Here is a 71,429-nt window from a genome sequence, read left to right as displayed (position 1 = left end):
CATGCTACGATCTATGCTCTCTTCTTACACCTTTAACATCCTGACGGACGGGGAAAAAACGTCAACACATGTTATCCTCGAGGGAGGAAATTATTTGTATCATATGAGGATAAACTGCAACCTACCTGGACTGTGATGATAATGCTGTACAGCCTACAGTGTATATTAAGTCTAAATCCTTTTGTCATGAATTGATTTGCATCTTATTTATCATCGGTCTAGACAAGTCAGTTATGTGTGTAGCATTTTGATGTCACAAATTGATATTTATGAATATCTCCATATTTTGTAAGCTAACTAAATTTGAATGATAGCTGTGGCTTCCATATTATTTATCACAGTAATTATATTTGCACCATTACAGTATTACAGTGTTTCATCATCATAATTGCTTTTTTTGTTGCGGTTTTCTTTCCCTGTGACAAACAACTTCACCATAGGCCTGAAATATGCTAGAGTGAGAACTAAACTTCAAGGCTAATTAAACGTCAGTAGTGGTCATGATTATATGATTGCAGAGGTTATGGTGAATTGTCAAAAAAGCTTTGAGTTGACTGAGCATCTGTGAAATGCTTACTTTGAATAGTATGCACTCAAAAAGCTGCATTACATGAATGTCTATCGGTATTGACGACAAACTGTATGTGTTACATTTGTTTCCACTAAACTACTAAGGCAATATGTCCCGTCTGCAGTGTGTCAAGACTTCCCTGTATATGGACTTTTTGGTTAAAACAGCAACAGTGGAAAATAAGTGATTTCCCTGAAGAAACTCAACTGTGTTCCCTGTTTGTGAATCTAAATATTTGGTCCTGTGTGTGCAACACTTGTTTTGAGCACGCTAAGAAACTCCTCTTATTCAAAATATAATGAAGGTGCATGATAGTTATACTGCCATGTTTACAGCAACAGCATAAATACAGCCCACTCATCTCAGCTGACATCCTGTCTTAAATTCCACACATAGGCAGCAGTCAGATAAGATAAAGAGAAGAGTGTGTCTCCTCCCTCTTATATAAGCCAGGCTTTGTGTGTAATAGGCAGAGACAGGATAACTGATGCCAGTCAGACAGAGATCAACAGCGCTGCTGGCATATAGCCACCCATCATTATCATCATCATCATCATCATCAGCAGCAGCAGCAGCAGCAGCAGCAGCAGTTGATTTTCAAGCAATTCATCTGAGGTCTCTTCATCCAGGCTCCACCACAGTTCTGTTATTTTCGATATGAATGAGTTTGATATTTGTGAAATCCAGTGAGACTGGAAATGTACTGCTGTATTTGTGAAGCAATCTTCACACATGATTGCCTAGAAATTGCCTGTAGTGTGATAAATTAAGAAGAAGCATAGTGAAATCTCTTACTTTTTTATTTTTATTAAATAGATTACATATTCAACATGCACTGTGCAATGCCAGTAATATCCTGTTGCAAGTCGGAGGAGAATGTTACGCAGGATTGTCCTGCAGAACTGTGCCTTTACTAGCAGGAACAAAAAGTACAATAGTAGTATATAGTTCATGTACTTTACACTGTGCATCTGTTGCCACACAGAGCGTATAAGAAGTGCAATAGAAAATACATGATTTATTCAAAGTTATGCAGGGATGTAAGTCTTTAAGTTCCAATTGATACATTAATAAAACTGAGAATTTCCTAAACTTAGACTAACATGATGACATGCAGCTGTCTTGTTGGCCTATACTTTGATATTTTCATTTGATTTACAATCTCTTCGTGTATTGTGTCATCAATCGCCAACAGGTGGCGCTCTCATCACTTCAAGTTGCTGGGCTTATATCTACGTATATGCGAGTAAAGCCTATTCTGGAAAGGTCAAGCTCAGTCTGTTTGTTTGTTTGTTTGTTTGTTTGTGTGTGTGTGTGCGCGTGTGATAGCACGAGTGGGTGGCTGAGGTCGAGTGTGCGTAATAGGTCGCTCGTTTGTGTTAAAGGAAAAACAAAGAAAGTGAAGGAGGGAGTTTAGGTCCATACAACTTTGATCCATACAACTGGATAAAAATGTAAATAAAAACCTCAAATGTGTCATGTAAGTATAGATTATTTTTCACTTTCATAGACAATATGAGATTCAACGTTGAACGCAATGTTTCATCAAGCTCTCTCTCGCTCTCCAGGGAGTACAGTATGATGCTATCTTTACTTTGGCCAATTCAATATTGAATTAAGGTTAGTATAAACACGACTGTGGAGACAGCGGATGGGGAACTATCACCAACAATCCTTCTTCACAAAGAGATAATAATGAGACACCCGTCCCACGTATGCTCTTCAGAGACCCGCTCGGCTGGGGAGCAATACAAATGCACAGGGGCATCTCCGCGTAATGGGGCATTTTCACCTCCCCCGTGGAGCTGCCAGATCATCAAAGTTTCTCAGGCAGTCCATTGCTCTCACCCGAAGCTCTGGCTGAAGGAGAGAAATCACTGCCCCCAGAGCCAGGAACACACCGGGGAGAGGCTGGATTTAAAACCCGCCCTCTGGAGGGATCTCGTTTCCCCCAAAAACCTCCCATTTTCGCTCTCTCTCTCTCTCTTTCTCTCACTCACTCTTCTGTCTCTCTCTCTTTCTCGCTCCCTCTGTCCCCCTATCCTGCCTTCACCTTTATCCCTTGCCTTTCGCCGTCTCCCCCACCACAATAATGGATCTCACGGCGAGATGTTTGTGTGTTCTCTCCTGTCTCGGCGTGGTATTGGCGATCGATTTGGAGGCGATTGATCCAGGCTACTATGTGGAGTCCGGTGCCCCATCAGAGCCGATCGACTATAAGGATCCCTGTAAAGCTGGTGAGATTTTTTTCCCCCTTTTTTGTAGAAGCTACGATGTGATTCACCTTTGATGTGGAAGTAGAAACATGCCACGAATCTGTTTTGCGGAGCTTGCAGGGATCGACTAGAAAAACGCTTTCGGAGAGATGACAGTAGTGGATGTAGTTTTTAAAAGGCTCGAGAGAACATTGTGTGCATTTGTTTTGTACAGAGTGACATAGTTTCTGCAGTTTGAAACATTTGAAGCACACACTGCTGAGTCGCCTTGGATAACCCGGCGGCAGAGGTTGAACAAATGAAAATGAAAACGATGAGTGAATACATTTCTTGAGGCTTGAAAAGTTTTGGTTTACTTGCTTGTTGAAAAGTTTACAGCCTGCTGTTTGCCGCAAATGCACTTTTACAAATGTTTCTTTTCTGTGATAATGTCGCTCCTGCAGGCGGTGTGCTGCTAGATTGTTGAGCAAACGAAGGATTTCACCACTTTGATTTTTAGACTTCTTCTGCTCCCTTTCTGTTTGGGTTTTGTCACTGCACAAACAGTGTTTTTCTTCCAGCGGCTGTTCACACGAGCACTAAACACAAAGTGGAGGAGGGGAGAAAGGAAAGTACAGTGGAGCTTAGAAAGGATGCACACATAATTATGTTGTCTGCTGTCTTATGGCTCAATGTATAAATATGTCTGCATCTTTCGTGCTGTGGTGAGACCTGCATTTGTTTTAAACAATTCTCTGGCAAACGCATATTGTGTGTGTGTGTGTGTGTGTGTGTGTGTGTGTGTGTGTGTGTGTGTGTGTGTGTGTGTGTGTGTGTGTGTGTGTGCTGTGAACTCACTGTCTTGCCAAATCCCTTTGGGGGAGTTTGAACAGATTGTGTTTTCCATCTGGTGAAAGTATTCAAGTTACAAATACAGAGTTGGCTTCACTCAAAATGACCTCTAAAGTCCTGGAAGTGCTTACCGATTTGGCAATTGACGATTTCTGACGTGGCTGTCAATTGTTAATTCAAACATAATTCAATCCCCCAACTCCCAGCGACCTACCTATCTATCTGTTTTCTTCATCTTTCCCCTGAGGAGAAGAAGAAGAGTAAGTGGCTTGGGAGATTGTGCTTCAGGAGTTATGTGGCTTTACATAAAAATGACAAAGGTCAGGCTGCAGATGAACCATGTCCCATGTTCATGTCAGTGAATATGTTGCTTCCTTTTGCCTTACTGGTTAATTTGAATCATTCAAGTGGTCATACCAGATTTTCTTTTGAATCTGGATAAAAGGACATTGACGTGGCGTTCCGATGACTTCTTCAGACTGAAGGGTAAACTAACCGAGGGTCAATGATGCTGTGTTTGTAATTCAAGTGATTGCCTTATCTGTGTTTGTGCCCCAACAGGGACATTTCCACTTCAGGATTGATGTGCGTCTTCTTTATGAGGATGTTGTCATTATTAGTAACCAGTTTTAAGAGTCATTGGGATGGAGTGCAGTTTTGTTTATGGTTCACTCTGGACACGTCTGCAGACGGGTGGTTTGGAGACGGTCTTGAGTACAAACTCCCACTCTTTAAACCGTCCCAGTCTCCAGCTCTTCAAACACCCACCTGCTTTTCTCCTTCCTACAAAGCGGCACAATGTCCAAGATGTCTCAGCTCTCCCTTTTACTCCTCTCTCAGTTGATACCAGAGACAACATTTTTCACCTCACGTCAACTCGATACTAGTAGATCATAATTCTTGGATTATTGATTTACTCTCTTTTCCCCCTGTTTTTCAAGCACATCCCTGCACTGAGTCCATTTGATCGCTCGCTGTGGCCTCAGGGTCAGCATTTTTATGTCATGTGGCTGCTTCCGCCACAGGAAAATGCTTACAACGTCTAATGCAGCAATGTTCTGTGAGGAGTGCATTTTCCTCTTGCCCTCTATATGGCTGTCCTTGGTTACCACTCTTCTTGGAGGTCAGGATTTTTACTAAATTGTTTTCCTGTTGTCCTCTTGAAAGTGAATGCAGTCAGGACATATACCATGACACATTGTTGTGACACTCAGTGAATTTGTGATGTCTGTTCAGTTGGATAATTTACCAAGTGGAGACCATATCATTCCATTTATTTATTCATCCAGATTATATGAAATGTATTGGGTAAATTCTTAATTTCTTGTCACAACATGTGTGTGCCACTCCTCCCAACCCACGCTAAAATAATCCCTAAAATGTTTTCACATTTATAAAGTATTAAATAACTCGTCACTATACCAGACATAATATAAATGTGCATAGATGGAAGCGAGCAGTGCAATAACAATGAAGTAATACCATCTATTTAGGAAGTTAACCAGTGGAAAATTCCTTAGTTTGCAGAACTCCAAACTTGGCAGCATCCCAGGAAGTCATTTAAGACTCTAACAAGCCCCTGAGATTAGATCCACTCATTTTCAAAATGAAAAATAGATGAGAAGCAGTCACGCTCATTGTCTGCTCTGCTGAAATGATAATCCTGAAAACAGTGACTGGTTTGATGTGTACATATGCATTAAATTATGAAGCAAACATCTTAATCTATAAGGCTCCTGTGCTTGTGTTGTGGGTCTGTCCCATCCTATGTTGAAGCTTTGAAGACATGTGCTGCTGCAGACGGGGCAACCTGAACGCTCCCTTCTTCTCTTGTCCTTTCTTATCCGGTGGTTTCCTGGTCTATCTGGGCACCAGCGCTCTCATGTGACCGGCTCAAACACTTAACACAGACTGTAGGTCATTTAGCTCGTGCCAAAGAGAAAGCACGGCTGGAGGGTGGATGGCAGGACAGCCGCATGCTGCCAGCTCAGGTGAGGTGAGTGCAGGCCATTCACAAGCTCGGGGGCTTTCTGCCTCTGAATCTTTAGTGACCTGTGTTGTTCCTCTCTCCACTTGATATGTGATTTTGCCATTTAAAAAAACCCGCCTCTTTGATCACTACATTATAAGGACTCATAAGATTACAATTGTGTAGCATGATGTATTTATGATATGATGGTAAGATGTAAAAACAAATTCTGCTAAAAAAAAAACATCAACATGACCCAGACCAGTCGGTTGTTTTTATTTATTTGTTGGTGGATTTCCTCCTTTCACAAAATTGTAAAGTATTTTTTATTTGGTTTTATTCATGGCAGTCTCTGAAAATGGCAGCTGCTCAAAACAAATGACCCTCATTACACAGCTCCCTCCCTTAAACCTGCTCTCGCAATGAGTTAGTGCTGTCTGTTGAACTTCATGATTGGGCCTTTAAGCAACACTTAAGCAGATGCTTTTCTTTTATCATGTAATGCAGGCTGCATAGACGAGCTCACACTGGGTGTGTTTTTTTACATTACAGGACCCCTGCCACTTTTCTCTCTGCAGGGTTCAGGTGATTAGGGAGCCGATCTATTGGCACGATCTCTGTGCATTAATTGGAACAATATGTTTGTCGTCAGAGCTAAGTAATAACTAATCTTGCATTACATTAATACCAAGTCTGGGTCCGGAGCCTAAGTAACAGCAAATGCTTGGGAGAGCTCATTTAAATGGCTGGAATGATGCCCAATTAGCCTACTATAATGAGCAGCTTAACAGTCACTTCTTCATTATTCACAGTTTGTTTTTTTTCTAAATAATTCAGCAGCGCCACATTGCTGTTCATCTGGAAGAATTGTTTTTATGTTCCCTTCACCTGTAGTGATTCTAGTTGAAGACTCTTCCAGATTTAGTTCATCTAAAGACCTGTTTAACCTTTGCTTTGTACATCTGTTCTGAAAAAACCTGCTCTTTCCTCACAACAGACTGCATGAGGATGTGTTAGTCTGCTGCCTAAACCACAAGTATGAAGTCTGGATGGTCGAAATTAGTTTTTTTGTATGTCAAAAGTGAAAATCCCTGCAGTGTGGCAATGAATTATTCATCAAAGTTTAAATGCTGTGTATCGTTGACATTAAAAAAAGACCAATAGCTGGTGAGCTGATGAGTAATTTGAGGGGGTTCGATTGACAGTAGGGTATATCGGTAATCAGTGGCTGGTTGCGCTGGGGAATCCAATCTGCTAATGGGCTTGATGGAGTGTGAAATGTAAAGGGGAGGTAGTATCTTGCTGTGTGCCCTTTGCAGCTGAAGCCACTCTCATTTTACTGATGAGATTGAAGCTGCAGTGTGGTGACAGTAACTCGGTCTTGATCTCAGTTGTGGCTTTGATGAAGCTTCAGACTTTTAACGGAAAATAATTACTCAATCTCTCCTCTAAACCGACGTAAACCTGAAAAGTGATACTCACTGCCATCCGATAGGAATCGCCTTACACCATTGGCCTCTATTTGAATTCAAATACAGCGTTTGTTACCAAACACAGGCTGTGAAAGGCGGTGCCAGGGCATTGTGATGCATACCAGGCTTACATATTGGCATGGCTTTCTCATCCCTCATCAGTAGGTCTTGTATCGGGGAAGACTGTCTAAACATCTCTATAAGCACAGCAAGGAGTAAAACGAGTTGGCCTTCTAAATATAGGCTGGTGTTAGTGTCTCTGTCGGCTTAGTATTGATGTTTGTGCAGGTTTCAGTGGCAGATGTCGTGGCCTGGTGTTCACGGAATGAGATTCATGGGAATAGTCCTGGAGTATTCAACACCGCAGACATCTATGGGAGGGCATTACACAAATCAATGGGATTAATTTGATTGAGATCTACTGTATAATCTGACTGGATGCACTGATTGATGGGGGGGCAGCAGACACAATGAGAAGGATTTTGATGGTTAAGATTAACAAGAAAAAATGCAATGGGGTTGGTCTTTATCACACACCAATGTATGTTCAATTAACATTTCATCAAAGGTCTCTGTCTTTAGTCTCTGTAGTTTGAGACATATATACGGTATTTGCATTTAAATTTAAATGCCTACTTTTCTGTCTGACTAAAAGGAAAATCTAATCTAGAACAGCAGCTAAAAAAAATGTACAACTATTACCTAACTATTCTGCATAGATGTTAGTATTACAGCTGCAGCTGTTGTGATTTAGGTAATGGATAATGTTTGGAAAGAGATGCAGCACTGTACTCTACAGTGATCCATTGCCATCTGCCACATTCTGTGGGTTTTAATCTACAGTACACCACTCGAGTGTACCTCATACCATTACTATGCTCTGTATCTAGATGAGTTTATCACCTTTCTCCATAGCCTGTCCTCAATCCTAGCCTAGAGTTGTGACAAAAGATTCCCTAAAACCGTGCCTCTGTGGATAATTAAAGCCAGGAGACAAGGGGATTAATTCACAATCCCTGAGAGTCTTTCCATAAACCTGCAACAGCGTCTCCAGGACGACTGCTGTGCCCGGGGGAAATGAGTCCTAATGCCGCCGGCCCGTGCATTTGCTCACTTCAATCTCCACTGTTGTCTGAGAACAATGACACTGCGGATTAACCGGCCTGTCTCCGGCACGGAGGTGGATGATTGGGCAGAGAGCGCAGCCCTCTGTGAACCTCATGGGGGTGGGAGAAAGCCTGCTCCTCGTTATTTGGCCACAGCCTGCACATAACACTGCTAATATGGTGCCAGTTGACACTGTATGTGAAAGGAAACAACCTCAAATGGTTGTTTTTAATTTTCCTCAGTGAAACTATAGGTGACAAAGAGTTTCATATAATTATTTTTGGATACTTTTTCTCAGTGCGTAAGGCCTTAAACAACAGCAACTAAATTAAATATGGTTTGTTGTTTTCAGCGCTCAGTCAGTTCTGGGAATCAAATAAAAATGTCAAGATAAAAGATAAAAATGTCCCTTTTGTAGTCAGCCTATCCATCCCACACTGCGCAACTATACTTGTCATAACGTACTCTCTTTGTTTGATTTCATATTTTCTATTTTTGAATTACCTCTTTTGCTACTGCGCTATGATTATTGTTGAGCAACAATCATCAAGACAAATTCCTTGTAATGTACTTGTCAATAAGCTGTTTCTGATTCTGATCTGGTAGCTTCTTCCCATCAGTGGTGTTTTTTGGAATGGATGTCAGTATGAGTGCTGATTGTGAGTAGTGTTTATGTCTCAGGGATTTGGTGTTAGTGACTTGCAAGCACAAATTAGAGGATCCCTTTGACCTCTGGAATTTAGACCTGTCCTCTGTATGTGCCCTGTCTTGCCGGCTGTGATCTGCACCTTTTTCTTATTGCTGTCATTAGCCTCTAATCCCAAATCTATCTATTCTGCTGTGCATCCTTTACAGCCTGAAGGGTGGAAGACTGGCCGGTATCCACCAAAGCCAGCTCCACATTGTTTCAATAATACTCTACTCGTAAATAGGGATGCGAGCCAAGTTTTTTTTCTTTTCTTTTTTCTTTTCATCCCTTTCTCTCTTGTCTCATACCTCTGTCAAACTTTTATAGGAGTGCAAGAGAAACACAATCTTTCCTGTAGATGTTTTTGTTGCAGTCTATATGGGAAAAAAAGAAGCTGCATTGAATCTATACAAAAAAGTGTATCTACACATGATGGATTTTGTTTAACAAAATCCATCATGGTGCTTTTATCAGGGGGACACATTGAAGATTCAAACTTTTGACAAACAACTGCTGTTAATCATTCCCACAGTGGCTCTTCCAGCTTCTTGGCCCTCTGGGTTGGTCTCCCCTCCACCGCACTAACCTCCAAGCACACATGCAGAGGGCTGTCATTTTCTTTCTGCTCCACATCTGCCCTCCCTATTCAGAGCTGCGGTGTAGGCAGAGAGGATATGCCTTCTCCCTCTCTTCCCTTCCTTTTCCCTGTTGTTGTCATCTCCTGTTCAGATTGGGATTACAGTGACACCCCTTTGCCCTTCTCTCCCCCCTCGGCTTCTCCCTCCGCCCGCATTGCCTCCCTCCACCCCCACCCCCCAAAACTCCTGCATACAAGCCGGGTCATGAATTCTAGAGGCGTGCTGGTGTTAAAAGCCTGTAAAACTGAGCGCCCTGTCTCTGTGGAGAGGGCTCCTATCTTATCCTCCAAATAAATGAGGCATTTAGTAGGAATCCCAGAAAGCACATTCCTCATGAAGTGGGACTGTTTGCTTTTTCTCTCTCTCCTTGGCCTCATTAAACAGCTACTACTTGTTCAAGGTGCCCCATATTACTCCATTAGGTAGTGTCAGTGTCTCACTGTACCATATCTGCTAGTTCTCATCAACTATCCACAGACGCTAAAGCACGCGGTGTGTATTGTGTCGTTTGGCTCAATTAAGAATGTCAATGGTCAGCTTTCTGAGTTCATACTCTCTCGTTATTACATGAGTCTTCACCAGCCATCTGCAATATGCTGCTTACATTTCTATCCTATAATTTAGAGTCCAGACAAGACGGCCTATTTCACTGCAAGGAAAGGGTAAACAGATTAGGGACAAGGAGAAAGGAATGATGTTTTTGTGTTTGTGTTACTCCCTAGGTCTTCCACGAGTGCTTTGTCTGGGCCTCCATGCAGCCTACTCTGTCTGAGCAGCAGGAAAAGCTCGAGGCAACTTGGCGGCTCAGACTTCAGATCCATATTGTGCAGTTGCCTGACATGTGCCATCTCTGTCTGTTTCAGTTGCCTTTCTGGGAGACATTGCTCTTGACGAGGAGGACATGCAAATGTTTAAAGTGGACCGAATCATCAATTTGGCACAGAGAACCGTCCAGATTGTTAATAATACAAACGCAGGTAACGATGACAAAAAAACACTTTCAAAAATGACAATTTGAGGTGAAAGTCCCTTTTGTTAGAGTGTTTAAAGTGTTTTAGCACTTTAGATCAAATAAAATTGCAACAAAACACCTGAAATGAACATGATTCACTTCAGAGTCCGCAGCAGCACCTGTCAGATAGCAGTTTTGTGTTTTTCATGAGCTGTCTTTAAATGTTCATGCCTACAATTTTCCTGTTATCACTACACATTGCTCTACTTGTATAACCATGTTTGGGAGTAATTGAAAGACTTTGTCAGCTTAAATGTTGCTCATTAAATAAAAAGCAGTATTTAAGCAACAGTCGTGAGTCAGCAGGGACCAACAAGCTTCACAATCCTATAAGCTACAGTTGAGCATGAACCAACAGGTATGTGCATGTTGCTGTTTGCGCTTGAATAGAGATAGTTTGCTGTTTCTCACTAAAATAATGAGCATGCTGAGGAAAGGAAACATATTGCAGGATTACAAATACATTTCAACTGCTGTGAAAATATCCAATGGGCAATATTGATTTATAGACTAAGTGGTGACTCCTGAGGCAAAGAGTTAAGTAGAGACTCATGCCTTTGGACTGCAACAGAGACAGACCGTGTCTACACTTGTCTCAAAATATCAATGTGTCCACTCGAGCAGGTTAGTCACTGCACATCTAATAGTTGTGTAGTGGAACGGATGCTCTCGTGTTAAAAATGAATAGCACTATCAGTGCAGTCGCATAAGACTCTTCTTACCATCCTCAGGCTGCACAGACATTTTGTCACTTTAGTATACCAGATCATTTTACAGATGTGTCCTAATTGGTAGTCAAGGCCACCTTCATACATTGTTGTATCTACCACATCAGGCTGCCACAGAGGTCCTCCTAAATCACACAAGTCAATAATATCTCCAAAAGTAGAACGTTTCAATCATTATATAATTAGGAATGAACAACTTAAGTATCTTTAAGAGTAGTCAACTTTTTTTTTTTACAAATTGGTTCAAAAGTTTGCAATAAAATTATATGTTTTTAACATTCTACTTTCATTCTTTCATGATTTAATTGTTAGTATATGCACACAATTTGAATTGTTGATTATTAAACAAACTTCAGGAAACATGACAAATCATTATTTTATTTAGTTTTTTCCATACAGTGTCAATGAATTAAATTGTTGGGTTCAAAACCTTCCTCAATGCTGCTCAGTCTGTCACTTCACCTCACGAGACAATGAACGTATCATAAACCTGAACCCAGCAGCTGCATGCTTAACTTCTTCTTTTCTACAGGTGTCGGTGTATCTCTTTGCAGGATCCCAACTCTAATCCTTATTTTTCAGCCCTTGTTGTCTTGTCTTTATAATCAAAGAGCATAAATAATATTATCAGAATAACAACCAATACAGCCTTTGACCTAAAGTCCCCCACTGCTTAACTATAAATGAAGGTGGTAGATCCAATCATATTATTGTAATCAACACATCTTCCTCAAGTTTTTTCTCCGCAGCACTCTTTCTTATCAGTTAACCGAGCCCATTTGGCTGCTATCAGACTTTTCCTCAACACATGCACAAATGTTCGTGCTAATTGATCTCAGCAGGCTGCTAAGATTTACTCTTGCAGACTGAAATTCGACAGAACACATTGTTCTAGCAAAAAGCTGTGCAAACTGTGGCTCGCATGTTAATCAAATTTACTTTATGAGGGCGCATAGTTGTACAGCTTAAAGTATTGTTATGGAATACCAGTCCATTGGCAGGATGTACTTGAACCAGCTGTATATGTACTTGTCTTTGTTTCTACAGTGATGCTTATTGTACGAAGAACAACTTTATTGTGAGATCGAATCCTTCGGTCGGTGGCCTTCATTAGGGTTATCTAGATTAAGTCTCACAATAAACTGGTTCTTTGCATTTTTATATGTTGCTGAAGTTTTGTCTTCTGCAGACTTGTTCCCTTATATGCCATTCAAGCAGGGGATGTTGTGCAAGACATAACTGTTTCTGCTGCAATCACATACAATGCCTCCTTGTATAGAGGTCAATATCTTAATAATTATTTGAATAAAGGTTAAATTAATAATGTATTAACCTTGGAACCAGGGATGGGCATCAATGTACAATGGGGAGTCTTCATGTGGACCAAAACCTACCGCGTCCCAACCCTCTTAAGCACATCAACATTATCTCTCTAACATTTTGGTAAAATTAAAAAAATGGAACAATATGAAGGTACAAGAGCAAATTGTCTTTGTATACATGCAAACTTCTGAAGTTTTTTCTCCTACACACATTTACGGTTCCTCCTTAAAAGGAAATATATATAATATATTTTTGTTCAATTATGTAATAATGCATAATCAAAAGTAAAAAATGTATTTACTTTAAAGGAGAACCTAATCTTAAAACTGTAAAAACCTGTTTGTCACAAGAAAACGACCCCATCTTTATTTCACCATCTTTCCTATTTCTTTTTAAGTTATGGCAGGAAATAACACTCAGAGGCACCACTTTACTTCCTGGTGGAATGCAGTCCTTCTTAAATGTTCTTGAATTAATTTCAAAATGCTTTTTTGACACATCAGAGTGATGCGTTTGTCTTTTTAGATTAGTTATTGTCCTCATGGCCCAATGCCAAACAGATAATGCCAATTAACGTCAAACTATTACACTGATTCTGCAGAAAACTGCATAATTAAGTAAGTCAATTGAAAACCAAGCAAAAGAAATACGCATTTTCCTTTTTAATTTATTTTCTAATTTAAATGCACTCTTCTTTTTTTTCATTTATTTTCAAACGTTTTTTGTAAAATGGGTTTGTACCAGATGATAGTGGTTATATTTGCTTTATTATAACTGCCTGTTCTGCAGCATAGTGAAGTACAGATTGTGCTATGTGTGTTACACATATGGCTGTTTCTTCTTCTTATCCCCAGGTTTAGGTGGGAGCTTAGTCTCCATGGTTACTCTGCATCTATGTGCGTTTGAGTGACATTAAAGTGGTGAAATTAATTTGGAAGAAGAAATAATTCAGCTTCAAGAAAATCCATTTGTGCAAAAGGGGAAGACAATGTTATTTGAACAAACGTCTCTTTAAGGGGATAAATGTAATTTCAGAAGTGATAAATAATAATTCATTTCTGAATGGCATTAAAGCTGGAAGCAGTGTACTCTAGTTTTAGGATAAAAGTCTCTTTTGTCATCTGAGGAACTATTCAATGCTAAAGTATATGTGCTCTTCATAAAAATGTCAGCCAGAAATGTAATTTGTGTTTTTCTTGTCTTTTTAATTTGAAATCTTAAGGCTCAACCAACCACAGTAGCCAAACTAGGCAAAGTTCACTCCGCAGGAAAAGGGCTGCCACCTCCAGACCTGAACGAGTTTGGCCTGAAGGTGTTATTCCCTATGTCATCAGTGGAAACTTTAGTGGTAAGTAACAGTGATTTCACATACATAAAAAAAAATCAAGTATTGAGGTGTCGTCTGGAACTTAGAGTTTAAAGAAATAAACAAATGCACTGATGTAATGTGTCATCTTGTCAGGGTAATTGTTTAAATGCAAAAAAGGTAATGCAATGTTTATGTGATGGATGAGCAATTCCAAAACTTTAGGAAATATACCTGTTTACCTTCTGCCGTCCCGCGGGCGTCCTTTTCTGGACATTCTAGGGTACACTATACGCCCTATTTATCGTTCGGTACATGTTCGGTACGAGTGCTATATGTTTCTGGAAACATGTGATTCCAGCTGTGTAACCTGTTTCAAGATCAGACCACCACAGCAGCTGCAAACAAGACTTTTGTCAGACAACAACAAATGATAGCAAAATCCAGGCAACTCACCGATGACGCCTCATATTGATCCATAAATCCATAACATTCCAACAAAAACGGCGTTGTTACGTCGTAAAGGTCCAATACAAATAAATCCCATAAAAGATTTAATCCAAAACACGTGATTACATCCATAAATATCCACCAACTGGCGTTGCATCATTTCATATCGGCTGGAAGATATGAAAGAAAAACAGGAAAAAAGCACCTTTGCACAGCGCACAGCTACAAACTCAGTACCCAACATGTCCGCCGAAATCTAACGTTTACAATGAGACCGCACTTGAACCAATAGGAGCTTCATGTCCTGACTGACAAGCTACATTACCCAACCAGAAGCTACGTTGAAGTTCAGGCTCAGCCTCTATTTTCTTACGTGGCTCAAGCCTGTCATGTTGTACAGCTCAGATGACAGGCATTTCGGACAGCCAATGAAATTCCCTAAACAACGAGTAGCAGGAAGAGGGGGGGCAAATAATCGCAACAGCCTTCAATTTGATGAGAAGAGACAGCTGCTGATAGAGCTTCAGTCTGTCATTGAATTAGCATAAAAATGCATTTATACTTCATTTTCTCTGTCAGTAATACTGGTAGTATATATGAATAGTACCTCTATAAGTTTGCAAGACTATAAGCCTTTTTAATAGGTATATATATCAGGAATATTTTCAGTCTCAAAATGAAAAAACGCCTAGACATTTCATTAGAAAAACGTGTAAAATGTGTAAAATATTCATTTTCTGTGATATTGTTGTCAACTTTTTACTTAGACTAGAAAAGGCTTCAGGCTATGGTCCCATTGTGTTTTCCAGTCCATAAGTCCCATTTATAGTCATCTATAGGCATCTATTTACAAATAAATGTTCTGGCAGAAATAAAAACCTTATACTTTAGTGTGTTCAAACTCATATAACTCAGTGTCACTTAAAGTGATTCTGACTATTGAGGGGGAAAAGCTTCAGATTGTTACCTTTCAAAAGAGACCAAGACCATGCATTTACTCCAAATAGTTCAAGTACAGCTTGCAATTTACTTTGGGTATACCTGGATAGACGTTTTTCGTAAAATTTTACAGGAATGTTAAGAGGTTAAAGTGTAATAAGTTGGCATTATGATGTCACATGACTTCATTTCCAGTAGCTTTCTAGTCAACTCTACGTATTGAAGCGGTTTTCAGCTGTTGCTGTTTCTATTCAGCTCCCCTTTTCTATAAAATGTTTAAGTGTGTTTTCGTCAGCTCCCCTGATCTCACCGTCTCTGTCGTTCTTTTCAGGCAGCCAGCGGGCAATATTCCGCCAAGCCATGCGGCACTGGGAGAAGCACACCTGTGTGACCTTTATTGAGAGGACACAGGAAGAAAGCTATATTGTCTTCACCTACCGACCGTGTGGGTGAGTCAGCGGGGTTTTTAGCTTCCACATGAAGGAACTGAACAATGGTCAGCCTCTGTTGAGCCTTTTGTTATCTGCAGCTAATTATTTAGCCCCTAAGTACCTCTACTTGCTCCCTGCTCTGCAGCCTTTCACCATTGTCATCCTCTCTGTTTGCCGTCTCTGTGTGAGTGGTTATTTCAGCCCCATGCCATTTCTGAGAAAGACGGCCATTCAGTGGCCAGGAATGTTTCCAGTGCCTCATCATCACTCTGCATCAGTCACTGAGCACGTGTGTCAAACATGGTGAACAGAGTGGCATCCAAGGGAGAGACTTCCTCAATAACACGCCACTAAAGTTAGGCTCAGTGTCCACTCAGCATCTCTTCTTAAACAGACACTCAGGGAAAGTGCTGTTGTAAGCGACTATTGACAACCTGTTTGGGTGTGCAGGGATCTTTAATTTAGCGATGAAATATTTCAAAATTTAAGCACTAGCTACTGAGAACACAAACCAGTTCAACCTTTTTAATTTGAGAAAATGATTTTCAGGAAAAAGATGGCAGAGCTGTTAGGATACGTATTAGAGAGGTTCGCAGGGGATACACAAACCTAAAACGTTTCCAGTTCCCATGTTTTAACCTCACACAGATTTAAACCACAAGCTGAAACCATTATGCCATTATACCCAATGTACCTCTCCCACTGATATGTATCATTCAACTCAAACCGCTTAACAGAAAGCGGATGCAGCTCATAAAACTGAGTTTTTTCCAGCCAACTGTTGATCGCCATTTTTTTCTTGGTAACTGGCATCTGGAGAAACAGGGATGACATTATCCACGCAGGCGGCAGCGGTTAGCAGTGGGAAAGCTTGACTCTGCTGCATATTCAGCAGGACCCCATCTGTCCTGTGCAAAGTTCAAGGCGTGTCTCAGGAGAGACTGGCCTGGCTCGCAGTAATTAAAGAGCGGCTGTCTGGCCCACAGGGCCGTGATGTGTGTGCCCGTCCTCCCAACTCCCACACTGAACCTTTCATGTCACGCTGAGATGGAGCGCTGCAGCCAGCTTCCACCGGCGCAGTCAGCAGTTGCATTGGCAGATGAATGAATGTCACTGCTGTATGTGTGGATGACAGGTCACCTCGTACAGCTCGCCTGCAACAGACCAGAGGTTGTTGAGATAATGTTGCTCTCATTACAAGCTCCATGTTATTGCTCTCATTACAAGCTCCATGTTATATGTACAGAGCATGTACAAATAAAGGATTTAGTAAACATTAGAGAGCCAGGAACACATTCCTTCTTCTTCTCCCCAGGGAAACATGGGGTTTCCATTTGTTTGTTAGTGTTTTTTTTTTTTTTCATTTACCGTGTGTGTGTATCTCTGATTCACAGGTGCTGCTCCTATGTGGGTCGCCGCGGAGGGAGCCCTCAGGCCATATCCATCGGGAAGAACTGTGACAAGTTTGGCATTGTGGTGCACGAGTTGGGTCATGTGATTGGATTCTGGCACGAACACACACGGCCTGACCGAGACGAACACGTCAGCATTATCAGGGACAACATACAACCAGGTAGGAGCCCAGGTCTCATCACTCCCTCAGCAATAATGTTGGATAGATGCAGTAAGAGTCAAAAAAATAAAAGTAACACATTTGTACACACAGAAAGTCTGGGCTAGGATGCTAAAAACAGAAAAAAACACAAGTGGGGTGTACGCTCATCCTCAGCCTTCAAGTGTTTATAGAACTGGTCAACGGCATATAAACAGCTGATCGTGACAGTCAGTATCCGGGCCAGCTTTTTCAAATTTTTGTCTGTCAAATATAAAATGTTGAATTATTTGTCATCCTAAAATGCATAAAATCTTACTGTGAAACATTAGCTGTGTCTTGTATCTGTAGCCCCGTCGTATGATCCATTTTTTCAGAGTCAAACTGTATTGACCTTTGACAAACATACATACATAAGGTGGCACAGTATGACTCTGCTTCATATTTCAACTGTGCTTTTCCCTTTTTCCTTTCACAGGACAAGAGTATAACTTTTTGAAGATGGAACCCGGGGAGGTGGACTCGTTGGGAGAGGTCTATGACTTTGACAGTATCATGCATTATGCCAGGAATACATTCTCCAGGTAGGAGCCAAGTTCCACTCGATACGCCCCAGACATGAAAACTAGTCTTAGATTGAGTCAGGCCAAGCTGTTTCCCACTCTGCTGCAACCTTTTAACCCATTATCTCTATTTTCCATTTCTGCTCTTAGAGTTTTATGAGTATATAGATCTGTAATGCACCAGGTCTGTGTGTACGGGCTGCTGCTGAGTAATGTGGCAGGATTCCGAAAGAGAAGAATGAAACACTAAATTCTCCCCAATAATAAATCACTAGAAGACTAGCGTGTAGCCTGAGGACATCAACTTGAAAAAAAGCTCACTTTTCTTTGAATGTCTATCTTGGATCAGAATTGTTCCTCGCTGTTGATTTCATGAGCAAAGAGATATAAACTGTTTTCTTGGGAGAAGGTGGGTCTTTAGTCTATATATTTATAAAGTAGGTCCCACAGAAAAGCCTGTGTTTTGAACTAAAGACTATTGTCTATGTTTCTTTTGGCAGACCTTTTTTTCTTCAACAATTGATGCTCACATTGCAGGGGGCTTTAGGGAGACTGGAGGAGCACTAATGTGATTTATTAAATATTTGGATAAGATGTCCTTTGCTGTAATGGAAAGAAATAATATACTTGCATGAAGTAAGTTGTAGCAAGAAATCAGACGTGTCTGGTTCCATTTAGCTTTTTCCTTTGGGGCACCGCGTGGATCAGAGTAGATCTTGCTTCATAGGTTTTTACCTGTTTGTGCATCTTTTCACTCCCAGTGTGGCAGCAGTGTCTGTGTTTTAAATTGTTAAAATCCAACGCCTCTGAAAAACACAAAATGATTCAAATAAATAAATAAAAAATCTTTAGAGTGAAAGCCAAGTCTTTGTAGCCATAGTGAAAGTGTTTGTGAGGGATATGCCAGCTCCTTCCCACAGCTTGTTCAAATTAGGACTCCTCTTCGATTCCTGCTGCTTTTGCAGAAGCAGAAGCTCCAGTAAAGCAGCATCAGTCCTGGGACTGAGCGAGCACAGCAACAGCAGTCCTGCTTCATCATGACTAAAAATGCCATGTGCTACTTTCAAGGCTACGTGAAGCTCCTTGTAAAAGTTGTGCTTTCACACCATGAACCGCCTCATTATGCTCCTAAAGGCTCTTTGAAGAGGCTTTGGTGATTAGTAGCATGATGTTCACCCCGGGCTACTGCAGGGACTCGTAGCTTTATTTGCTAGGTCTACTGGAAAGCCCTTTTAGCACCTTTTTATAACACTTTTTTTTTATAATACATGCCTTGCTACTAATTGGTGTTGTTGCATTCCAAGCTCAATGTAAGTAAACTGCTAATAATTACACACTTCTAACAATAGTGCAAGGAATCTATGTTGGTCTGTCTGTGTGTCTTTTGCATATCTCGAGAACCGCTCATCTGATCTACTTCACACTTGGCGGCTGCATCGCTGTGGACCCATTGGAGTGCTTTGTCAAATATGGTGCAATTTCATGTTCAATATTAATAAACTTTGAATAAACAAGCACATAGAGCTCTGTGCAGCAGAGGGGTGGGGTTCAGGGCTCTGCACACTTAAATCCAGCATTTCGTCTGCAGAAGGCAGACTGCGGCTCATTGACTGCAGTTCCCTCTACAACTAAAATCTTCCTTACTTTCCTGTAGTCAACATGAGTGGTCAGCAAACTGAAAGGAGAATTGAACCAGAGTGTACTTAACCAGTCCGTGCTCTACTTTATAAATGTAGTAGTTGTATCAAAACAAGTGGCAACTACGCCTGTTTGGAAATGACCTTGGCTACGTTCATTAGGATAAGATAAGATATTAATAAAGATTCCTTTATTAGTCCCAAAGTGGGGGAATTTGCAGGATTACAGCAGCAAAGTGGACAAGAGACATCAGTGAGAGAAAAAAAACAGTACAAACAATAAAGATATAATACATAAATAAATACATTTTTAGTCATTTAGTCTCTAGTTGGGTATGTTGGTATTGGTAGTTGTAGTGATTTATTTTCTGAAGTAAAACTATAAACTTGGGAGCCTTTTGTGTGATGCCGTTTGTATGAGCGGCCAAGCATGGGCCCGTTCTGAACAGGCAGGTTTTAAATGGGCTCTGCACTAGTGGTAAGGAATGGAGGAGTAGAAATGTAATTGTCACAATTAATGTTTCCCATGTGCTAGGCCATAAAACCCCCAATGTTATGGCCTGTGGCACATTATATAGCCTATGTTCCTTCATATACACTAAACTTAATTATTGAATATTTTTAATGAGTTTGCAACCCGATTTGTACACTTAATTAATTATTGTAAAGGACAATTGGGCGTCTTGTGTGCGTTTAGCCCACACAGTCTCTAAATAGCCATTCATTTTTGAAAACCATGCCTATTCCTTGTTTTTAAGAATCATTAGAGCTTTGTTATAGAAGGTAAATGTATTGACACCTTCACTCCCTTTTCTTCTCTACTGATACACTACACACCAATTGGCTGTAAGCAGGTATGATTTATAATGAACATAAACAAAAACATTGCTTGATTACAGAATAACTCCAAATGTAAACCATGGATAAAACAAAGTACATAAGAATATTAAAAAAACATAGGTAAATGGAAGATTTGGGGGTATCTGAAATGTAATAAAAATTGGTTTTTACCAATGCCTTCTTTGACTTTTTGAATTGAAATGAAACAAATCTTCAGATTACATTTCATTTAGCTGACGCTTTTATCCAAAGCGACTTACATACACCGCAGACACAGCAACGGGGAGCAATTAGGGGTTAAGTGTCTTGCTCAAGGATACAACGACAAGGACTAGCGGTGCCGGGGCTCAAACCTCCAACCCTCTGATTGAAAGACGGGCATGCTAACATACAGTAGACTAGTAGAGTAGTTACTTTGACCTCAGTAAAGTTTTTGGCTGTGTTTTTAATGCATCTTTGACCTTTATCTGCTGTTAAAAAGCTCAATGTAAATGTTTTTGAGAAATGCAGTGTGTTCAGTGGACTTTTGAATACTTCCTTTTTTTATTTATTTGGGTGAAGGGAGGATACTTGGTGTTGGTGGAGCAGGCGGATACTTTGGTGGGGCATTGCTGTCCCCTGTCCATGCTTAGATCTTGCCTCGCTCCCTTTGCTCAGTAAATAAATTCACATGACTCTAAAATTGAAAAACGTAGACTTTGGACAGTTGTCTTTTAAATGGCTAAACTGTGGAGACCCAGATTAAACCAAATTTGGTATTGAATTAGTTGGATACTGGAAGCATGTTGCATCTCAATGCAAGATCCTGTTTGTAAAAGGAGAACTGTAAATGTGTCACCCTTACTCGACACTTAGTTTTGTCGCCAGCTGACCTCATTCCTTGCTTCCAGTCAAACGCAACAGGAAGTTTTTCCAGATGTTGTGCTGTCGTTCAGCCCACACAGGTGTTTCGGCGTCAGAGGAAAGACCTTATTGGAAAGAGCCCCATGAAAAACACTGGTCAGGGAGACTAGTCATCTTAGGCTGCCGGTATTTAAAAGTCTCGTTCACCAGCTGGGTGACTGCAAAACCAATATATTCCTCTTGGGAGAAGTTGACTCGGCTTCTGAGTCAACTTTGTAATTACAAAAGCATCACTACGCTCACGGCAAAGTAGCTTTTTTACAACCATGGACATTAGATTATTTCGCAGGCATTGACAACCAAACTTTAGTGGTGTAAATATTATGGTTACCCCATGCTGACATGTACAGGATATGACTTTAGTTTTGTGTATGAAAACTGCATTTTGACCCTTGCCTGTCTTGCATAGATACACAGAACACAGTGGGAACCTCTTACAGTTGCAGGTCACTTCAATTTTGCAATGTTCTACCTATAGTAGTTGTGACAGCCTCCAGTGAGCCAGAATGGGTGTAATGTGATATATGGGCACACAGAGGAGGCAACCCAGACTCAGATCATTACCTTACTCCAATATGAGAACCAGCTGTTGGCTGCCTTTTTTTTTAACTTGGCCCTTTATGTCAGCTGCATTTATATACTTTCTACCATGCTCTGTGTTACTCTCTGTGTATGCGCCGCTCCTCAAGTCAACTGCCATGCTCTTGCGGCAAACAGATTCTGGGAAGCAGAGAGGCAATCTTTGTCTAAAAACGGAGGCTGTGGCTGGGTGTCGGCTAATGTACAGAAATGCCTGTCATGCCCAGTGCGTCCAAACTGTAGGTCGAGAATGCACTTTACACAGAATGGAGCTGAAATTGGAGCTGTCTATTGCAGGATTTTATTTAGTTAGGTTTAGTGTTTAGTATTGAACAGCAAAACAGGAAAGTGAGGGAATGGAGAGTCATGAATTAACACCAAATTAATCCTTTTTGTTCATACCAACAACAGCTATTTCTCTCGTGGGCTTTCAGATTTACCGGATCATTTTGTGACCTGAACAAAGTCCACTTCAGCTGATACAGTGTTTTCCAAAAAAAGAAAGGTGTTTATAGAGGACCGTTTGAACTTATTTGGGATTTCAGGCCACTCGACACTTAAAAACAGGATATTCATTTAGTTTCTGTCATTCTTAGGTCAGGATTTGGACTTAACCTATTGATTCTCTAAATGTGTGGAATGCACTGCTGTCTGATGCACAATGGAGCAGCCCTTTCTGAAAGTTTGTTTATGTTGGGTAATCCGTCCTGTTCTTTTTTTCACTCCTACTCTGTGGCTATCTTAATTTGTGGAACTGTGTTGATCAATAAGACCGTTTCGACACGAGAGAGGAATGGCTGCCACTGCTGAGGAATGTTTCACAGCGATGTATTAGCAAACAAGAGGCTCCTGTTAGCTTTTCACAAGTCATTCCAAGCACTTTCTCTTGAACGGTGATTGGTTGATTTACCTGTGCCAGTGTCTTTCGTTGTTACACCATTATTAGCCAGTGTGTTTGCCTGGTGTTTTACAGTAAATCACCGTGGGAAGCCAGGGCCTTTACTGTGTGTGTTGTTCAGAAGATTTCATGGCTGGTCTTGATGTTTTGCTGGGTCTCCAGGGGACAAGCAAGGCTGATCCTCATGCTTTTTGTCTGGGGTGTGTTACCCAACCCACAACTCTGCATGCCCCCTCTTTGGCTCCAGAGATATATTTCAGGACCGGTGCATGGAGCAGTGCCAACTCAAATAGAGATCTGCCAATGTGCCCTTTGTCTGCTCTGACACCGGCTGGAGTGGCGTTTTTTACCGACAGCCAGCATACGGGCTCCTGGAAGCTTACAGAGTCTAAACTGTTAGCTCAGGCTGCTCTGTTTGCACATGCCTGGCGTTGATAGGCATGTCACCATGGGAACGACAAGGGAGCCAGGCCGTTTCTCGCCAATACTTTGAAAAAAATAGAGATGATAAACTAGCAAATTGTCAAGTGAGACAGCAAAGGGAAATTAGTGTTTCTGTAGTTACTGTTCTTCCATCTTTCTTTTTTTGTTTGTTACTTAGATGCTTTACCTGATCGTTTTTTTGTTTGTCCACATCCCTACCTTCATAGCTTATGCAATTTATTGAGCTTGCACAGATCCTCTGAAGAAGGGCTTAAGCTCTGCGTTTGGGCCCATGTGTAGGGCAGACGTGTATGAAGAATGATGTCAGCCATAACCTCAGAAACAGATTGTTTAACCCTGACCTCAAAGGAAGGAAGACTGGCTAAAATACAACAGATGGACCGTTTCAGTCATTTATGAAAGGGACGAGTAGATCTGAAAGAATCAAAGTCAAAAAAGGCATTTTTATTTTTAAATAAAAATGAAAAAACAACCTTTACCTACTTATACATCGATTTGAGATTTAAAAACAAAAAATGTTCTAATTGACTTCATTAGATAATGATGATGGGAAAGTGGAAAAGCGGCGACATCCTGATTGGTTCCTTCTGATCTTTATTCTTTATTAGCTTAGCTAACACTGGCAGTCCAAATCCTTTAGAAAACATTCATAATAATGTTTACAATTATTGAATTGCCCTATTGATGGTAAATCACTTAATCCTTGAGCAAACATGTTTTGTGGTGTGCATGCATGTAAGAATAGTCACCAGGATTGTGTGCATGCCGGCTGGGTTTTATGCAACATTAACATCAGTCTCTCTTGCTGGATTACAGGGGCATCTTCCTGGACACCATCCTGCCACGCTACGATGTGAACGGAGTGCGACCACCCATTGGCCAGAGAACCAGACTGAGCAAAGGGGATATCACACAGGCACGCAAACTCTACAAATGCTCCAGTAAGACCAAAATGACAGATGCTGCCTGCTATGGGTTTTCCGGTCTATATTTTGTGTGCGCGTGTGCACGTTACATAGCAGAGAGAGAGAGAGAGAGAGAGCTGCAGCTCCTTTTGCCATCCCTAGATGCAGCTCACACTGTGTGGAAATAGCCAAGCATCTACTATTGATGTGGTGTGGTTCCTTGGCTACAGCGTCCGAGATTCCCAAGCTGGGATGAGTGTAAACACTATCCAGAGACAGGAAGTTTGTCATCACTCTTTCCCAGTTAGATGCAGAAGAACAGCTGTTCTCGAGAGGAAAATGACTAAAAGATTGTTGGGAACAACACTCATGTATGCACAGCACTTCACTTCATGTAAACTGTGATGGTATACACTAAGGAGAGTTACATAAGCCTGACCCTGTTCCGACCCACTCACTGTGTTAATGATTCCATGGATGAGAGAGAGGATTCAACGCTGTTGAAGTACACATAATTTATAGCATTAACAGATGTACATTGAGGACAGGCTTCTGCTGAATAGATTTGATGACAGACAGTTAATTGTAGGTCAGGCCTCACATCAAAGCTCAATGAATAAACATAGGGATGGTCTCCAGAGCTGGACCTGCTAGTGTGGTTTTCAACCATATGTTTCTGTGCAAGCATTCTGTCTCTTCATTCAAGACAAGTTCTGTCTCGTGAGGAAGAAACTGACTGGTTGATGTGACGCACATTGTTGGGGGTGAGGTGGTGAGTTTCCACATGTTCTTGGAAAAAAAATCTTAAAGAGCCACGGATCTCCCATTGTGTGCCTGGGCGCTTGTTAATGGTTTAGTACTGGCAAACCTCTGCCAAGCTTTATTACACACAACTCCTAGCTCAGGGATTCTCGTTTTATTGCTTACACACAAACCTCAAGGGATGCAATGAATGTGAACAGTCGGGGTTATGTTTTCCTGACTCCTTCGAAACCCAACCCAAGGTAAAGATAACACATAGTAATAATAATGAGTGCATACATCTCTCGAGATTGAGAACTAAAGATACAATCTACTCTATATCATTTCCTATCTGTCTTAATTAACCACAGAGACTCATGGTGTTTTGCACATTTTAGTTTTTGCCAGTCAAATAAAGGTTGTTTTTTCACTGGCAAAGGCGTACATAATGCATCACTTCCTCCAGAGGGCTTGGTTATTTATAGTAAGCAGGTTTATTTTCAGAGGATGCTCAGAGAAAGTGTCTCACAGTATCAATTCCTTTGTGTGATCATCATCTGGAGTAGGTGGGGTTTGGGTGAATATTACAAGCAGATGTGCTCTTTTGAACATAAAAGAGCTGCCCTCTACTTCACATTTCATTTTAGAATTCCAGCATCCAGCATCTGTCTCTGTGGCGAGTTTTCAGGGGATTTACTTCAGAGCTGATGTGTGTGTATAGTTTGAATTAGTGGCTTAGGTGTTTTCAGGCAAAGACAAATTGGCAGTGTATCATGCTTACGGCTCAGGCCTTACGTGTTGGTCTGTGTGTGTTTGTGAACAGGATGTGGGGACAGTCTGCAGGACAGCAGCGGGAACTTCTCCTCCCCTGGCTTCCCCAACGGATACTCGGCCTATATGCACTGCATCTGGAGAATATCAGTCACGCCAGGGGAAAAGGTATGAGCATATGAAAATACCAGATCAACTTTGAGATGCCTGAAAACAGCCTTTACTAACTGTTTTCACAGATGTGGTGTCTCTTTTACATTGTATTTACCTGAACGTGTCGGTAATCATGCTCTCTTGGTTTTTAAGATCATTCTGAACTTCACCTCCATGGATCTGTACAGGAGCCACTTGTGTTGGTATGACCATGTGGAAATCCGAGATGGATACTGGAGGAAGGCACCTCTCAAAGGTCAGTTTTAACGGGAGAATGCTCTGACTAACACTTCACTTCATTATTGATTAATCTAATGACAATTTTACCAATTCACCACAAAAAGGTGACATCTGCAATATATTTATTGTCCAACCAGTTGTCCCGAATTCTACAATATTCGCTTACTATCATAAAAGAAAAGGTACTGCAGTAGTTAGACTTAACATAAGTTTCACATAGGTTCAAATTTATAAAAGTATGTACATTATGTACAGAAACTGTAGGGTAAAAGAGTGAAAAAGGTACAAAGTGACTTAGTTTCAGCTCGTCATACCTGGGACATACAGTTTATGAATTTAGCAAATGGGAAATCCCCAAAAAAACGAATTGTTTAGTTCTTGTCTATTTTTATGTTTTTTTGCAGTGTAGAGGAATTTCAGAGCTATATCAAGTGTCGTGGATAATCAAACCTTGCTTTATGTGTGTTTGTGTCTTCACCTTTGACCCAGGTCGATTCTGTGGTGATAAACTGCCAGAGCCAATCATCTCAACCGACAGTCGACTGTGGATTGAGTTCCGCAGCAGCAGTAACTGGGTGGGAAAAGGTTTCTCCGCCGTTTATGAGGGTAAGCATCCATTCCTCGACCTCGCTGCACCCAATTCCAGTATGCCGCTCAGCTGACTGAACGCATGGCCAGTCACAGATCCAGCAATGTGCCTAGAGGCTGCAGTAATAGCCACCATTTCTGGCTCCACTACTGCTGATGTGTCAGGCACTTTTGCTGCATTAATCAGATTTTGGCCGGCCTTCACACTCTGCTCCATTGTTTCCAGACCGTGCAAAGGGATGATTTGTGTTTGTGTGTGTGGGAGCTGGTGGTGGAGGCATTTCAGCTAATCCACATTGTGTAAATCAGAGCAGTGAGCGCTTTTTTAAATTTTTATTTTTTAGAGACATGTGCTGATGATATTGCTATTCAGGAAGCTCAGTATTCTTTTTTTTTAAATTTTTTTGGTTTCTGTCACATGCAGCCATCTGTGGTGGGGAGGTGAAGAAAGACAACGGCCAGATCCAGTCCCCCAACTACCCTGATGACTACAGGCCGAACAAAGTGTGCGTGTGGAAGATTACTGTCGCTCAGGGCTACCACGTAGGCCTTACCTTCCAGTCTTTTGAGGTAAGATGCCAGTTCTTTTGTAATTATTAATTTTAATTCTTTTTGGGGAATTTTGTGACTGATTTTGTTGATGTCCAACCTCAAACCCTCTAACCTTCCTCAGATTGAGAGACATGACAGTTGTGCCTATGACTACCTTGAGGTCCGTGATGGAAACTCTGAAAACAGTCCCCTACTGGGCCGCTTCTGTGGCTACGACAAGCCAGATGACATCAAAACCAGCTCCAACCAGCTGTGGATGAAATTTGTTTCAGATGGCTCTGTCAACAAGGCCGGCTTTGCTGCCAACTTCTTCAAAGGTCAGAGGTTACGGGTTGTAAATTCTTAAGAGCGCAATCACAGTCTGTCGTTATCTTTTTAACATTATAGCAGGATACGTTTATTTCTGATGGTTTTTTTTCACCATCCGGTTCTATACAACCTTCTTTGTCTGGCTATGATGTTGTTTTTGGGTGTTTCTCTTGTAAGCCACCGAGCCAGGGGGCCAGCAAAAAGGGTCCTAACGTATCTTTGTGTTTTCAGAGATGGATGAGTGCTCCAAGCCGGACAACGGTCGCTGTGAGCAACGCTGTGTCAACACATTAGGCAGCTACAAGTGTGCTTGTGACCCAGGCTATGAGCTGGCTGCTGACAAGCGCAGCTGCGAGGGTAAGTACAGGGAGAAAAGTCACCAGCCATACTCGCCATGTAATTTACATGTTAGAGCACTTTACACAGTTACCTCCCCAGATGCAATAAGTACAGTAATTTCTAAAAGCCAGAAAAGATGCCAACAGTGATGCTTGTGCTGGCCGAGCACTGGCTTTTAAATATTTAAGATACAAACAATGGAAGTATTATTTGTATTTCAAATTATATGTTGCAGTTCAAGACTTACTGTAACTTCTACTATACAAGCTGTGCAATATCTTGTTGACCTCTTAGTCTCTCCTCTCAAGAAAGTCAGCTACTGCTACAGCTTTGCCATATGCGTTGATATTCAGCTTATGCAGTTTTTTAGCTTTTGTAAAAAGCAGCTAATATGGTTGAAGTAACAAGAAAAGAAAAAGTATATTTGTAAAGGAAGGTTGAATATGGGTTTGTCATATGCATTAATGATAAAAAATGTATAATTTGTCCAATCGCAACAAATATAATAGTAGTCGTAGTAGAATAGATGCTCTCACTTGAATAATCCCTTAGCGAACAGAATGACAGTAAGTATTTGCATCGTTGCAACTTTCTCACACCACCATTGCAATCAGTTCTACTCTTATACGAGAGTATGCTGTCAAGTACAAATATTGCACGGTAAAATATCAAAGAAGGTAGTATTTTTTTTTTTTTAATGATACCTGCCTTTTACATATAGAGAAAAAAATAAAATGGTGCCTTGCATCCGTATAGCAGGTAAAAACAGCTTAGTACTGTAACCTTTCGTATTCCAACGTTTCACTCGGTCCACATCTAATAACTTTACAATCCATGTATCAAAATAACATCTGTTGCAGTTGGTAAGAATCAACTCTGCACATTGAGTTTTGCTAAAAATAGCCAGGTGAGGAGCAACACCAGTTGTTGTAACATGTGTGTATTGCGTAACTGTAACAAAGCTTGCCTGAGTCCTCATGGGAAGGTCAGGCAGTAATGAAGTTTATTTCGTACAAAAGGATATTTCAGACGACTTTCATTTCAGCTCTACGTTTGCAGCATAATATTTGGTGACAATTTATTTACTATTTGTTTGTCCTTGTCTCTTCTAATGTTGTGTTTTCTATCCAGCTGCATGTGGAGGCTTCATCACCAAGCTGAATGGGTCAATCACCAGCCCGGGTTGGCCCAGAGAGTACCCCCCAAACAAGAACTGCATCTGGCAGCTGGTTGCCCCCACACAGTACCGCATCACTCTGCTCTTTGACGTCTTCGAGACTGAGGGCAATGACGTGAGCACTCGGGTTATTTTGAATCGGCACGGGGTGGGTTTGTTCTATGTGCTCTCTCCGTCATTGCAACAAGCCCACCTGTCATCCTTGTGTTACATAATTAAAACCAAATAAAAATGTTCACATGCTCTATTTCCGTGCTTAGGTTTGTAAGTATGACTACGTGGAGGTGCGCAGTGGGCTGTCAGCAGATTCAAGGCTCCATGGGAAGTTCTGTGGGGCAGAGAAACCAGAAGCGATTACCTCCCAGTACAACAACATGCGCATTGAGTTTAAATCGGACAATACAGTGTCCAAAAAGGGCTTTAAAGCACAGTTCTTCTCAGGTGAGTTCACTGACAGTGATGTATTTTCAATCAGTCACTTGGAGTCAGTATCGAAAGGAAACAGTCTCCAAGGTTGTGTCCCCTGTGCTTCCTCAGACAAAGACGAGTGCTCTAAGGAGAACGGTGGCTGTCAACATGAGTGTGTCAACACCTTTGGGAGCTACAGCTGTCAGTGCAGAAGCGGCTTTGTGCTGCATGAGAACAAACACGACTGTAAAGAAGGTATGTCACCTCAAACTGGTGTCTCTTTGATATGCTTGCACATTTATTCTCACTCCTGACTTGTTTTTTTGCAATCATAGCAGGCATTAGAGTCGATGGGCACATGCTTACTAACAGTTAGAGACTCTTCCATATTAGAATGATACAGAGGTCTGCGTTGATTCAGTAATGTCTTTTTAACAGCTGGCTGCGATCACACTGTGAATAGTGTGAGCGGGATCATCACCAGCCCCAATTGGCCGGATAAATACCCCAGCAAGAAGGCATGCACCTGGGTACTCACCACCACTCCAGGCCACCGAATCAAAATCGTATGTGTCACTTCCTCCAGCTCTCTGTATGATTGTACTTGTCAGTCATGTATTTATTTGTGTGTAGCTATTTTATGTAATTGAATTGCTAAATCCATAGAGGACATCTGTGTTTACTGTGCTGCTGTCAGAAATTGTTATGCAATTTCCTAACAATGTTGTGTGGCTTCCTCTTCTGCATCCTATGCATTTTTATCTACGGTCTCAGACAAAAAGATTATATTTTTATATTTGTACTATTTTTAGCATTTGCTGAAAGAAAATCAGTCACCAACTGATGATATCAAAGCATCTCATGCACGACTCTGTTTCTAAATTACAATAAAACTAAACTTGTCAAATATTTACTATAGCTTACCTGTGTGTTGAGAGAATAAAAATGTTTCCAGTGTCGACAAGTTCTCAAAAAAATAACATTTATCACCGTTAATAGAACTTAGTTTGATCGCATCAACTTCTATTTCTAATTCTTTCAACATACTCATCATCTTGTTTGTCGCAGGCCTTCAACGAGCTTGACATGGAGGCCCACCTGGAGTGTGCTTATGACCACATTGAGATTTACGACGGTCGAGATGGGAAAGCTCCAACTCTGGGTCGCTTCTGTGGCACCAAGAAGCCCTCACCCATCACTTCTAGTGCCAATAAGCTGTTCATTCGCTTCTTCTCTGATAATTCTGTGCAGAAGAAAGGCTTTGAGGCTTCCCATACTGCAGGTAAGAATATATGCTGTTATAACAGTACTTTAGTTCCCTTCCGGGAAAAAAAATACAATAGTAGCTGAGAAGGATTCTAGTAAAATCACTTTATGTTTTTGGGACATGGGTTGATTTAAGATCAATTACTCGCATATCAAACATCTTAATGGTTTTTGGATTTAATGCTTACAGGATTTAGTATTGGGAACAATTCACCACCCAGTCTGAGAATGATAACGACTCGTATCCAACTCCAGAGCATGTTGGAGAATCTTTTGTATCTGTATGACTGTAAAACAAATAAGCCCGAGACCTTAGTACAAGCAGCTGAACTTGTAGCTTGTCAACGTTGGCCTCTTCTTACAAAATGTCCAACTACATTTTTCTGGTCAGAGTGTGGAGGTCGCCTAAAGGCTGAGGTCAAAACCAAGGACGTGTTCTCCCACGCCCAGTTCGGGGACAATAACTACCCCGGAGCCTCTGACTGTCAGTGGGTGATCTCGGCGGAGAAAGGCTACGGAGTGGAGCTCATTTTCCAGACCTTTGAGATTGAAGAGGAGGCGGACTGTGGCTATGACTACATGGAGCTCTTTGATGGAGCCGACACCAAGTCTCCACGGCTGGGACGTTATTGTGGCTCAGGGGTGAGAGCATTTTCCTAACAACCACTACTTTGTGAACGTCTTTCCTTGGTTTGTCACAGCACTTTTTTCGGGTTACAGTATAACTGCAGGAGTATTCAGACAAGTCTCAGAGACATAGGGTTGTAACAGTGAATTAATCAGCCAATGCTGAGGCTGCAGCCTGAGTCTGGAACAATTTGGCCAGCAGGGAATAGAAACACACGTTTCCTCAGGTCAGAGAACAGCTTGATTCCATTTACACACTTCCATAATAAGCTCTGGCCCTTTACTCACGCCTGTTCCTGTGAACGGTTTGCTGGAGGGGACATAACACCCCAGAACCCCCAGGGAGTGGCTCCTCAATTAAGTTTCCTTTTATAAAACAGGTCGAAATAAACTGACACAATTCAGTCCAAAGTAGGGTGAAAACTCATTATAGTGTATAGTGTGTGGGGGGGGGGAGGCTTACTTTCAGCCCAAGGGCTTTCTCAGTTAAACAGCAGACTACATTTTGCTGCGTGCACAATTACATTTGTTGGCCACTTTCTTCTTGTGTTTTAAATCTCTTTTGCAATAAAATAAGACTTATGCGGTTCTGTAGATACATTATTAATGTCATGAATGGCGGCTTTAATCAACAGCCCGGTGTTTTACAGTTGGTTGCACAAGCTTTGCCTGCTCTGACATTACAGCGTTGTCTTTGACGTAGCCACAGTTCTGCTGCCTGAGCACCTCAACCAACTAATTATTTTTCAGTACGATGTTCCGAATTAATATTCATGTCATTCCGCTATTTTGACAAACAGCCAGGTCAAGTCTGCATATTTTCTGTGCACACATAAACTAGAACATTGAAAATAGTTTGGCAGACTTTGTACTCAAGACAGTAAAAACATATGAAATGCTATGCAGTATATGGTTTTGTTTAGGGACGAAATGAGCTTGATGGAGCGGTGCACCTGGAACTAATCATCAGAGTATATTTTATCCTAACAGCCACAGGCTGAATCAGAATACATTTGTAAAGGGCTAGTCCTAGAATCCGGACCCTTACATCCATGGCTGTTACAGAAGTAGCAGTCATCTGCAGTCAGAAGCCATTTGTCGTAGTCACTGATTTTACTTCCGTTTCAGCATGTGAAAAGTCTTTATTTTTAATGGAAGTGCAGTCAATGAACCAGAAAGCGACCGCACAAATTAATCTGTTTTGTTACAGCCTCCAGAGGAGATCTACTCAGCCGGTGACTCCATTGTGATCAAGTTCCGCTCCGACGATACAATCAACAAAAAAGGATTCCACGTCCGCTACACCAGCACCAAGTTCCAGGACACACTTCACTCACGCAAGTGACCAGCGGGGGCTGGAAGGGGCCGTGCAGGGCAAAGGGGCAAACGGAGGGGCTCCCAGGGGAGGCGCCAGCCTGATGCTCGGAAACCTTCGGCCACCAAGATAATTCAGACACGACCGAACAGCCGCAAGACCACCAAACGCACCTCAACTTCTAGGGGCTCTAGCTCCCCCCACAGACTGTGAGGAGTAAAGCCATTCTGCAGCACACCTTGTTTTTACCTTTTTATGGTTAGGATTGGGGTGAGAGGATGAACGTCCACCTTAGGCGGACGGTAGGGTACATTTATTGACCCAGATCCCTCCAGATATTTTTTGTTAGTTTTCTTCTTCTTTTTTAACGTGCCTCCCAATGAGAGGCACAAAGGAAAATAGTGGATTCTCAGGACCTGTAGGAAGGCAGGCATCAGCTGGACAGATCCCTGCTTTTGTCTGGCCAGCCCACTACATCCAGGGGGGGAGAGGAAGAGGAGGAGGAGTATGGGAGGGTCTCCTGTACTCCTCAATATTTGCTCTCCTCTCCTCACACTCATCCTTTTGGTTCAAGGATTCCTATCTGTAAAAGGATTAGAAGGACTTGATTTGAGATTTTTGATGATGTATGTCAGTCAATTGCATGTAATTACAAGAAAAGAAGGAAAACTGTGCAGTGACAACACCAGCATTTGTAATTTGCATTGTCCTGGCAACCAGTAGCAAGATTCTCATTGTTACCATTAACAAGGAAATTAAGGAAGCAGTTATCTTATTAAAGGACTAATTAATTAATTGTGGTCCATGTCTTCTGGTTGGTAAATGCTTGCCTGATGACTTTCTATTACTGTATCTCCATGTATAAAGTAATGTGTATGATCTTTCAAAGGGAACATGTGCTTTTCTCAGCTCAAACCAGTTAGCACTTTACAGTGAATTGTTCCAAAATCATGAGCTTATGAATTTTTGTGAAATGCAATGCCAGTTCACTTATTTTTAATGCATTTTATCTCTCTTATGCTTCTTTTTTTTTTTTTTTAATTGCTCCATTCAGTTCCTTGGGCATACTTGAACATTGTGTGTGTCCTGTAACAAGGGGTAATAAATATATGAATTATGTTTCAGTGTTGATTTACAGTTCTGATGTAAAATAATTTCTGTCCAAATAAAATGCTTTTTCTTGGTACAATGAAGTAGTTCACAAGAACCAAATGAGCCTGGGTATTTATTGTAATAGTTATTACATACAATGTAAAGGGGGAACGGTACTGTTGAAATTAGCCCTATAATTGCCTTCTTATGTATAGCCATTCGTCTATGTTGAATATGCTATGTTGCTTACTCATTCCTTTTCTTCATTTATTTCTCACGCAACACGATGAGAATAATGTTATGCGACATTCCAGTAGTCTGACACATCTGTTGGATGTCTGACCCGTGTGCACAATATTTACTGATAACTGTAAATCTGTTTTGTGCCATTTCAGTTAAACAATGTCCTGAGTCACACTGGCTGAATTGCTGGTTGAGTGCAATCCAGGACACGTTGGTCTGTCTTTGAAATATTTGTCTGACACCCAGCAAAGCCAAATATAAATATCCCTAATTATCTTATCATCGATTTACTATTTATAGATGGAGCTTGTCATTTGAGACTACAGAAGGAAAGCATTTCATTACCTACCTTGCTAAATACTTGTTTCCTTACATGTCTTTACTCTCCCTTATTCTTGTTCCATTACCATTCTGTTGTGTGTTCTTATTTAATAAATACACAAGAAGCAGAGCAGTGTAGATGCACAGCAAACTGCAGGACTGTCGAGGCTTAAATTGGCCCTCACTCTAAAAAAAAATACTGCAAAATGCATGCAGACGTAACCAGGCTGCAGTCTGGTTGAACACATGTCAAGAGGATTAAGAAACAGTTCACATTCCTGATTATATGAAAGGTTCAGGTACATTACCTTTTAAAGTATATTTATTGTATTGTATAGTATATCTCAAACATTCATTAAAAAGTAATATTATAGTCTGTCTAAAAATTCATAAAAACTGTCTAGTATTGTATGTTTAAAAAAAGCTATAAAGACATAATGTAAATGTTGAAAAAGTAATCAAAAATATATTAAGTTAAATAAAAGTCATAAAAGTCGTAAAAAAAATCATAGTACAGTATGGCGAAAAAAGTAATAAATACTGTCCGTTGAAAAAAGTCATAGTATAGCTAAAAGATGTTATAATATAGTATGTCATATGAGGTCATAGAACAAGTGAGTCGAAAAAAATAAAATAAATGCAACTTCAGTCGAAAAATTGATTGTATATGTAAAAAAAAAATCATTAAAATGTCATATTATAGTATGTTGACAAAACTCATGAAAAGACTTATCGTACAGGTGATCTGAAACAACTGGTTTACCTTGTGCGTATATTAGAACACTTCCAAAAATATTTAGCAATGCTTTTTCGCGAGGCTACGCAATATATACACATACACCACCAACGCATTTTGACAAAAAAACAATTGTACTTTTGTGACAATAATACAGTGACGAGCGTACTGTGAAAATACACGAAAAACATTGCAAACCCTGAACCACAGGAGGAATGGAATACTAGTAATGGTATACCCATAAAACAATGAAGAAACGGACATAGTGATTTACACTATTCTCCATATTTGAATGTGTCTTGTAACGTTATAGTGAACTACGGTGGCTCCCATTCAGACCGGTTTACTTAAGTGATACATGTTTATCTCTCGGCAACCACAACATACTATAACAATGAAACATGAGCGCCAAAATACAACAGTATAACATCACAAAGACCTCACAAGTAGTAGTAGGTGGCCATCGTACCATGGAGCCTTTGGCTGACAGTCAATCAGGACAGTGCGTTGTGCCACAACCAGTAATTGTTTTATACAGAACACAAAACATGGACTTTACACTTACAAAAATACAATTCATTGTTAAAGTATGCCTCGTGAAAAAGCTTTGCTCAATATGTTTAGAAGTGTTCTAATATACGCCCAAGGTAACCAGTTGTTTCAGATCACCTAGACCAAAACGTTCCCTGGCCACAGACGAGATGGCTTAATGGACGAATCTCTAAATGACCTGTGAGTAAACAAGTGACAGGTGGTGTAACGCGGTGGGTTAACTTCTTTGAATACATTATCATTTTGTTCTACAGAGATCAAATCCACGTTGTTGCGATCTTTCCATATATATATTTTCTTAAATGTATTTCTTCATACATGGTTGTGATGTCGTGCTCACTTACACAATCGTAATCGCTGCAATGGATATGAGATGTGAAGATCTCCAGCAATATGTATATGAATGTGTGTCAAATCTGGTGACCGAGGCAGGCTGCAGCTATTAAGTGAACACAGTGCACGCACGCGTAGAGAAACCAGTAGTTTTGAAAACCAGTTAGGGTGTAACACCGGTGATCAAACCACAGAATATAATGAATAGACCTGCCTCCTGAGCCACAGCTCCCACACATTAACTGGTAATAGTAAAACGGAGCTAAATCCGCAGTCGAGTAAATCGAGTTGAGTTGCTTTGAGTTGTTTTCTTTTTTCTTAAAGGGCCTAACGATGTTTGGACTGCAACAACAGTTGGTAGAGGATTCTTTATATGATGAAACTTTCTCTATAGCATCACACAGGACAAACTCTCCAGAGCCTCTAGACATGGCTCTAAGAATAACTTAAGTGTCAGTATGATAAAGTTTTAAGTAAATTGTTGACCTTAGAAACGCAAAGTCTTAAGACACGTGGTGACCGAGCTTTTGAGGCAGTAGCACCAAAGTTATGGAATGCTCTGCCTACGGTTTGCTGATTCTGTGACGTTGTTTAAACTGAACTAAAGACATACCTGTTTACACTGGCGTTTGGGTCAAATTCATGCTCTTATGGCAGGGTTATTCAATTAATGTTCAATGATTTAGTCCCATAATTAATGAAATAGCCAACAGTTATATCAACTGACTGTCAAATCAAATAAATAAAGTTCAATTGAATAATATCTCAACAATATGTATTGTCAGTTTTAAAATTTAACTGCATGAATTAGAAATAATAAATACTTTAATAATAAAGAAATATTCTTCTCTCATTTCAATTACAATAAGGGCTGGATTTAATAGTCTCTGAACATATGAGACATACTGGTTTTGAACTGCCTTTGGGAAAAAAAAAAAGTCACAGTATATTATGTTGAAAAAGGTAATAGTCTAGTATGTCCTAATAAGTCCTAACAGACATTATAGTATGTCATAAAAAGTCATTGTAGTTTGCTCCAGCAGTGATGGGAATTACAGCCCTTTGAAGTGAGCCAGATCTTATGGCTCACTTCCATTCCAAGAGCCGTCGTTCTTTTCTTTGTTTATTAGTCGAAGGAGGCGGAAGTGCTGCAAAGCTCAGCAATGTGTCAGTTTTCGCACGAGCAGGAGCCTGAAGATCACTTTTCTTAATGATTCTTCTCACTCTATGTGTGTGTGTGTGTATGTGTGTGTGTGTGTGTGTGTGTGTGTGTGTGTGTGTGTGTGTGTGTGTGTGTGTGTGTGAGTGAGTGAGTGAGTGAGTGACACTCACTCACTTCGGGTCACTGCCACCTCTCTCCTGGTGCTGTAGATCATTGTAAATTTGTCCACAACAATAATAAGAACAGCTCTCAATAAGACTCTGTTCCCTTCATTTGTACCATAGCACGTTCAAAAGATTTTGGTCTTTTGCAAAGGACTATAAGTGCAGACTGTACTGTATATTTCTGGATCAGGAAACATATCATCTTACCCTTAGTATTTATTTGTACATTGGTTGCACATACTTATTATTTGCAAGAAAATGTGGTCTCCTTACAAGAAGTGCTCCTTTGAAAAATCCCCTTTGCAATTATACACATGTAAATAGACTATGAGCATTCAAACCTTATAGAAGTTCCTCCACTGGCTGTAGAAATGTACTCTAAATTGACAACACAATGTTTTCTTTCTCTACTGCGACATAATGAATGTGATTCTGCTCCTTCAGTAAAATAATGCAGGTTTGTTCTCGGGAACAAAGTCTTTTAATGTTCCTCTGCTTTTACTCAAAATATTTGTTCACGCAGATGTGAAACACGCTATGTGTAGAACGACAGTTCCGTTCTTTTTCGTTAACGACAGACATGAAACATTGATGCACTGCAATTCAATGTAAATTCTGAGCCATTTTACATGAATAATTAATGACAGCCAATTGGAGAGGTGACTGCCTACTGCCGCTCTCTCAGTAACGATGTGACTGAAGGCAAACAGTGCCAGGTCTTCATTCTGCTCTGCTGCTCACTTACATAACAATGCAGATGAGAACCATGCTGAGATTTCACAAAAGAACACATCTGAGGCTTTCGGCGCCCGTTTTATTTGACATTCACAAGTAACACAGACGCAAAACAGAAAGCTACTACTCTTGCTGCAATTGAGTCCGTCCCTCGCTCTCCCGAGCCGTTATTGTGTTATGTGGTTTGACAAATGGCTCTCACCTTCACTGTGGGGCAGACCGGAGCTGGTGTCGATGGGTGTTTGAGTGGTGCTCTAAATTGGGTGAGTGCAGACGAGGAGCAGAGTGGGTTAAAGTGAGTGCCTACAAGTGCAGTGGAGGACGTGTAGAGGGCACACCTGAGGAGCTGACAAGAGGTCTCTTTCAGTTGCTGCTGATGACAAAAATAGAGACATTGAAGCAGTTTGAGTTCCAAGGTATAAACATGTGAAAGGGTAACAAAAAAAGAGGACGATATCTTGTTGGACGTCTTCGTTTACACAACGCTTCAGAACAAGTGTGTGCTGGCAGCATCACAAGTTCACAATGTGTGAAAGCAGCATACAGAAACATTAACATCCCACATTACATTTTAAAAAACTGTGCACGGTATAAACTTGACTAGTACAACTTTTAATCCAGCCACATCGGGACATCATGACCTTTGTTACTAATGAGGCTGAAAACACATTCATTGCACAACTAAGAAAAAACACCCCAAAATCAAACAAACGCAATGTTTCACAAGCTGGCCATGAATCATGTGAACCAGTAACACTAATCATCCCGGACGTCGTGTGTCATCCCTCTTCGTGTTTGCAACAGCAGGTCACAGAACAGTCAGTGGCAATGACTTGCACTCATGAAAACTGTGACTCAGCCAGTATTTCCCAATGATTACTCAAATATCTCCAACAGAGACTGAAGATGATATCAGATCAAATTAGCTGAATCATCATCTCAATCCAGAAGGGTCAACCCACAACAATGAGTCACACAGTCATATACACTATAGTACTTAGAGGTTCTTAAAATCAACTGATATAAATATGTACTTTGTAAATGACAAATAGCTTCTAAATATGGAATACATTCTGACATCTTTGTGCTGTAAAGAACAAGATCATTTACTGATCTGATATTTCTCCCAAACGAGGAGTAAAATAGAGTGCTTACAGTTCTCATAGTTCTGCATACAGAGGAACTCCCCTGTCTGACATCAGTGTGAGTAGGCGGACAGTTGTGTTTATGTGCTAATTGAGGGCCAGGTCAACGCTCCCAGCTGTCCTCCCACCCAGCACAGAGCTGCTGCCAAGGCTGCCGCGGCCATCACGGCCAGGCTGGCCTTCAGCACAGCGCTGGGGGGTCTGCTGAAGCGGGCGGGGGCCATAGATGCCAACATGGCCACAGTCACGGTCAGGGTGAAAAAAATGGAGACGGCGGTGTTAATGGCCACTATCTGGCCAAACTTGGCGAAAGGCACAATGACACAGAAGAAGAGTGGGACTGTGGAGATCACTGTGGTGACAGCACTGGACACTATGGCAACGCCCACATGGTTCACTGCCTCCAAGGTCCGTCTCTGCCTCTCCGGCCCTGGCTCCTGCAAACAAAGCACCGATTAATAGGAGGAGCACCTCCTCTTTATTCATGAGCCTTTGGGGCGATTCTTGCCTTATTAAAATTTAAAAATCTTAGTCAATAGCTGTGTGTAAACCGAAGACATGCTGTGGAAGTTTTTCTGATTGTTGAAAAAAATGTACACTCCCATACTGAGTTATGACCAGGCGTAGAAGAAATGGCCTCCCCAGCCAGCAGGTATCCTTCCACCAGGTGCAGACAGTAATCCACTGAAGATCCCACGAGTATAGATAGAGAAATTGCCTCCACTCCTCCCATCTCCCAGCCCAGCCAATACATGATTGCCACTACCAGACAGATCACTCCTGTTGAAGGCCAAAAACTCAAAATGACACACATGGTCCCGACCCAGGCCTGAATATTCAATTTTCAAATCCTGTCTAAACATGAGTCACTTTCAGACCTGAAAATACAAATGTTCATCTCTTACCTAGAATGGTTATGAGTACTGGGAGCAGCAGCAGAAGATGTGCAGTAAACACGGACACAGCTGCCACACAGATGGCCAGAGACAGCAGCAGACTCCAGAGGGCACTCTCCACACCTACAAACAGACCAGAGAGCAGTAAAACATCATATTTTTACATGCTGCTGGCATCACTTCCTCCTCCCGAAACACATCTATTTGACACGCAGTGCCACCTCTCACTCGCCTATAATTTCCATGAAGATCTGCTTCCAGTGCTCGCAGGTCTGGAAACCCCGTTGCAGAGCGGAGGACTGCGGGAGTGAGGCGAGCTGCTCCTGGAGGAAGTTCTCCCACTGAAGGAAGTCAGAGTACGTCTGAAAGGAGGATTTTCCTTTGTATGTGGTCTTGGGAGAAGAGAGGTAGAACATGATGCATGGCACCAACTGGAAAAGTGCCGCTCTGTGTTGCAGGAACATGACGAGCTGAAAGATGGAGGGACTTACAGACTCAAAGGCCATGGACAGCCAGCGGACCTTGCCTCCATGCATTCCCACTGCTCCGTGAGAGAGCTGCCCAGGGAGCAGGTTGGGCTCAGGGAGAGAGTGACATTCAGGATGGAGCAGGGGCAGAACAGACGACAGTTTATTACCTGAAGAGAACCGAAGACGGGACATTTCATTTTACACACTTCTCACTCTCTATATGTGATTCGTTTTATTAGAATGTTATGCCATGGTTGAGTTCGTTTTTTGTTCAGGATTTGTGTTTTTTTTACCCAATTGTTAAGCACTTTATAATACAGTTTTGTGTCTAAATACGTGTTTAGTGCTACAATCACTGATTATTTTCAGAATCATGTTATTATTATCATTCCTCAGTTGATTGATTCATTTCCCAATTCAATTGTTTTGTTTAGTCCTACAGTCCAAAAACCCAAAATATAAAATTTGCTTTATAAAGTGCTGTAAGAAAACCAGAACATATTCATATTTAAGAAGATGAAACCAGTGGATTTTTGGCACTTTTGCTAATAAAATGGCGACACAATGGAATCAATCGATTATTGTTTTCGTTAATCAATGCATTAATCAATTAATCAACAAACCATTTCAGCTCTTTTAGGTTTTAATAATTGTTTTATGATAGTCAAATAAAAGAGTTCCCTCTGAATACTGTGTGGGTGTTACCTGAAGGCAAACACTGCGCTCCTCCTGGCTTTACAAGTTGTGTGTTTGCACTAATAGCTTTACAGATCTTGCAAAGAAGCCCCATTTCCTGGAAAATATCGAATTTTGGGTCCAATACAATGCTGCCCTTTGGAGAGAATGAAACACCATGTCAACCACATAATAATAGTACTCAAAAACCTGTCTGTGCTTCATTTCTGTTGATAATTAAGATACACTGACACATGTGTGACCCTCACCATATCGCCAATAACGTGGTTGTCCCTGTTTTCGGTTCGATTGACTCCCAAGATGCCAAACACAACAAAAACCATTGCCCCGGTGTCGACCAGAGGACGGACTGCTGGATGGCCACATGCACCGCCACTGCATGGGTTGAAGCCAAACGTTTTGGATGATTTCGTTTTGGCAGCAGAAGAGGGATCTTTGAAAATAGAACCAGAGGAAAATCTCTCAACAGGCATTTATCTATACGTTGTAAAAATATCTGTTTAAGTAGAGTACTGTGGATTCAGAAGATGCCACTTTTAGAAGCAATATTTGAAAGAATGTTATATCACAGTTTGTTTAATTGAAAAGCTCAACATGAGAATGAAAAGAAATGACATTTCATCGTGTGACACATGCAGTGAGAAAATAGTTTTCACTATGGGCTAACAAACTGACTCAATGTTAATGATGCTCACTCACCACTGGGAAGAGGAATGTAAAAGGTTCCTTGTGTGGGTCCATCAGGCCCAGAACCGAGGCCGCAGCCAGGCGGGTTGACACACACGCGGCTTGGATGAGGTCTCAGGCGACGCTGGGCAAAGCACAGTCTCCTAGGAGCAGAAACCAGAGCTGAGATGACAGATTGTCCACTAAAACAACACGACAGTCCATCTAACTCACACTTTCACTTGAGTTTTCACCTGCTGTGCTGCTGCAGAGACGACGCTACATAAAAGGAAAACTCTGTCGTCCAGCCATGACGGGGTTCACATGAGGTGGATGTGATCATCCAGCTGGGGTACGGGTGGTACACATGGGAAACACACGCTGTCATTCTGGTGGTGTAATTGCCACGGGGCTGATTATAAGCCTATTCAGATAAAGCAAGATTAGTTATAAGCCGCTTTAATGGCACATATTGCAGTTGGGAGACGTAACGGTACAACTAATTATACTACGGTTATTAGTTTTTTGCTCTCTAACCTGAAATGATGACACCTCTTCATGCTCTGTGCTGCACAGTTTCCATGGGGAGGGGGTGCTGGTGTTGAGGGAGAAGCGGTAAATGGTTGTAGAGGCTCCAAGGTCCAATTTTGATATGAAAACTGTGAGTAAAGAGCCTGAAAAAAACCCACAAAGTCCAAAATTATAAAATAGTGGGAGAGGTTTTGGATACAGAGGAAGAGAATTTCACCTGTTTGATTGGTACTTGAATTTGGTTTTCCTGATCTCCGAGGTGAAGACAAGGTTGTTGTGCTCTGAGTCTGCTGATGTGTAGAGAATTTAAATGCTGATGAGGAAGCGTGGGTGTACAAAGGATGGGGCTTTTCCATGAACACACCTGCAGATCACAACATGCAATTCAGGTATTTGGATCTGTGAGGTTAATTGGTGCATGTGTATTATCACTGCCACAGTCTCACCTGAGCACATGGGGCAGGAGATGCCTTGGCCGCTGAGGTTGCTCCTCAGAGCCAGCAGAGTCTGGAGGTTTGTGTCCCGGCGGAAAAGAAGAGGGGCGTGAGTGGCGGGCCTCAAGAGACAGCAGAACCCGGCAGACAAGAGCAGTACCAAGAGGAAGACACCTGGACCAACAGGAAGACAATGATTAATGATGGCAGAGACAAGGTACTGATGGAGTAGATGGAGCAGCTGAGAGACAGATCAGGAGCAAGAATCAATTACAGTCACTCCTTAAAAGAGGGAGGATAAATACTTCCTGATAGACACTTGCTCGTCCTCTGACAGATTAAATCCCTTCAGGCCGGACAGAGATGAGCTGAAGGTTACTCTCACGACTAAATCATAGCTCAAAACTGGCTGACAATATCTTTGGAAACCAAACTATAGAAATTTCTCTCTGATCTTTTACAGAGTACAAATTTCAATATCAAGACAGTTCTGAGAGATTTATATCAAATCTCACCTAGAACGACCTTTCGTCGCACCACGGCTGGCTCTGCCACTAAGTGCTTTAGCGCCCACCGGAGATTCGTGCTCACCACGCCCACATGCTGCTGCCCCGGAGGGGGCCAAGGTGTCTCCACTGACAGGAAAAGAATGGCCGCGTCGCCGTCTGTGTCACAGGAGCCTGAGCCAAGACGAAGACAGGGGGCTTAGTGGTACGTCCACAGCAGCATTTTACAACCTAGAATCATTCCCTTTCCCATTCGCCCCGCCCAACGATTCACTCAATGCATGGAGATAATAATCTCACCTGGCTCCATCTCCACTGACAGAAGTGCCACATCATCATCCTCATCTGACAAAGGGCCGTGGTTCGCTGACAGGCCCGAAAACAGCTTCCAGCTTCAGCGGGAGGAGGTAGTTTAGGGAGAGAGACAGCCGAAGGTAATACAATGCGCCTGTGGTGTCGCACAGTATGCACAAATAAAATCTCACACAAAAGTAAGGAAACAATGCCTCACCAATTCAACCAGACGTGTTCCTGAGGCTCCACACACTCCGTCCAGATACAAAGAGCGGCGGGCATCAGGGTGGATACACAGAGCCAGCAGCAGCTGACAATGAGGGCCATGAATAGGCCAAAGTCATGCACGGCTGGAATCTAAGTGTCAGTTAAACGAAGCACAGTGTGAAGGACCTTGAAACATTTAATTTGTGCTTATCGCATGCAAAAAAACTGTCCTGCTGAGAGAGGCACTCCTATTCATCCATAGCAGAGGAGTCATTTATACTCCTTGTACAGATTAACAGTTGATTTTCTCTTCTATGATTACCTGAGAGAAGGTGTTAGCAGCATAGGCAGCTGCAGTAGTGAAGGAGGTGAGAAAAGTAGCTCGGCCAGCTGTTTTAATTGTGTAGATCATTCGCTGCTGCGGTTGACGCAGATGAGAAGCCTGTCTGAAGGTGCTGATGAACACGAATACATCATCCACCCCTGAGCAACAGTGAGATAACAAAAGAGCAGCCGTATTACATACTATGGCAAACATACTGTAAATAATTATCTTTTTCAACCACTAAAGGATTAGTTTCACAGTTTGGAAAAATACACTACACTTTCTTTCTGAGAATTAGATGAGATGATTGATACCTTTCTCAGACATGATATCTGCTCATTGACTTCTCAGTGCATTTCCTAAAATATCAAACTATTCCTTGAATTCATTTATTTTTAATTTATTTTTTCTTACCAATACCGATAATAACAAAGGCTGCAACTCCATTGAGAATGCCCAGGTACCTCACGCCAAAGACAACATGGTACAGAAAAAGAGCCATTAGGCAGCTCAGTCCAATGCTAGTAAGTCCGAAGAAAGTCAGAAACACTACAGAGAGACAACAAAGCATCAAAGAGCTCGTTAACATTCATATGGTACCAAACACCGGACTTCAAAAATGTAGTGCATCAATGCAAGTGTAATTAAAAGCAGGCCATACTGTACCAGAAAAGGAGGTAAGGACATAGACGAGCACAGTAATGCAAGCTCCACTGATGACAGCCAGCATCATGTCATTGTGGAAGGTGTGTCTCACCTCATCGTCAAACAGCTCTGTTCCGCCATACAGGACCTTCACCTGGCTGTGAAAAGGAGAGCACATACATAATAACATCACATTTCAACAGTTTACAACAATGTGTAGCACATGGGAATACTGTGACTATAATGTGGCAAAACCACTGAATGGAACGGTTATGTTCTGTAATAAATGGTCCTGACCTGGTGGATTGCTTTGCCAGGATGTCTGCATACTGAACAACAAAGTTTTTGAAACGTGTTCTTTGCTCGTGAGCTCGGTCCTGCATGGAGTAGTAGGAAGGAAGAGGAGCTCCAAAGTGGATCTCACTGCGCAAGAGGGAGGAGGAGAGATGCTCAGGGGACAGACTCTCATCCACGTACCAGTAGAACTGTGGGTGGGTGATGGCCAGACTCAGAGAACCTGGGAACACATACATCAGCACTGTTAGGTGGATTCTTACAGGTATTATTTATGTTTGAAGGCTGTTATTTCCTCCCACGTTCTTCACTGTGGGCTCACCTTCAATATCAGCTAAATCTGGGCCCATGCCATCATAGTATATCTTCCCTCCCCTCTCACTGGGGTACAGGTAAGATAGGATTGAGCTGGGTGGGGAGCAGTAGGACGGTCCCAGTGGCAGATCCCTCAGCATCTCCAGAGGCTTCCAGCAGAACTGATGAAACTGTGGGTGCTGCATGAGCAGGCGCTCCACGTGATGAATAGTCTGCAGACGTTCAGGGGTGAAGATGTTGCGATTGCCTTCCCCTTGAGCCACAAACACCAGCTCAATCCTCCACAGAGCCTGACTCTGCAGATAGTAATTGGGAGCAAACCTGCGCCTCCTAATGAGAGGAAGAGTCAGATTCTCGTCCCATGATCTCTCAGCTTCCTCCGCTGCTCTGTGATTTGAGTTTTTTTGCAACCCCATTTCCTCCAGACTCAAATCAAGCACTGTCCTTTTGTCTCTGCTCTCTGATGCTCCTCTATTCTGATCATCTACTACATGAGAAGGGTCGTTTTGAGGAGTGGAAGACCTCATGCCCTCATGTTCTGTCCTGTTGAATGCTCCCTGTCTGCTCAGCCTCTCCAGCAGAAGCTCCCTCAGGGCCTCAGACTCGATGTTATCTAAGTCACGCCGTCGTCTGTCCCACGACCCGAGCTGAGTCTTTACAGCAATGGTGAGGGCGTCGAAGCGCTCAGCAGAGAAGTGACTGTGAACCTCAAAGGCACTGTAGGAGAGGTCTATGTCCAGAGGAGGGCAGTAGAGGAGCATGTAGGCAAACAGGGCGCACGGTAGTGAGACAACTACCCCTAAAACCACTCCACTGGCCCAGGGCTTTGTGTACACCCACCCTACTGCCCTCCAAAACCCACACACCCCAGCCTCCCCAGAAAAACACCTCTGTCCTGTTGAGGGCGTTACTCCATCCTCATCCTCCTCTTCCTCCTCTTCCTCCTCTTCCTCCCCTCCCCAGCTGGTCTGAAACAGCAGTGGCTCATCCTCCACATCCATGCTGGCACCTGTCAGGGACACACAACACCGCTTGATCATCGCTCATAAAGTAACACCCCTTTCTCTCTTGGGGAAGGAGCACAACATATCTGTTTGAACTGCCATAGCTGACATGAGTATCAGACAAAATGAAGGACACGGTAAAAAAAGAAAAGAAAAGTTGCACTCAGCAAGCAAGGTAGTGAGAATTAAGTGTGTCTTTGTGTAGCTGTCGACAAGCAGCTTCCACTGGCAGCTCACATGGAGAAAATTGGGGAGACCTTTTTTCCTTACGAGAGAAAATGTTTAGCTGAGTCCTTTAAGATGCTTATCACAAGAGCTTGGGGACGGGGAGACAGGTTAAAAGCTGTGATTTAATTCTTCTCTCTGTCAGCGTGTGCAAGTCATTATCACCCAGAGAGGGTTTTTGCTGGTGGCCGTCTACGAATCACCAGTAACGATGTCTGCGCTGCAGCAAATTAGATCATTTAATTTGTCTAATTACTGACAAGAAGAGTGAGTGTGATATTAGACAGAGTTGTGGAATAAGAAAGGATTTATCTGCTGTGATGGGCAGCCTTTGAATAATAGTGTCAATAGGTGCCACTTTTTCCTCCACTCTACACACAAGATACTGCAGTTTGTATTCAAGTGGCAGTGAGCTCGCTAACTGCAGCAATTTATCTATTCTCTTTAGAGCAGTGCTTTAAGGTCAGCCAGGTAAGACGGTGAATCTTGATGATGTGTAAAAGATAGCTGCTCTCAGCTCTGTAGCCTACGTGAAAAATCCATCATAAAAAGAATGAATTTACAAATTACACCATGTAATCGATATTTGTAAAAGTGATTAAGATTCCTCGAGTTTCGCAAGCAGAGAAGAAAGACTCTTGAGAGACAAACCCTGGAGCTGAAAATAAACTGTTGATTTATGGGATTTGTGTTTGTGATCTTACGCTAGAATACACTTTATTTTTTGGTTAAGGGCTAAAGAAAAAAGAGTGTTCATGTCTGCTGGTTAAAATCTCCTTGTGTGCTTTGCAGGCACTGTGTCCACAAAGTCTCTGGTTCACCGATAATGGAGCAGCTCGATGTGTTTCATAGCCACATAATTAACAGCCTGAGCTCTACACGTCTTCACTTTCTGAGAGTTACGGAGTTTTAAGTGCATTTTTATGATGTATTTTTTTCCTTTCATGAATGAGATAAGAAAGACAGTTAATAAGTTGAAAACCACAAGCTCCTGTCCAGTACACTGTTAAAAAAGGCTTATTTTGAGTATTTTTTAATCCGCACAACACTTCCTTTTATTAATCACCAAGTCATCAAACTGCACAGACAGGGACACCATGTGCACCTTTTATTGGGAGAGCAGCATCTGCCCACGCACTGTTAATGTGAACCTGCTGTTTTAGAGGACAAATTTCAATAAATTCAACAAAGATTGAAATCCCATCTCAACAAAATCTTATTATTATTATTTTTTAATTACTTTTGGATGTCAGGGCTTTGTCAAAAAACTAAATACATTGTTCCCATTTAAGGACTGTAATTTGGTGGTTATCAGCACCCATCATGGGCTGTTATTTCAAAATAAGCCCAATATGTTGTTTTCTGTAATGTCAAAATGAAAGCCACTTTTCCTCTTCAGATGTTTTGCTGTCCTTAATATGACCAATTATGTAACAACATCTTAAGAAATATGGAATATATAATCGCTCATTTAGAGTAAATAAAATGTACAGTTTTGGTAAATAGATTATTGTAATCATATTACATTTCATCATCTCTGCCTCTCCAGCTTGTTTTGATGATGCTGCGCTCATCAACAAAAGATGAGAGGAGACACTCAGACGAGCACAGAATATGATGAGAGAAGTGGAATGGAGGAGATGGGGAAAGAAAAGCCTGGGGAATGACTGAAGACACACACACACAATCACACACACGCACATGCGCACACACACACACCACACACACCACACACACACACCACCGTCACCCTTCAAACAAACGACCAGCACCTCCAAAATCTGTGAAAAGAAATTGTGTTTTTCTGCCAATTAATATTCATAGCAACAAATCTAAATGCGAGTACAACAGACAGATCTTCACAGCTACATTTCTGTGTCCATTTCAATGTCAAAAGAGGCTGATTAGTGGTGCCGATGTCACAGTCTGACAGTTTGAAGAACTCATTAGTGACTGACATGGAGACTTGCCTACTGGACATTAAGGCAGAGCTCTGTACTGTATGCTAACCCTCTGTCGATAGCAGACAGGTACAGCGGAGGAAAGATAACTACAGTGATGCACGGCCACAGGGACACATCCTTTTTTCTCCTCTTGATGAGTCTGACACTTCCAAGAGCATTCATTGCACTTCATGTACAATACTTATTAGTGGTGTGCAGCTGTAGAGCACTACGAGCAGTGCAGAGCTTGGTATGACTAATGTGTTTACAAGCTCCCATAAATGTTCAAAACCACTATTTGTTTGCAAAGATGAAGAGCACACGGTCGATTTGCACCTGCGCAGGTGTGGATTAAAAATAGTGTGTCATTTGGCATCCAGCTTTCTGTATTTATTGGAATAAATGTGGTCTCCCTTATGTCTCGGTCTACATTAGGAGGCTCTGTCTATAATGTAGTTTTAGACTCAAAACTGAGAGATAAATGCACTGAGGGCGCTGAAGTGAAAATCTATTTGCAGCTTTTGAGGTATGAGATCTTGTATTAATCGTTTGAAAATCGTTTGCCTTCCCTCACATAAAACTCAATTTTGAACACTCTGTGTAGCATCTGTTCTTGAATATTTTTAATCAAGTGTTCCAGCTAGTCATGCAGTACCTGCTTGTACAGCAGTATTTGAAGGACTGTTGTTGTGCAGCACAGAGCTGTTTTTGTCTCAAGTTCAGCCAGTTGAGAGCAAAAAGGAGGGTGAAATTCCACCACACCAGATTTTCTCAAGTATTTTCTCCCACAAAAACATGAATACGCTGAGTGTCAGTGTTTTTACCCTTCACTCCATCTCTAGATTACATATGGTACTTGAGGTGGGAGCTCTGAGCAATCCCAGCATGCTGCCAGCCTGAACCCTTCACCTACAATCATCTGTCTCAACATCTCTCTCATCTCCCTTTTGCTCGCCATTCTTCACTCTCGTGCCCTTTTCCCTCTTCAATCTTTCTGCCTTTTCTCCATCTTGTACACAAAGGTGAGACATTTGTAACCTTCATTATTGACAGCAGCTAAAAATAACCCCACCCTCCTCAGTTTTATCTCCTCTCCATCTCATTCAATATGGACATCACATACTGCCCCACACAAATTCAGCCTGGTGTAAACTCAGCAAGCATACCACCTCATTTAAAGAGGCATTGATTTCACCACGAGTGCTGTATGAATACATTCCTTATGCATGAGCGCTCAGCGGACGTGCCTTCGATCCTTTACGCACTGTGAATCTGGAGTCACAGTGGTTCAAGTCAAACTCTCCAGATTAATTTGCACCTAACAACGGTGTTCATTTTATCATGTTATTCTCGATGAATTCATGCTCGCACTGAAGGGAGTGCAAAGCTAGGTGTATGGTGTGTGTGAAGCATCCTGGTGCTGTACCTTACAGTTGATCCCACTCTTCTCCATAACATGTTGTAAATAACCCCACACTACACAGTGAGGGTAGTTTATTTTTCAAGCAGCATAAAACAATTCATTCAAATACATAGTGAAAAACTGCCTCAGAGTTACTCTGATAAACAATGCTTTACTCCAAGCAGGCAAGATACCCTTTTATTGATTTGTTAACTCATTTTTGGACTTTAATCTGATTTAATTGATAAGAATTTAGGATAGGAATATATAAGCATTATGCTTCCACCTATACATTTTCAGTCTTTCTTTTTTTGTATATTAGGTTGTGGCTTTACTTATTGTATTGCATGTAATGATTGACTGAATAAAACACTACTAATGCATTTCCAAGATAATTGCACAGTTTACAACCTTCAGGAATGATTATCTGTATCAATAAATCAGGCAAAAACAAAAGCATCCCTATCAAAGCAAACGCCTGCAACACAAGGAGTCTTACCTGAGGTCGATGAGACGAGAATTACAGGTGGAGCGTTCAGGCCTACAGGGTCCACTTGTATTGTGCTAAACTTGTGCTCTGCAATTTCATCTCCTCCATGTTCTTGTGTGGAGAAAAAAAATTCACTGCTTTATTGTCATAGTTAATAACTCATCAAGAGAGAGAGACACTCAGGGAACCCCCACAAGAGAATGACAGCCACAAATCTAGTCCCTCCGCCCCCCCTCACTCTACAGGAATCTTCTAATCTCAGCAGTTAATAATGGGTTGTTTTCCTCTCCTTTTATGCTCCTCTGTCCTTTCTCTCTCTCTCCTTTTCGTGCGCCCTCCCCTCCTCTCTTACCCGGTTGTCCAGGCGACAGAGTCAGTGAGAGACATTTCTTCCCAGAAGCTCCTCTCTTTCTCTCTCTCTCCCATGGCTTTGTTCAGCTTGCTCTGCTGACTGGCTCACCGGTTGAGGACCAGCGAGGAGGGGATCGCAGCCAGAAAACCTCCTGTAAATCACTGGAGGACGGAAGGAGAGCCTGGATAAATTGTGTATATAAATCAAAACATGCCTTAGGCTCGTTCCACTTAAATTCAGCAAGATTTAGGTGACCAAAATAAAGCAGTTGTCACGATACTGCAGCCGAGCACCCTCCCATGTCAGAGTTGGTACGGCCTAGTCTAGTCCTGTTGGTGAGGAGGTGGGGTGTGTTATAAGAGGGAGATCACAATAACTTGCAACAAAAAGTGCAGGCATATAAACTAAGAGTTTATAAGATAGTGGTTAATTTTCCTTTGCAAGCACGGTGCTCTCACACATTTAAACCGTTTAACATGCATCTCTGTTGTACATGACTTCTGTGTGTACAAGTACACACATTTTTTTTTGTGGGGTTCGTAAAATCAACGCCATCTAAGTGTGTGCCTTGTGCAAATACTGGTTTCTCCTGGACTGTCTTCGCTCACTCTCATCTAATATTAATGACCAGCTCTCCACTCTTACAGCCACATTTAACTCATCCATCACCTCACGTCTCAACCTCTGCTCAGGTTTAACTTGGATTACATTGGCAATAAAAATACTCCCATTATCTCAAATGGGAACGGTTAAATCTATAGTGTCACCCCATGCAGCTCTTTGCATAGAAGGTGGTGCCGTGTGTGTCAACCACAAAGAAAACTGATTTTATTCTGCTACTCATGTCACAGTGTGTGTGTGTGTGTGTGTGTCACCCTTCAGGAGACTGTCTTCATGCTATTGATGTGGCTGTAACAGATCCATCTGACTGAAGAGACATTTTCAGTCACTTGAGATCAATCAAGTGAGGCAGAGAGAGTAATCACTTCTCACTGTTGAAGCCAAATGAACAGATTGTATGAAAACATATCTATTTCTTTAACTGCATGTTGTCAATAACACCCAATCAGACTTAATACAGTGTCCTTTTTTAGGGTTTAATGAGTCCCTCCAATCTCTACAGACTTCATTCAGTAAACATGTATCACAAATATTGGCAGGCAAGAACTCATAGGCAGTTGACACATAATAAAAATACATTTAAATAATACAAAATATACATTAATCAGCCATTCATACATCCACAAATGCATACTGAACACACACATGCAGACCTAGAGCAGACCAGAAAGACAGCCTGAAAAGATGTTGTGTTCGCTCCCTGATCACACAGAAGAAACAGTCAGAAGAGTTTCTGTTTGATGGTCCCTGTTAAGGCAGGTCTTCCTGAAAAAGCCTAATTTTTAGGAGAGCTATTTGTTTTGGATATGAAAGGAGATTCACATTAATGGCGATAGCACTTGGTGGAGGAATCTGCTTGAACAACAGCCTAGACTGGGGAGAAATGGAAAAAGATGAATTGTTTTACACATCTAACAATATTATACAATTAAATTATAATTGGCACAGAAGCCAATGGCTCTGCATGCAGGAGGTATCTGCACACTGAGTCTCTTTTACTTGGGAAATGTCCTTACTAGTGGACAGGGACAATAATAGGGAACCATCTTATCTCTCGGTATTATTAACAGCGGAACCCAGTGAACAAATGACTTGAGGAAATAAAGAGAAGCTAGAGAACATTACTGCCCCACCATTTGGATCTTAAATCAAATGATGGAGTATTACATAATCTCCTGACTATTCATATATAGTCTATTCATTTCTGTTTTTTAGATACTATAGAATATATACACTCTACATATTATAGCTGCCCAACTCGTCTCCTACAAACAGAGGAAAATGTATATTGGGAAAATTTGGTCTCCTTGTTTATGAGTGCAACAGAATAAATGGGCTGATAATAAACCTGATATAATTGATATTAAACTACAAATGACCATGGTCTGTCTTCAGTGTTGCATTGCAGTCAGCATTAATTGAGTTGGATTTCCACTTAATCTCCGGTGAGAGATATAATAAAGGGGATTCAAGTTTGAAAAAAAAAAATCTAATTTAGCATAGTTTTAGCATCTGCTAAAGAGGCTCAGAGGAAGGCCAGTTTTTTTGTGTGGAATTGTACAGTGCAAACACATTTTGATCCCAAAAAAAAAAAAAAAAAAAACACCCTAGGTAACAACTTCACTTAAAATTTTAAATTTACAGCAACAATCATACAAGCCAACCAAGTATTTTGTCGCAATTTATGCTGAAAGATTTAGTTTGTGACCGTGTGTTTAACATTTCAACTTTGTAACACTTTCGGCCTGAGTGTTTAATCAGTTTGCTTTGCGACACAACGTTCATAGTGAAAAGCAAAAGTACCAAAATGTGCTACGGTCATTGGTCCATGAGAAAATGTGGGCGCTGCCACACACAGACACACACTCTCTTTCTGTGTGTGTAAACTCAAATACACTCTCATACTCTCAAAGCTGTCCCATGACAAGGGAATTGTTCTTTTCCTCTGGCTACCACAGATGCGTCTCACGGATCTCAGAGATGATGTTATTGGCTTTTTGGAGCGCCTGAAAAAGAAAAAGAAAACAAAGAGGTAAGTTAAATCACTGGCTTTAAAACGGTAGATAAAAAGAGAAAAAGAAAGGACTTTCTGTTTGTCATGCTCAGAACCTATTCAGAGAACAAAACCATCAGCCAATTTTACCTCAAGCATTTGAGCAACCTCGGTCCGCTGCTGTGCCGTGTCCTGTGACTCAATGAGCAGCTCCTGCAGCAGTGACTGTTTGTATAGCTGACCCACCAGCTCACTCTGCAGATGCTCTTTCACAAAGTTTACCAGGAGGTGCATCACTGTCTTGGGCACACTGCGGACACACAGCCCCGAGATAAAAAGTTAGCAAATCACTGAAAACAACTGAGATCAACAATAGCAGAAAGAAGGGGAAATGCCCCCCCGTGGACTTGTTCCAGTCGAACCTGTCCTGGATGCTTTTGCGGACAATAAGGAAGTAGCACTTGATGAGGCGCTGGATAATCTCGCAGTCCCTCTGCTCCTTTGCACCCAGCTTGCGCGATACAGGCACCGCCTGGCAGAGAGACAGAGAGGCAAAGTAAAATGTTGACAGCGTGCAATGTATTCACTACTAAGTGTTTTGTTCTTCTGCTAATCCCACCACTCACTGTGTCAAGCAGGTTAATGGACTGGCCTTTGCTGGGACTGCCAAAGCCTGAAGCCGAGACTCTCTCTTCCGCAACCTTCTCGTTCTTCCAGCGCTTTCCTCCATCAAGAGCCTCCGCCTGTCAGCAAAAAAATCAGAGGAAGTCAGGGGGTCAAGGCTCATTTGACTGAGTCTGGAACTCGACTGCAAACTTTGAAAGGGGCTTTTTTAGAGTTTGACTACTACAGTTTACCCTAGCAGAATAAATGATAAATGAGAGTACCTGCTGTAAGGGACAAATAACTACCTGCTGACTGTTGACAGATGCAGAGACCTGTGCTGCATCCGTGAAGTCTGGATGTTTTGTGTTGATGTAGGCGAGCTCTATTGATACTAAATTGTGCACCTTGGGAAAAAAACAGAATAAATCTTCAGTGATAAATAGGACTTGGCTGTTAGATATTACAATTAGTATGAAAGATCCTTTTAGCTAAGCCATGGATTACCATTTCATTAGTAATCGGCAAGCGCTTTCTCAGTAATCCAGTCACAACTTCCACAATGGAATCGTGCAGTTTGGGGAATCGCAGAAGCTCCTTGCAAAGACAAAGACATCATTTCTCAACATGGTGCTGTCATAATTCATGCGTCTCTGTTTCAGCAAGTGAATCAAATCAAAATGTGTCAATGTCTTTTGGTTAACCTGTGTGCTATAGGAGGAGCAGTGCTGGATGATCCTCTGCAGCTCTTCATGAACCAGCTCTACACAGCGCATACTGGGCTCCTCCAGTCGCTTAATTTGCCGCTTCACCAACAACTCAAAGGACACCTCGGGCACAAACAGTGCTGGCCGCGGACCCTGCAGGCCAAATCACACACACACACTCTGTAATTTAGCTGCTATTCCTCCTAACAAGAGAACTTGACTAGAATTGGGATTAAACTTATTACAAGAAGAGAAGTCAGGAGAAGCGCACCGTAGCATTGCGAATGGCGGTGAGGATATCAAGCTCAGTCAATCCTCCCAGGGGGTCAATGGACTGCAAAGTGCGCCCAAAGGTCTCATGGAATATGTAACAGATCCGAGCACCCCCACAGCTGTAGCAGAGATGAGCTCAGCTGTGACACCAACGCTGTTTCTTAGTGCTGTGTGTCAGCAATGTTAATCATGCAAAAATGAAATGCAGTCAACCAAAAAAGGTAAATATTTGCTCTCTACATATTTACATAAATGAATCACTTTGTGGAAAGAGAGGTGTAGAGATGAGGGTGCCAACAGAAGATGCTGATACCACTTCAATTTACAATTACATTACCACAAGAAAATAACCCTCATGGTATAAATTATGAACCAATGCAGGTAAAATGCGGCATGCAACACAAAGTATAAAATTCGATGATGACCTAAAAGGAAATCACAGGAAAATGAAACAAAGGCTGCTATGATCAGAAAAAAAACATTATGTGTAAAATAAAGATACTGCTACCGTAAATCAATTAAACTCACAGCTCTGAGGTCTGGATGTATCTGGCCGTTCCCTCAATGGTGTGACAGTAATCACTGGCGAACTTGGTGACAATCTGCAGCAGGGTGGCGCTGTGGTCTTCTACTGGCTGGCCATAGCCATTGAGCTGCGCCTGGTACTGGGCACTCAGCACGGTCACACGGGTCTTGAGCTCTGGCAGGCAATCCCGGATGTGATGCATGAGCAGCCTGCTGAGAGTTTTGGCCAGATAGCGTGAGCCGGAACGTGCGGCGAGCGAGGGGTAGTGGCGCTGCAGGAATGCCTGCTCATCCCTCATTGAGTCCCCAAGGCTCTTCTGGGTATTGATGTCATGCTGGCTCCTAGGGAGGATAACCAATTGGGGAAAGAGCGGGAGAGTAATCAGATGTTCAGGGTAATAAGGGCATGAATAACTTGCCTCCTGACTGTATTGTGAAGATTAAAACATTACATAGCTCAAATAAAATAAAAATGTATCACTGCAAACCTGTTAACTATCCCGATAATTCCAAGTTTGACTGGAATGACTCGACCCAAAAGGACCTCAAGAGCATCAGTCCCAGCATCCATCAGGTCCAGCTTACTGACAACCAGCAGTGTTCGACGACCTGACACACACACACACGAACATTTGGGCTCAGCTACAGATATCCTAACTAGCACACTATAAATGTAAAATCGGCACTTAAAGGCCATATTGCCTACCTACAAGACAATTACTACAAGCAGATTCACGTCGTCCATCAATCTATTATTCAGAGTGCAGCATGACAGCAACAATCATTTTCTAAGCAACTGTAACTGTTAGAATGCTTTCAACAGTAAAGACTGACAGGTCCAATAGCCTATAATGATTTAAGCATCATACATTCTTCCTGCATATTGAATAATTCAAAATGCATTTCTACTTGAGGCATGTTATGTAATAAGCAAAATCTAAATGAAATCTGAGGAGATGAGGCGACAAAATGTCCTACCATCTGTATCAACCTCACGAGCCAATTTCAGAGCATCCGAGGTTGCCAAGTCAGAGTTGGCAGGGGAAACTGCGAGGATGAGGCAGTTTGGATTAGAGATGAAGGACAAGATCATCTCTTGTACTTGTGCCTCAATGTCCTCTGGCTGGTCCCCAACCGGAACCTGAGGCAAAAACAACGAGCAGTCAGCGATAGTGTAAGCACAGCACACACGGCTTTCTGCTGTGAATCAGTGATGATTGCAGATGTGATGATAATTATCATCTAGTACCATTATGTTTGCACACATGAAACAAAATCAACATCCTTGTCAAGTGGCTGAGTTTACCTTAGTGATTCCAGGTAAATCAACCAGGGTGAGATTAAGGACTTTGGGGGAGAAAATCTTCAAATAGATGGGCTCAGGACTGATACCCTTGAGGATATGAAAAAAGGAGCGACATTTATAAATCCAGAGTAAAAAGCTAAATTGAAGGCATCACTGACCTAACATTAATGCTTTCTCTCACCTTGTTGTCACCTGAATTGCGTTCAGTCTCTGCTTCGATTTCCCGACGAATTTCTTGAAAATCTGCGAAGATCTGTCAAAAAGGTGTGAGAATGATACATCCATTGAACACCAACACAGGACACCGGCGGCAAGGACGTCATTTCAAATCGGCAGTTGAATGTACCTGGTTCTTGCAGTGCAGAAATGTACCCCATTCTTCAGCTTTGACACCTGAACAAACATAAGAGTGAGCGCAAGTACATTTACAGATGTCTGCCAATAAAATTACACTTTGGGGAGGAAAAATGCAAACTGAAAAGATTACAAATTGACTGATATCATGCTTGACAGATAAAGATCAGAACAAACGAAATGTTTGAGAAAGTTAAAAAAAGAAATGAAATGGCTAATCAAAGACAAGTACATGCAGACAAAATATACTGAGACCTGAGTAGCTGATTTGGGCATTTTGTTTTACCCCACTTCCTGAAAGGGTAGTGAAGAAGAAGAAAGACTGTATGTTAGCAAAGAGAGGCTCTGGAAGAAGTAGCTTACAGTTTAAACAGTGAGTGAAAGCGCCATGCCAAAGTGCTAACTACTCACTACTTCTAGCAGACCCTAAGCCTATACAGATAGAACAGACCATGATATAAGATAAACATGCTGACTTAGTGTATCATAACTTGTACTAAAGCTCAATTGTGGGTTTTCAAGAACAATCAAAACAACTTCCTTATTTAAAATGTGAATAAATGGATAGATTTGAAGGTACCATTTTCGATTTTCGCTCTCTCCTGTAGAGGGGCAACATTAACAAGTTGCAACACGAGGGGTCGTCTTGTGACTATTCCTGATCCCCGAGGCAAGAAATCCCGTCCAACCAGGCTCTCCAACACAGAGCTCTTTCCACTGCTCTGTTACAGCACAGAATGAGAGCAATTCATCATTTCTAGCAGCACTGATTCAGTCAGTCTATATCAGTGTTCACTTTAAAAACACAATACATATTCAATTTCTGATCAAATCAAAACATCACAACAAAAACTCAGCCCCTCAAAGGGTTACAGGACTCGTTTACTATTATGCTTTTCATTGCGTTTTTTTCCAGACTGACCTGAGATCCAACCACAACGATTTGAGGCAGCTGTATGACTTCTGCACCCACTGTGAGAAACACCTCCTGTAGCCGGTTGATGGTGGGAATCAGAGTCTCCATCCTTCCAATAGACCGGCCGTTACTAAATTCAATTGGTCAAACGGATCATGAATGGACTCAAAGAAAGGACAGAAAAGTAGTTCAGTACCTCAGTTCACATTAAATCATACTGAAACAAATGTAACTTACATTTGTAAACGTTATTCCAAAAAAGCCTAATGAGAATGCAGTTGGTTGCATTACAATGTACAAAAGAGGCAAACACTCAAAGTTTAATATTTACAACAGGACGTCTTGCTTTACCAAAGGGACGAGTGGTCCTGATGCGAGGGGAGTGACGTTAACGCCCTAGCAGCAGTTTGACCAACGCATCCCAAATCACACTGGCAGTTAATCAATAACGGCACCGACCTACACGGCAACCAATACTGCCGCAGCGCAGGCCGAAAGGCTCGGTGTTATCAGTTGATGTTAGCAGGCTTAAGCTACGTGCTGAAGGCAGGAAGTGAAACGGTTGTGCTAGCTTTGTGCTAATGCTAGCTTATCTCAGGGAACAACCGTATCAATGGAAATACCCGACGCTGCATTATCACCTTACCGATGTCCAAGAAACAGTATCCACCCTTATCCAACGATTCTGTCCGTCATAATTTGTGCGGGGAAATGGCGACAATCAAAAACGTTTCATGTCATCCGAATTGTTACCCAAATTTAGCAGGAAAAGAAACAGGAGGTTTACCACGTAGGCGGTACTCGCAATACGCGTCCTCAAGCTGATTGGTCAAAACAATAACGGAGACGCATTACTGTTATCCGATTGGTCGACACGTGTAAGAGTCGCAGTTTGGTCACGCCTTAAAAAGTCATTGTAAACACAATATATTTTTATATTCAACCGCTGTTACTTTTCAATGGTAGAAACTGCTTACAAAAAAAACCTTCCTAGTCAACATATATATTATGTCTTTTTTTTCTTCTTTAACATAAGATGTCAGCATTCAACAAAACAGTAAACAGACTTTTTTTCCTCTGTGGTTTATTAATGTCTGTACACACACACACACACACACACTATTTGCAAATCATTCAATGAACATCAGTTACTTACGAAATAAAACATGTATTACCCTTTCAAGGATGGTTAACAGAACACACCATCCGACACAGAAGTGACTAACAAAAACCCTCCAGTAGACGTTACAGTCAGATGGGAGTTGTAGCAGCCAGAGATCATGTGAAACCAACAGCATAGATGGATTCCTTTGTTTTCAAACATTATGTAATCAGGTCTTGTGTCATTTCTGCAACATCAATGACAGTGACCAATTCAAAGTTGCCAAGTTTTCTTATCTAAGTCCTTCATGGTCAAGAAAGCCCTATTACTGAGATAATCGTCAGTCACTGGTATCCGTCTTTACTCAGCCAATGATTAGGCACACGGCTCAATGCAAGAAAACCGATACTGTATTTTCCATGTCTCACACTCTAAACACTGTGTGCACCTCCAAGAACTGAGCGCCTCTCAAAAGATAATCACAATAAGCAACTTTCAGCTAGGCTTAGTCCATGTATGAGGTGTCCATGCCTTCGCCGTCGGGGTGAAGCAGTCTTCCCGCCAAACGCTCAATGTCGTCTAGACTAAGTTGTCGAAGTGAACGTTCATAGTCCTTGAAGAAAAACAAAATAGACATATTGAGAAAGAGCATGTTTAAAATATTCAACACTCTCTTTTAACCATGTTGTATGTAGGGCAATAGTGTTCCATTTCTAATGAAGCATGAGATAGGAAGTATTGTTTAGTTTTCAGTAATGCAGACCTGAAGCCAAACCAACTGCAACAGCAGGCTCTAAATAATTTGGTAAGTCCAAGATTTCCAAGTCCCATTTAAGATCTTGCAGAGCCTTTTACATTGATCAAGTTTTATAAATATATTCCTGTGATAGATGATTAATTGATGATGTATATATTTAGGGAGAAACTTGGGATTCAATGTCTTGTTCTAGAACAAGGGACCGTAGGAGCCAAGGATCGAACCGCCAGCCTTGTGCTTAAAAGACGACCCACTCTACTTACTGAGACTACGATGCATTGTAGTACAATTAATAAATACCTTAATAAGCTGCTCATGCACTTTTGCCGCATCTGCTGGACTAAAGTGTCTAGCAAGGATAGTGGACACAGTCTGCCACACTCTTCCTTGTGAGCTGCTGCTGCTGCTGCTGCTGCTGCAACTGCTGCTGTAAGCCGTCCCTGAAGCTCCAGTTCTCTCCCCCACTGGACGGATAACCAGATTCAATTTAGCCTCTGGCCCGATGGAATAATCACTCAGTCTGTGTTCATCTGAAGAAAACAAGATAGTATGCAATCATCCCAAAAATGTTTTGCTTCATGTACAAAAGAGATTGGTGAATCAAGCAATTACAATACCGCATAAAGATCATTAAACACTGGACTGTTGGCAAATCTACCTGCAAGCGCTTTTCCTTTATAGAGCAACCGCTGCTGGTTTGCTGGTATGTTGAGACGTTCTGACACAAGGTCCTTCACTGTGGAGACCTTTTCATCTTCAGTCACCTAGAAGAACCACAACACAATGATGTAGTCACACTTAAATACAATTGGCAAGCAGTCTCACCTCTCCTCCTGTTAGGCTGAAGAGTACTCAAATGTCATCAACTTTATATACACAACTAACAATGAATGGGGAATTCATCTTCCTTCCCAAGTACCAAATGCACACTACCTTGATAAATTGCCACTTTAGCACACTCATTCCAAAGAAAATAAACAATCAGTCACTGGCCTATAGTGGTGGTATTTATCCTTTTAGCACCACAGACCAGGTACTTTTGAACTTTCAGATCAAAATCAGGAAACACATTGTGTGGTCTTGATCACTGACACAGTTTAAAAAAAATAAACAGCTGATTACAACATTTAGACCAGTATGATAAATACTCCCCCATTTGATACACACATCAGCAAATGGTTTACAGCACCTTTACTAGGTATTGATATTGATCTATTGCATTACAATATCATACTGATCACATAGTAGTCCCCATGACACATAAAGCCTCTGCAGATAAAGTTCAGTGTAGTGCCTCATCTAGTAACGTCATCAAATCAAAACTTGAGAAACTCACTGGGTCCAGCACCACGTGAGGATGTACAGAGCTCCCACTAAACTACTGTGTGTGTGTGTGTGTGTGTGTGTGTGTGTGTGTGTGTGTGTGTGTGTGTGTGTGTGTGTGTGTGTGTGAGAGAACGATGGAACAGAGGAGATGACTATCAAGAGGAAGTCCGTGACAGTCAACATTACTGTGTCTGTTTCAAGAATGTGGCTAACAAGCCATCTAGTGTAACATCAATTCACAGCTGGACGACAAGTACAGTAGATCCATTAAAACTAACGTTACGCTGCAAGGAGTTTAACAACCTAACGCTGAAACCGAATAATCATAATTGTGCTTGCTTCACTCAAAGGCGCATGATACAGGACCATCTACTCAGCTCGCTCACCTATAAAGGCTGACGTTAGCCGATGTAGCGATTTAAGCTAGCTGTTAGCGGTAAGGAGCTAGCGGTTAGCTCGGTGCTGCCTAACTTACCTGAACACTGCATTCTTTCCCTTGAAGTGGTTTCACGGTGAGGATCATTTTCGATGATACCCAGAACCAAACACAAGAAGACGTTTAACAATCAAGCCAGCTAACGTTACTTTGCTAGCTCAAGATAGCCACAGCGTTTCTTCTCTTATGAACGGCCCATCTTCTTCTTCTCCTCCGGCAGATGCTGCTGCTGCTTCTCTCACGTGACCGTACTGCCGCCGACTGGCTGGAGGGCTGTATGGCTGCTGCTGCTGGCAACTCCATGTGGAGGACAATTCAACAAAAAGAGGAAAGAAAATTACACGTTATTGTTCTTTCCTCTGCTCGAGATACTTAGAACATAATTACATATTAAAGGAATACATGACGGTGAAGGAAAACGAAGTTGGGGTGAGGAATGTAAAGTGGAAGGAGCGTCCTTTAAAAACTCATAATTACTTGGTATTACGAAAGTTGTAACCCGTTATTTTAGCTATGGTTCATTTTCCTCCAAATTAGGCGTATGTAATTGTGACTTTTGCTAATCATTATAACCCTTTAAAAAAAAAAAAAAAAAAAGAATTTGCATCAGACCAACACATCCATTGTTGTCCTGGCTCAATTTAAGCATGTACGATATTTATATCAGCATCGGCCACTTTGATGGCAGCTTACAATGGAGTAAGAGTAAAACCACTTATCAGTGCACACAGACAGCCCTAACAAGCTAAATACCTGGGGAATAAAATGAGTGATTCTCACCGCTCAGTTTGTCGGAGACCTATCTGTCCCAGGGGCTCTGAAATACCCCAAAGACCCTCTGACCCAATTGGGATCCAGTCCATGCATTTCTCATTTCAGCCTCCCGAATGGTCTCCACTGTCTGGGTCATGTGATTGCCTGCTGTCTGTACCCAGCCCTGGCCAGCCCCGTGCAGGAGAGGAGCAGCTTTACTTGGGCGGGTAGAGAGACGCTGTGCACCTGTCGAATGCGAAACAGGGACAGACATAATCAGGACAAGTGAGACATACTTACACGTTGTCAGACAGGCTGCATGTGGTAAGTGATCTTTGTGTGTGTGAAATGTGAAATACAATTCGTCATCAAATTTTAGTCTATTAGAAAACATATAATGCTGTTTTCACATTTGACCAACTCATGCATGCACTTAAACGGATATTTATTAGGGCGTTTGGCTCCGAGCGCGTTTGCGACACAAAACGAAAAAAAAAATCCATGTTTTATCCTTGCAGGGACACAGTGTGTGTGACTTAATAGTGAATCTATATTGACCTTTTAATAGTTGTTTTATCTCTTTTAGTCTACTAGCACGTCTACTTTCTTGTCCTTTGTTGTCTCGTGTTTTTGTTAAGTGTCCTTGAGTCAAGCACTGCACTGCAACGCTACAAGCTGATGGAGCAAAGTCTTCTTTTAATTGCACTGGAAACGTGTCGTTGTCGTATACTTGAGTATGTTTTGTTACTATTCAGCCTTTCAAAAATGTATCTATCTATCTATCTATCTATCTATCATGTAAAGCACTTATGGGTATTTGTTTAATAAGTATATCCAACCCCTTCTAAAAGCCTTTTTACCTTTTTGATTTCCTGTTTATATAAATAATATTGCTACTGATCTAATTACAGGAAGAGATGCAGATGACTGTCTAGGTTCGAGTTAACTTAGATTAGCTACAAAGGGGGAATCATTGCAACTCAAGATCAGACAGGAATGTGTGTATTTGGACCCACTCAATGTATTTGTTTGTGCTAATAGAGATATATTTGTCTATGTTTTGTCACCAGATGTTTGGAGGTAATGGGGACACTTCGGGACCTCCAATTTGCCTTGCAATTAAAGATTGAGGAGCTCCGCCAGAGGGACACACTAATAGATGAGTTAGAGTTGGAGTTGGATACAAAGGATGAACTCATTCGGAGACTGCAGGAAGAGCTGGATCGCTACAGAGCCACTGTCTCCCTCCCAGGATCCTCTGCAGCCAGTGCAGGTACAGAACATGGTGCTCATAAATAGCATATAGTTTTAAGCCTCAACCGATAGCGCAAGCCTTAAACCTGACTTATTGTGTGTGTGTGTGTTTTCCTGTAGCTTGCTCAGCTCAAAGTGAGGACTTGCAGCGAGCCAATAGAAAAACAGCAATTTCTGAGCCTTTCACTCTGGACCCAGTGACCCTCACCTTGGTTTCACATAGAAGCTGTGACAAAAGCCAGGAGTAAGAGCAGTGTTCTCTCAGTTGTCCTTACTGAAAATATGTCTCTCAAATGTTCAAGGCTAACCGACTGCTTTCTGCATTACTCAGAATCGACAAAACATTTCCAAACCTTTTCATAACAATTCTTCATCGAAGGCGTTTAATATCTTGCCTTTACATATTACATCAGTGGTATATCCTACCTTTGTTCCATCAGGTCTCAGAGGTTGATCCAGTCATCATTTTTGAAGAATGACTTGTTGAAGAGCCTTGACGAAGGAGAAATCCAAACCATTATATCCTGTATGTATCCAACCACGATCAATCAAGGCTGTTATGTCATTCAGGAGGGGGGCAACGGTGCTCAGGCTTATATTTTAGAAGGTAAATCATTCTTTTTACAATTGTTATGGCATTTATTCATATTTCCTTGAGACTACAGGTGCTTGAGAACAGTCCGATAAATGGATTTGATTTTTCCTAATTTTCTTACTGCTAGCTCACAATGTTATTAGATATCTAGCGATCTAGTTATTTGACACTACACTCAAACACAGCGATGTGAGAACTGCATGTTTGAACAAGAAAAGAGGAGGAACTTCGCATAACTAGTGATCTATGTTGATGTTTTCTTAGTGTTGAAATGTCAACTTGATACAAAAGGCAACGAGAAAAGGAGTTTGGCTTTGAGGTGGTTGCAAAGTTTATCAGGGCTGGATTGTCTTCAGAAATCTTCACTGCATTTGAGATGTGACATCTCATGGAGAGTGGCCGCGAACTATTTTTTACTTGTCATCCTAACCAGCAAGAGGTTGTGGCCTTGATCCACTTGGAGATGATTGAATATCTGTTTTTTGTACAGTATATCACAGACATCCTGACACATGCATATAACAGTTCCAGGTATTATGTACATGCTTTGTTTCTTCACTGACTGTGTATTTATTAACAGAAGGGCGGCTAGATATGACAAAAGACGGACTTAAGCTTCTCACAATTGAGCCAGAAGACATGTTTGGGGAGCTGGCCCTCTTCTACAACTGCACCCACACATACTCTGTCTCAGGTATCAAAGCATTGTGTTCCTGGTTTTATATTTGTATTCATATATATTGATGGAGTCATGTCATACAAAAAACCCTGGTGGAGTCTCAGTTCAGGATATAAATAATCATTATTTGAGAGATTATCACTAGCAGGCGATTTTCTGCCAGAGGTCCAAGACAGACGTCTTTTGAATCTAAAATCAAAGATTTTTGAGATCTGAGACAAACACCACATCTTCAAACGTTTTTTCTCTCAAAGATAGGGACTTAAAACATTTTCTGCGTTACTGCATAACCCAGCAGGCTCCTTGCCACATCTCTTCCCTGCAGTACAACATGCACACACAAACAGTTACAAATAAGACAAATATATATATATATATATATATATATATATATATATATATATATATATATATATATATATATCATCAAAGAGATGTGAGAAAACGTTCTACGAATGTGTCTGACTTGGTTTCACCAATACATAGGCTAAAAAAAGGTGTTTATTTGCCTTGTTTGGTCCCTAAGCATCTCATTCCCTTTTTGTACTGCTTTATTTAACATTGTGAGCAGTCAGCCTGTCCAGTGAAGTGTTTTCACTATAAACCTGCTCTCCAGTAACAATGCTCTGCTCATATCGGTGGTCTGTTGTCATTTCATCATGCCCATTTCTGTCAGCTGTTTCTTCTGATCCATTCAGGGCTCACTATTTATCTCCTCTTCGACCCCCCAGCAGCAAATTATATATTGCAAAAATGTTTTGCTTCTTCAAAACATATTGCACATTACATATCATTAGTGAAAACCGATAGTGCATATCCAAATGGAGGGAATTGAGATTTCAGGGCTGCACCATATTATCGGATGGTGGTTCTACTGTAATTAAACTTTCTAGAGGATGTCTTCCGTTTGCAGGACGCTTCGGTGAATCAATCAATATGGGTCATTATTAATTCAAAACACCCTCTTTAAAGCTCTTTTATCAAGAAAGAGTGCTAAAAGTTAAGGAAATCAGATTACATTTATATTAAAAGTCCCTCTAAGTAAGACAATAAGCACTTACCTTTTTTTTGTATTCTACACAGTGAGCATTTCTAATGAAGTCCTGGCCTTCTTACTGTCTGCTATTTAGTCTGTAGCTGATCCTGCATTCAATCCACATCCATCACAAACTACACATGTCTTTGAGAGCTGTTTCAAGACTTGCTTCTTGATTGTGTTTCCACCTGAGCTCCAGTGTCACCGTCACAACCTTGACCAGATCCTCTGTCTTTTGAACTGCAGCTCATACGGACAGCAAGCTGTGGGTTATTGACCGCAAGTGCTACCAGACTATTCTAATGCAGAGTGCTCTCAACAGACTTTCTCATTCAACGGAGCTGCTTATCAGGTGAACATCGGACCGATACACTTCATTTGACACAGAGCATGCCCGGAAAGCTGCTTTGTATTTTAGTATCTCCAGCACGATATCACCAGGGTCATGTTGTTTGTCAGTTGGCACAATGATGCATTTAGTTTAACACTAACCGAAATATCAACATTCCTATTAAATGTTTCTGGGGAAGAAATGAAACCTTTTTCCACCCTGTCATTGTGTATGCAGCGCTCCCTTCCTCCAGTCTTTGCCAGAGGATGTCATCATGAAAATGTCTGACCTCATGGAGGAGGTACAGATTAAGTTCTTAAAGTGTGAATCTTTGTGTAACCATCACTCGTTGTTCAAACAGAATCCAGCTGATAGATTTTGCGTGCACACAGCGTGTAAACATGATATTTTACAGACAGGCTACCTATTTTATATGTATTTTCAGCTGTCTTTGTTTGTCATTTATGTTCCACAGACACACTACACTGAAGGTGATTACATCATTCGACAAGGGGCCACAGGAGACACCTTTTACATCATTAGCAAAGGCCAGGTAAAGTTGCATGCTCTCTGCCTGCCGCACAGATGAGATGAGGCTTTTAGAGAGAAAAAGATTTAGACTGTGGAGGACAAAATGTCAGTGCAGCTTTCGGAATTGCATTATAATGGTGATAATTGACTTTGGCGCTTTCTGCCCATGCTCTCCAGCATTACATATGTTTCATTACCTCTCTCTTTTGTGCTTGCCAGGTGAAAGTGACAGAGAAGAAGCCAGACCAAGAAGAGCAGGTTGTTCTTTCTAAGCTCTCTGAGAGACAGTGGTTTGGAGAGAAAGCGCTGTGGGGGTAAGGAGAAAATAATGCACTTTCAGAAGACATTATGCATCGGGTACAGGAGCACAAGATGGTGAAAACTGACATTTGTGCCACCATTATATCAATTTTTTTTTTTGCATTGGTAATATTAAGATTTTCTTCTTCACTCTGTCTTTAGAGAGGATGTTCGAACTGTGAATGTTATTGCTGCTGGTGACGTTTCATGCTTGGTCATAGACAGGGAGTAAGTCAATATTTTGTGTTCGTAAAAATTCACTGTATAGAAAGCAGTAACTGATTATTTTTATTTATATCTTTTACCGACTTCATTGAGCCAATTATACAACAAGTGTACAACACATGTTTTTGTATACAACCAGAGGGACCAAATTAAATAAATATATTGTCATGCCTTGTCAGCTTTTTTTGTGAATATAAAATGTTGTCAAAAATAATAATCCAAATAAACAAATAGTACTGCAGACGGAGATCTCAGTTAAATTTGATTAATCTAAACAAATACATTTTTCAAAAGTAATATAAAGGGAGATTAGATACGATCAGTGATAAATCGTGACAATTTACTCCACAGTAGTTTTGGCCAAGACCAAAATAAATGTACTAGCGGTTCTCCGAGCTCTCCACAAACGGTGCAACAAACATCAATGCCTCGCTTGAGTTTATAAAAACAATGATTGGTTGGGTAAAACCTGTAAAATATTTCATTTCATTTCATTTTTATTTATTTGAACAGGGACCGTACACATCAATCAACCCAGGGGTAAATGTGTCAGTCTTAGCTAAGGCTAAATTTCAACCGTAGTCCCTGTGGCCAGATATAACAAGCCATCACTAAAGGAAAGAAATGGTTATAACAAAAACATCATAAAAAGCAATAAACATACATGTTACGATCAAATATATAAATAGGCCTCATCATAAAATCATAAAAACATCATAAAGATCAATAAACATACACACATTTTGTACACACAATCATTGAGGAGGGAGTCACGACTCATGCTCACACACCTGATTGCTAATAAGCCAGTTCTTCAGGCCGTGTTTAAAAGAGGGATATGTTCTGCTAGTGCGGATATGCAGGGAATTATTTGAAAGGATATCTCTCCGACTTAAAGAAAGTCAAGAAAAACGTATGCAGCAATAGCCAAACTCTAGTATCTCAATCAGTTACTACACTATACTCAAAGTTGGTCATGAATTGATGTGCTTAGCCAGAGATACTGAGAATGTTCATGTACTTTCTGTATTTCAGGACCTTCAATGACGTCATTGGTGGGTCGGTATTTGACTGTAGTCATGAGGTGCAGCAAAGTCCTGAATCCAAAACTGAGTGAGGAGCATTAGGCTACAATGCTATTTTCTACGATATTTACATGTAATTTGCACCTATAGCATACACATAGTACAGGCTCACCTGTGTTTTGCTTGTGAACAGGTCTGACAAGGATGCTGATTTCTTCTCATCAACCTTAAGTGATTTCCAGATTATCTGCACTCTAGCAGTTGGGGAGTTTGGTCACGTAGACCTGGTGAGTGTTGATCGTATTGCAGCTCACACACAATGACACAGATCCGCCATGCAGCTGCCTCCTCCAGATTCCATGTTTCTATAATGTAATATATTGATTCTACCTCTGTCAGGTGCAACTAAAGAGCAACACCAAGTGTCTTTATGCCATGAGGGTCCTTAAGAAAAAGCTGATCCTCAGCAACAGTCAACAAGAGCACATCCTGAGAGAAGGGCGCATCCTAATGGAGGCTCATTGTCCATTCATAGCCAGGTGTCTGTTATTCAACAATTATCTATTTATGATTCTTTTGATTACACAATGATCTTTAACATGCTTCTATTTTTGTATTGATCACAGGCTGCATAAAACCTTCAGAGATGCAGCGTGCCTGTACATTTTGACAGAAGCTTGTCTTGGTGGGGATTTATATAGTTTACTCAAAGATAAGTAAGTATTTATGACTAAAGAGGATGCAAGGCACTTTTTGTCATCAAACTGATCAAATATTTATAGAGCTACTGCTGTGTTTTAGCCAAGCTTTCATCACAATGTAATTTTAAGACTGAACAGGATTGGAATTCTTACATCTGTCTACATCAAACATTTGTTTTGTTTGCTGCGTGCTTAAACCAGCACTTCTGCATACTGCTCATTTTCTTTCAGGGGACATTTGGACGAATGCAGCACCATATTCTACACGGCGTGTGTTGTTGAGGCCTTGACCTTTCTTCACCGCAGAGGTGTCATGTATAGAGATGTCAAGCCTGAAAATGTAGTTCTGGATGAGCATGGTTATGCCAAACTGGTACTACAATTGGCTACAAATATAAATTCAGATTTTCAGTATGAAATCATATTCTGGGTTTTACTGTAAGTGAACTAATATCCCCTCATTATAGATTGGTTCCAGATGTCTAAAGAAGGCTGACATCGGTAAGAAAACCTGGACATTCTGCGGTACACCGGGCTACATGGCACCTGAAATCATCTTATACAAAGGTCACTGTGTATCTGCAGACTTCTGGTCACTGGGCATTTTTGTGTTTGAACTTCTGAGTGGAGGGTAGGTTTCACAGGTTTATGCAGCCCTATTTGTGAAGCTCATTTCTCCAGCTGTAGATTGATGTGATAGTGACAGGCTCTTGTTTCCCTCTCTAGGCTCCCATTCAGAGACACTGACCCGATAAAGATTCTCACTGCAACCATTCGTGGTATTGATCAGATTGACTTTCCAAAAACCATCAGCAAAAAGGCCTCCAGTCTCATAAAGAAACTGTGCAGGTGTTGTACATATGCCCCACTAGACACTATGAATTATAATTTAATTATAATTTAAGAAGTCCCTCCATCCCACCATATTTTACATAGGCCTATTATATTTCCCCTCATCCAGCACCCCCACACAAGTAGATAGAAGACAATTAAGAAACAACGCAGGTGTGTGGACACGACCTGTGGTGTAACATCCCCTCTTGAAGGACAGAGTATTAATCCATAGTTTATTTATTTGTGTGTTCTTGTTTGCTTTCTGTTGCCAAGAACCAATCCCTCGGAGAGACTGGGCAGTCAGAGAAATGGGGCCAAGGACATTCAGAAGCACAAGTAAGACGACAGATGTATTAGACTTGAGAAATTCATGGAGGCCATTGTTTAGAAATATGGTTTTATAGGTTGTGATGCTCCATTTTTATTCAGATGGTTTGAAGGATTAAACTGGGAGGAACTCTGTAACGGCACGTTAAACCCTCCAGTTATTCCCAAAGTAAGACATGTTCAGTTTGGCTTATTATTTTCTGTTTTGTGATAACTCTTGTTGCAGTGAGTAGATCTATTTTAAAAATGTTTACCCTGTTACACTGTCTTTCAGGTCAAGGATGCTTTGGACAGCAGTACATGTGGTCATTACACTGAGGGCTCAGTGGAACTGAGCACAAACTGGGAGGATTTCTGATGGATCAGATGTGAACTGGAAAAATAACTTGTCAATACTTCATCACTTTCAGGTTCAGGCCTCATGCATTATGCATTGCCCTCAGTGTTACTGTCATTAAGAATTAATTATATTTTCAGAGACAATTATTTTCAGTATCAGTAACTGCAGCTATTGTTTGATAAATGATCCATGCTGCCTACTGTGGTGATCTTAGACTGTTTCTGATGTAAGAATATATAGATTTATAGAAATGTGAGTTCAGTGATGCCACTGCTGTTTAATGTAGGTCTAATAAACAAAGAGGCTGCACTGTATTTTCTTTATTTTAAAATCTGCAATCTCACTATGACTTTCACTTTTTTGTACAACTTTTTTGTCACGATTTGATCTCCCCCCAAAATGCCTGAATACAATTAAGAAGTGACGTCAGAGTCGGCAGAGAGGCGTCTAAACTACAGAAAGCTAGAACGATACATACCAGAAGTGGTGTGATTTTAACTTCAAAATAAAGTAACTGAATTCAATTATAAAAATTGTTGAATTATTGAAAAACCACAAGTTATATACTGAAATCATTAGAAATATATAGTGACACAAAAGACACTTAACTGATTAACTTATAATTGATTGATTGTATAGCTAAAATAGCTAATACTAAATGACAAATGTAGGGAAAAGGAAGAAAAAAAAGTGTATTTTGTTGGATCATTTTTCATTAATTGTAAAATGATATGTTAGCATCATTATCATTGACATGTGTTTACTCTGTCTTTTCTGATAATAATAATAATTATAATAATAATAATAATAATAATAATAATAATTTCGTACTTCTAAAAAAAAAAAATCATCTAGATCATCTGTGTGGGTGAATTTTCCAGCTTCATATAACAAACTTAATGAGGTCGCGGAC

The 71,429-nt window shown here is 41.3% G+C and overlaps 5 protein-coding genes across 5 annotated transcripts; 2 read left to right on the top strand and 3 right to left on the bottom strand.

Annotated features, from left to right (window-relative positions):
• Nucleotides 1-2,663: 2,663 nt before the first annotated feature.
• Nucleotides 2,664-33,719, top strand: bmp1a (bone morphogenetic protein 1a; the record flags this gene model as incomplete). Its single annotated transcript, XM_079222003.1, has 20 exons — nucleotides 2,664-2,808; nucleotides 10,356-10,469; nucleotides 13,778-13,907; nucleotides 15,586-15,699; nucleotides 17,076-17,254; nucleotides 17,712-17,817; nucleotides 23,914-24,038; nucleotides 25,567-25,682; nucleotides 25,821-25,923; nucleotides 26,397-26,513; nucleotides 26,920-27,065; nucleotides 27,169-27,364; nucleotides 27,588-27,713; nucleotides 28,827-28,987; nucleotides 29,133-29,313; nucleotides 29,410-29,535; nucleotides 29,719-29,846; nucleotides 30,349-30,562; nucleotides 30,938-31,188; nucleotides 32,384-33,719. 20 exons carry the CDS (start codon nucleotides 2,664-2,666, stop codon nucleotides 32,516-32,518), a joined length of 2,913 nt encoding a protein of 970 aa, XP_079078129.1. The 3' UTR covers nucleotides 32,519-33,719.
• A 5,332-nt stretch (nucleotides 33,720-39,051) lies between these two features.
• On the bottom strand, nucleotides 39,052-46,251 carry disp3 (dispatched RND transporter family member 3; the record flags this gene model as incomplete). The annotated part of the gene is made up of 20 exons (XM_079222472.1): nucleotides 39,052-39,408; nucleotides 39,579-39,751; nucleotides 39,877-39,990; nucleotides 40,100-40,259; nucleotides 40,359-40,504; nucleotides 41,043-41,169; nucleotides 41,282-41,466; nucleotides 41,733-41,863; nucleotides 41,954-42,123; nucleotides 42,237-42,373; nucleotides 42,448-42,594; nucleotides 42,677-42,838; nucleotides 43,180-43,344; nucleotides 43,471-43,562; nucleotides 43,682-43,821; nucleotides 43,994-44,154; nucleotides 44,411-44,545; nucleotides 44,663-44,799; nucleotides 44,939-45,158; nucleotides 45,258-46,251. 20 exons carry the CDS (start codon nucleotides 46,249-46,251, stop codon nucleotides 39,052-39,054), a joined length of 4,053 nt encoding a protein of 1,350 aa, XP_079078598.1.
• Nucleotides 46,252-51,742: 5,491 nt separating this feature from the next.
• LOC306740603 (dynamin-1-like protein) lies at nucleotides 51,743-58,072 on the bottom strand (the record flags this gene model as incomplete). Its single annotated transcript, XM_079222823.1, has 17 exons — nucleotides 51,743-53,293; nucleotides 53,431-53,590; nucleotides 53,703-53,812; nucleotides 53,907-54,023; nucleotides 54,192-54,290; nucleotides 54,391-54,480; nucleotides 54,588-54,743; nucleotides 54,862-54,982; nucleotides 55,392-55,723; nucleotides 55,870-55,997; nucleotides 56,367-56,529; nucleotides 56,695-56,781; nucleotides 56,876-56,947; nucleotides 57,041-57,087; nucleotides 57,304-57,342; nucleotides 57,629-57,770; nucleotides 57,971-58,072. The coding sequence occupies 17 exons, from the start codon at nucleotides 58,070-58,072 to the stop codon at nucleotides 53,237-53,239; spliced, it is 2,022 nt and encodes a 673-aa protein (XP_079078949.1). The 3' UTR covers nucleotides 51,743-53,236.
• A 980-nt stretch (nucleotides 58,073-59,052) lies between these two features.
• On the bottom strand, nucleotides 59,053-61,705 carry ubl4a (ubiquitin like 4A). The gene is made up of 4 exons (XM_079221856.1): nucleotides 61,625-61,705; nucleotides 60,482-60,587; nucleotides 60,124-60,353; nucleotides 59,053-59,679 (listed from the first exon to the last, which is right to left on the bottom strand). Exons 1-4 carry the CDS (start codon nucleotides 61,670-61,672, stop codon nucleotides 59,572-59,574), a joined length of 492 nt encoding a protein of 163 aa, XP_079077982.1. The 5' UTR covers nucleotides 61,673-61,705; the 3' UTR covers nucleotides 59,053-59,571.
• A 1,716-nt stretch (nucleotides 61,706-63,421) lies between these two features.
• prkg1l (protein kinase cGMP-dependent 1, like) lies at nucleotides 63,422-70,552 on the top strand (the record flags this gene model as incomplete). The annotated part of the gene is made up of 19 exons (XM_079222310.1): nucleotides 63,422-63,611; nucleotides 63,713-63,836; nucleotides 64,033-64,199; nucleotides 64,768-64,881; nucleotides 66,149-66,254; nucleotides 66,471-66,534; nucleotides 66,709-66,786; nucleotides 66,984-67,078; nucleotides 67,227-67,292; nucleotides 68,325-68,402; nucleotides 68,508-68,601; nucleotides 68,714-68,853; nucleotides 68,941-69,030; nucleotides 69,247-69,388; nucleotides 69,483-69,646; nucleotides 69,742-69,864; nucleotides 70,123-70,185; nucleotides 70,279-70,345; nucleotides 70,451-70,552. 19 exons carry the CDS (start codon nucleotides 63,422-63,424, stop codon nucleotides 70,532-70,534), a joined length of 2,049 nt encoding a protein of 682 aa, XP_079078436.1. The 3' UTR covers nucleotides 70,535-70,552.
• Nucleotides 70,553-71,429: the final 877 nt, after the last annotated feature.

The sequence above is a fragment of the Taurulus bubalis genome, assembly GCF_910589615.1.
Source record: "Taurulus bubalis genome assembly, chromosome: 8".
NCBI classification, from domain to species: Eukaryota; Metazoa; Chordata; class Actinopteri; order Perciformes; family Cottidae; genus Taurulus; species Taurulus bubalis.
This window is presented reverse-complemented; position numbering and strand designations above follow the sequence as displayed.

Coding starts and splice junctions, on each gene's coding strand:
- ubl4a (XM_079221856.1), bottom strand. CDS start 61,672: ATGATCCTCACCGTGAAACCACTTCAAGGGAAAGAATGCAGTGTTCAG. Junction 60,354..60,481: donor TAAAGGAAAAGCGCTTGCAG/GTAGATTTGCCA, acceptor TGTTTTCTTCAG/ATGAACACAGACTGAGTGAT. Junction 59,680..60,123: donor TGCATGAGCAGCTTATTAAG/GTATTTATTAAT, acceptor TTTTTCTTCAAG/GACTATGAACGTTCACTTCG.